A 72,089-nucleotide genomic window follows, 5' to 3' on the forward strand; every position below is an offset into this window, starting at 1 on the left:
TTATAATATATATATCGAGTGATCGGGGTAATCAATATATTTAGAAAACGTGTCTATTCATATTACGAGTCGACCTGCTTAGTCAGCTATTAAGCTTCTTCATGAATATTCATAAGCAATGAAAACCGTTTGCGGGTGTGGATTCCGTATATGCGAACAATCTCTTTTTATGGATCATGAAAGCAAATTATTAATACAACTATTATCAATCTAATGTCTATCTAAAAACAAAACAGAAAAACACAAATTATTATGCAGTAGTTTAAGGATTAGTTTTTCGGATTCCAAACGTGCCCATGACGGCGTACGATACGCCTAGCTTTTGATATGAATATTCATACCGCAGAAATCGAAGAGTTGCAAAATAGTCTTTCTGTTGAATGGGTAAGTAAATTAATATCTGTATTAATATAAATGCGAAACCCGTGACACTCTACTTATGTTTTCGGAAGTGAACATAATAACAAAATAGTTATTTTCAGGAATGCGTTACGTTATGTCAATGAGTATATTATTGATCTACAATGTATATACATAACTTGAAAGGTTCAAAGAGCATCGTAATAAATTTGTACACAAAATGGATTTGCCGAAGAATTAATTAGAATAAAATAGAAAAACCTAGATTCCACCATTATATTTTTATTACGGAGCAATCGTGAGATGATCCATATGTATGGATTTGTGAACAGCGGCGCAGCCGCGTATCCAAATGGGGGGTTCGGATTGGACGGGCACAAACCCATATTGGTAGGTTGGGTCTGGGGATTTTTTTGTAATTCGCTCAAAATTTTGAAAAAAAAACTTAGATTTCTACTTAACTTCAATATATAATGTATTCAAAAGTTATTTTCTTTTTAATTTTCATTAGTTTTCTAAGTCGTGTGAAGTGAAGGTGTAATGGATTCATCAACCTTACGTCGACAACCCACATTGCCTTTGGATTTTCGTAGCGAAAGCCCACCTCGAAAGATTCTGAAAGCGAAACGGAGACTGCCTAAACCTTCAGGTGCCCCCGATTCCCTAATCCACACTCCAAGCATTTCATCTCTAATCAAACCATCACTGTCAAAGAGAAAATCTTCGTTAAAACACAATGTTTCTAAAGTACCATCACTTACCAAGAAAGCGTCGATAATCAAGGAAACCGACGATGTCGCCACTGCTGCAGTGACATTGGATTCTGGATCTCACGTTGGGAAGACTGGCGTTATTACGGAAGATGACGTTGCACCAGATGCCGAAGTTACGGAAGTAAATGGCGGATCTATCTTTTCAAGCACTGGAGATGCAGTAGTAACATCACTTAGAAAATCACTTTCTGGTAGCAGTACTTTGGGCAAACGTTTGTCAAAGAAGAAATCATCAATATTTCCCCCTTTACCCCTTGTACCACCGGGGGGTCTAATCGAAGTTGTATTCTCCTTTGATACAACAGGTTCAATGAGTGCAGCATTAGATGAAGTTAAAGGTCGAATAAAAGATATTGTTCAAAAACTACAATCTGACGTTCCAGGGATTAGAATCGCTATATTTGCACATGGCGATTACTGCGACAAGCACACGTACATTATCAAATGGATTGACTTTGGAGCATCAATTCCAGAACTTCATGATTTCGTAAACAATTGCGAGCGTACTGGAGGTGGAGACGGTCCGGAATGTTACGAACTAGTTCTAAGACGTGCCACAGAAGTTTTGTCGTGGACTCCGGGAAGTAAAAGGTCTTTAGTTATCATTGGTGATAACATCCCGCATGAGCCTGGTTATACATATGGGGAATTCACCAATGACATCAACTGGCGTGAAGAATGTGATAAACTTAAAGGAATGGTAGGTACATAAATACTAAAGAAAATACAGGCTGTATTTAGGGCCTAGTGTAGACATCGATGTCAACGAGACGTTTTAGTAAATTCTGTTTGAAAAATAACAATACTGTCGTTATTGTCTATGTAATCTATTACGTAAACTTCTACTTGCAAAGACAAATGGTAGAATTGTGCACTAACAAGGACAAATTTTTCTCGTTCCCCCTAGATTAAGCCCTGTTAGCAATGTATTTATTTTTAATTAATACGCCAAGTTATGTATCGGAGGTATACCATCGTTAAGTTATGAATCGAAGGTATACCATCGTTAAGTTATGTATCGAATGTATGCCATCGTTAAGTTACTTGCATTACCGTTTAGTGATCGTGGCAATTTTCTAACCGAGGATATTATGAATTTTTATTTTTTTTTAAATTATTCTATATAGAAAAATAAAACTTTGAAATAGTTTGCCTTCAACATATTATTCGTTAAGGAAATCTAAAGAATATTCGATATAGTTGTGTGATGTCAAAACATCAAATTAGTTTTACTCCTATTCTACCTACTTTCATGCTGATGTTTGATAAGTACTTGAGGATCCTTGAAGTACTTAACTTTTCGGGGAAGGTATCACATATAGTGTGCGTTGCAACTGCAGGAGTTCCAGTACTATGTTAGCAATACTCATGACTTTTCAGGGGGTCAAAGTGTATGGTGTGGCTTGCAGGACCTACAGCCATATGATAGACTCATTTTACCGAGATATAGCAGCAAGGACAGGTGGTTTGATGATACCATTGGACAAGTTCGATCTCTTGTTCGATTTGATGATGGCTATATGTTACAGAGAAGGTGGAGAGGATTTGCTAGAGGTTATTTTATGTTTTAGCTCACGGGCAATGCCAAAGACTACCTTAAAATATGTCATCCCTTGTCTTCCTTTTCTTTTGGTCGTCCGTCAAATGCCTACGACGTTTTCATTAATTGTTTTGCGAATTGTCTTTATTCTGATAAATAATCAAGGATTTATTTCTTCTAGATATATTCGCAAGGATAATACAAACCAATCAGGTATTGTCATTATGTTCACATAGCATGCTTTAAAATCCATTATATATATATATTTTTAAACAAAATAGAAGTTATTTTTGAGATACTTGCTTCTCATGCGAGAAAATAACAATGTGAAGTGCCTGATTTTTCGTTACTGAGATAATGGGTGCCATTAATTTGTAATTTAGATGTGTCAACTTAAAGAAAGGACTAACAAGTTATATGGTTTTTAGGCATACCAAGAAGAACTCAAAGAAAAGTATGGTGTCACAAAATTAAATAAGAATTTATCTGGTATGTTCGCTAATTTGAAGGAGTCTTCTGTTCCAACCACGCATGGACTCAGTTCACCTTTATTTTTACCACCAGTTGCGAGGACGAGCCCATTTACTTCGCCTTTTACGCCAGGAATTCCCACATTTTTACCACCAGTTACGTCGACGAGCATATTTACTTCGCCATTCGCGACGCCTCTGATCGATGGGACAAAAGCAATACCATTTAGTAAATTAAAAAAGATAGGGAAAGTATCGAAAGCAACCAAGAGAGTTGGTAAACTAACAGCAAACAAAAATGTTAAAGAAAAGACTACAAAAAATGTAAAAAATGATGTAAGTGTATATCCAATTAATAGTTATTTAAAGTAATATTTTACCGAACTACTACCACTTTCCGTCAAGAGGCCAGACACTTATTATAGTTCTAGGAATCATCAGCGGGATTTGCTAATCAACTCGGGATACAACATTTACCAAACTTGAAATTAACACAAAAAAAACTGTAAGGTACCAAAGTCGGTAATATTAGCAGCAAAATTCGAAAAAAAAAAACATTATGTTATTTGAATATTTGCGCTGTTCAGTAGAAGAATTTTTGGCTACTTTAAAATCATATTCATAATTCTACGTGTGAGACGAGTTAAATTAACAGGAAGATAAAACAAACAACATATTTTAGCAAAGGCTTGAATATTTGTTTCATATTAAAAAATAAAAACATGAAACTGATACACAATGTTTTTTTTCCAACAGTATTGACAAAAAGCACACGAATACACTATTATTATTACAAATGTCAACTTCAATCAGATTTATTCTAAATGTTTCATAATGTTTTCATTTTTTAGGATAAAGGAATACCCAGAGAGAAAATCAATGATAAAAAATTTAAGAGCACGAAACCCATTAATCGACTGCAATGGTCACAATGGATACTGGCGATTTCATTGAACGGGTATGGGATGAGGGGCGGCACTAGAAAAGTCAAATGGGTGCAGGGCTACGCTTTAAAGGATATATTTCAGAGCGATGCTGGAGCTTCTGGCATATTTGAGTTGGCACTGCAGCCAAAGGGAATGAAAAAGAAGTATGTTATTGCTTTTGTCGTTAGCAATGGTTTGCCTTCATCGAGAGATTGGATGCAGACACTAATTGGTCGCAAATATTTAAAAACAAAGATTGCTCAAGCCATTTCCCAGGATGCATCTGTCTTTGTTCGACGTGGTAAATTTAAAAAAAGAAATAAGAAATTTATGGAAACAGTTCATAATTTCCTTAAGAAGTCCAACTATGCATTTGGTACTTCTAAGAGAAACAGTAGAGATGTTAACTTGAAAGGCTTAAAACTAAACTGACCGTTGATTTATGTTTGATTCCATAAGTAGAAATGTGTATAGTGTTCAATTACTTTCCTACATTTTATAGTTTTACACCAGATGTAAGACTGTTATTTATGGCAGCTTAGGTTGAAGCCATGGCACTAATTTAATACTCTCTAATTATTTCTTTTGTTTATTGTTTTATTTCAATTTATTTGATAAAAGACCTTTGAGATGTCATTGATAATATCTTCGGTGACCAGACTGTGCATTTTATACGACGGCTGACTGATGATGGAATGCGATCTTATTTTGGTATCGTGCTGTCATCGTGATTCGTAGACAGTTGGTGTCCAACTTGTATAAATCGATGGTTTGAAAAAAAAGAGACTGAAAAAAAAAGATCCTCATGATATCCGAATAATACTTGACAATAAGTGAAATTGTTCCACAAGCTGCCATTTCACAGAGAAAGAAGTAATTAATTTTGTGGGTCATGACTTTAAAATAATAGCAGTGATAAAACCTATACTGCTACCACACTCTCCAAAGAAGAGATTATGGAAAACCATAAATCTGTGCTATCCTCTTTTGGTCTCTCTACCAGGGACGATGATTGTGATTTACCGTCTATGTACTGGATTCCTAAACTCCACAAGAATCCATACAAACAACGTTTCATAACTGGATCTGCAAAATGTACCACCAAACCTCTTTCAAAATTTTTAACTTCTATACTCACAACTGTTAAGGTTTGCAGTCCTACCACAACACTGGTTACTCCCGTAGTGGTATTAATTCAATGTGGATCCTGAAAAATTCGAAAGATCTTTTGGAGACAATCAGTTCAAGACTATTATCTGAATATAATAGCATTAAAACCTATGATTTTTCAACACTGTATACCTCTATTCCCCGTACTCAGTTAAAATCCCGACTTAAAAACATTATACATCGTTGTTTTTCAAAAAAAAACATGGTACACCTAGATGCAAATATATAGTTCTTGGTAGAGATTCCTCGTACTTTGTAAGAAATAATTCCAAATCATCTTCCAAATATACAGAGGAAGATGTTTACAAAATGCTGGAATTTTTAATCGACAACATATTTTTCCAGTGCGGTGGACGTGTTTTGCAACATCCCTTCGGCACCTGCGTTTGGAGTGTTCATATCACAACTCGTACGTTATGCCAGAGCTTGCCGAAACTACGCAGACTTTTTGTATCGCGCTAGAACTCTAACAAATAGGCTTCTGGAACAGGGTTATGTTGCTACAAGATTGGAGTCATCACTACAGAAGTTTAATGGTCGTCATCATGAACTCGTGGATCGTTATGGTGTATCTATCTGCACCTTGAAAACTGATTTATTCAACGGGTCATAGTTTTCCTTTCCTCGTTTGTCTACCCCGGACTTGACTTTTTATGAGCAACTCGGCGGGTGTTTCTAGAAAAGCAGAGGACGCTTACCCTACCGGTGCGTCTGGTCCATGCTCCTAGTTTTTAGTGGAGTCCGAGTTGCTCATTTGCTTTTATTACTTTGTATGTATGATTTTAGTTACTTTATGTTCTTTGTCGTGCATGTCTGTTTTCCATGTCTGGTCTTTGTCCCTGGATTACATTATTTTGATTACCGCTAAAACCTTGGTTCCCTTGATTACACTTCTGTATTATGGTAATACGGCTTTCCGTATCATGGTTAACAGTTTATCCACATTGGCTATATAGACTGCTAAAATGTCACTTTAATAGGTTCCAATGCTCATTGCGCTAAGTTCAAAGTGTTATGGAGCTTCTATCTTAATAATTTAACTTAAAGTGACAATTTTATGTTTAAATAAAGAGAATACGTTAATTTACTTGTGCATTGTGTCAGACATGCGGTTGTGCATGTTTTTAAAAGAGGAGACTTTATAACAGACTTAAAGGGCTGACAACAAAAACTTGGAATTGGGAAATTCCAAATCTTGAAACCAAGATGGAATTGTTTTTTTTAAGAAAAAAAAATATAAGTCATATTAAATAAAATAAACAACAAAAACACTAATAAAAAAGAATGACTTTGAAACTATAGCTAATAAATTCAACATAAACAGGAGTAGACCGGTGTTCTAAAACATGTTTAAAAGTAAAAAGTAAAAGTGAATTATTATGAAAAGGAACAACAACTTTGTACAATGTAAAGTTGATCTTTCAAGTTTATTTTGAGTTCAAATTGATGAACCATTCGATAGAAAATGCTTATGATTTTTTTATTAATTCTACCCCTCCCCCCCAAAAAAATATAAAAATAAGGGACCGGTCATAATTTATCTCCAGGGGTGGGCCCCAAAAAAGTACGGGTGTCAAAGAAAAAATAGCAGTACTTGAGGGGAGTATGTATTTTTTGACTAATTGATGAGGAGGAAGGTCATGATTTTTTTTATATAGAAAAATCATTTAAACATGTAATTGTGCAATGTCTAGAATTTTATACATAATGTCCTGTGTAATAAAGCTTTTTATGTTTTGTTCTCTAATTTTCTGTTTCATTTTTTTATCTATGCATAGAAAATGACATTGCTTAAAGTTTTACTTGGGGCCTTTCAGAGCTCACCACTAAATGAGGTTATCCTCATGATGAAAGTCTTGTTGTGATCGCTGAAGGTATTAAATTTACCGCTGGTTGTAATGGTTGTTTGCATTTGTTGCATTATACCATATCTGTTTTTTCTCAATTGCATGAAGTGTATGTGCACATAGCAAAAGACAAAAAAATATTATTTCCAAAATTTCTTATAATGTTCAAAACAAAACAAACTTGAACTGTTTATGCATCAAAATTCATCCCAGACTGATGCACCAAATTCTCAATAAGGTCTAGACTGTCCATGGAAAAGACTTCTAATGAATTTAAGTATTCAAACAGTTTCTTTACAGTTTTGATTACAAATTAAATTATAAGAAATGTTTCCAATATTTGAACAGGTTATACAATATAACCTGGTTTGGGGCAGTTTGCGCCTTGTAGGTCACGAAGCGGTCTATGTTTTAGCGTAAACTGCCCAAAACCAGGTTCAAATATTGGAAATATTCCTCAGATACTTGTGATTGTACTATATGTTTCCTATTCTGTTTTGAATAAATCAATATATACATTGAAATTTCAATTTTTTTAAATGCAGGGGGGTTGACTTTTTTTTTGGTACTTCAGAAGGGGGGGGGGTGAGAATTTTTCTGTGTTTGGAAAAGGGGGGTCAGTTATTTTTTTTTCCGGGATCATTTTCCAACTTGCCGGCCCACCCTTGGAGATTAATAATGAACGGTCTCTAAAATAAAGTAAATCAAAAAATAATAATAAACCGTTTCTATTGTGTACAAGAAAGTCTGAGGAGTTCCGATTGTCTCAGGTTTCTATTTTACGTGCATGAACAAATCGTCGTTTATAAACTCAATAAAACACTTGAGTTCCTTTTCTCTGTATTAAAGTCTATAAATTCTAATGAACATTAGATCCAAAGTTGTGGTGCGTAATCAAAGATATACCAAGTGTGTGGTTTTTGTCGATATTTTATAATACTCTTCAAAATAAAGTTAATTTTCGTACTCAAAACAAATCCCAAAATGCAGCACACTTCCTGAATCCATAGTGCAAAAGCTTTGTTGGAAACGTTGAATTTTCACTCGATGAAGTCTTCATAGCCGACATTTATTGTCATACAACAGATGGACAACAAACTTTTGACATAATCATTCCATATTTTTCTGTTTAGAACATGAATTTCTCTCCTGGACCCTGGAACTTACTTGGAATTTTGTCTTGATTCTGATACTAAAAATAAACCTTAACAATGCAATGGTATTTGCAATATTTTTTTATAATTTTAAACGAAAACCACGGAAAGTTCTGAGATTACGACTTATTGTTTTGGTAATCAAGGACCTACTTATTCACAATGTCACGGTCAAACAACCCTATGGACAATTTTGAGTACCTAAAAGCCATTGGAAAAGGAAGTTACGGGGAAGTGTCATTGTATCGACATAAAAGAGATCGAAAACAGGTGAAGGAAAAGTATAACAAAATGACACAAAATCTTATTATGTAAAACTGAAATGTTAGGGAAATGCATGAGACAAAAATATGATAATTTAAGGGATTTGGCATGTTTGGTCCTGGTTGACCATATTATTATCACATGTACATTCAGTGAAATGAAATACACCAGAAGTTTTTGATTGTTTTAGTAGGCCAAATAGGAGAAAAGAACAGAATTTGAGATTTGGTCTCAGAGTCTCTGAACCAATTTAGGGTACACTGACATGCACATGTACATGTATGTTATGTTACTATAGTCGGCGTCACATAAATAACATACTGTTAAAATTTGAATAAAAATATTTTCTACGACTTTATTGACACCTACCATCATTTAAATTGTCTTAAATGACTTGCTCATTCGTTTAGCCAAACAGCTTCTCCCTAAACATTGAATCGTTAAATTCCGGTCAGATTTTAATTCTAGGTGCCAATATTTACATTGTAAAAAGTCGGCCATGTTTACAGTGATCGGGTTGCTAGGAGATGTTGTTTACGTTTAAATGGTTTGTCCAAAAACCGAAGAACCCAGAATGCACTTCGGCGTTATTTTGGATATCTCGGATTTATTTTACGCCAACAACGTACAATACCGAGAAGTTGATCAAGCAGACGATTGTCACCGGAGTTCGACGGGAACTTACGAACTTCGTTTGTAAACAAATCGTCCCGTAAAAACCAACATGGCGGATATTAGTATGGGATTTTCCTGTAAGGATTTGTTACGCATGATTTAAGCTTATAAGCGACTTGTTTTTGAGAAGCTGTTTGGCTAAACGAATGAGCAAGTCATTTAAGACAATTTAAACGACGGTTGGTGTCAATAAAGTCGTAGAAAATATTTTTATTCAAATTTTAACAGTATGTTATTTATGTGACGCCGAGTATAGAAGTATGGGTAATGAATAATAAGCGTGCAAAGCTCGCTTTTAAATGTGTAGAAATTTGTCTAAAAATTCATTATACTGACACTTGAGAAACTCTCTTCCAAGGAAAACACTACATTGTGATATATTTCAGCTTCAGAAATACATACATGTGATAAAAACACAGGCTAGGCCGAAAGATTAAAAGACATCAGTTATTTTTCAAAATAGCTGCTTTTGGTTGGAAGAATCTTGAAAAAATCCTACAGTCTACGCTGAATCCAGAACAGTTTCCAATAATTTTACATACATTTTGAATGCCCTTTGCGGTCTCCTATTTACATGTATTACTGATGAAAAATTCTTCAAAAAAACGTGGCAAAATCATAAATGGCATGATGTCTTAATTTGTTGAAAAGGGAACCTGATACTTTTGCTTTGAACTTGGTTCGCATGTTCTTCCTCATATTATGACTTACAATGTATGCACAACCCAGTGTGATTCTGAAGAACATCCCAGGTGTTACGTGTAATTTATGACAAAAACTGACATACATGTATGACAGTCTTTGTTTCTTTTCACTGCTTGTAGACTAAGGATGAAAAAATCATGTGCCAGAAATTTTTTTTTACTGTTGGGCATCTTTAACATTTAGCTCCCTTTTGAAGCATACGTGTATACACTTCCATCAGCATAAATTTGAATTTCTCCACTCTATACTATAATAGGGGGGAGATGAGTTGAGTGGAGTCAGTGTCTCCACCCAACGCAGTTGAATAACCATTTGAAAATGGGTCTTTAGTTGTCTTATTTTTCAAACATACAAGAATGCATAATATAATTTTGTCAATTTTTGTGCATTAAACAACAATTATGTACAAAGAAACAAAATTATAGTTACGATATTGTTGTCAAATCATTAAGAATAGCATTTTTGGTATTAACAGTGATTTGCTCAGATGGTCTTTACATAGAAATTAAAACTATATTTTAAAACAGTTCTTGGCATGACATCATTAGGTTTGTGGCCTTATTGTATGACTAATGATGTACCGTGATTCTCAACCCTGCATGGAAAGAATTGGGACTGATTTTACTTATTATGGGGACATACCATTTTAAACTGGTCTGGAGCATGTCAGTTAACTGCTAGTAATCCTTAGTTTGTACATTTGTGTAATGTGTATTCAGTTTCTTCATTTCCATTGTAACAAGGGACCCAGACCTTTTTGAAATAATTTTTAGGTGTGTTTAGTTGTGTAATATTTTTTCCACAGTGGCCAGATGTCTATGATGATGTTTTTGGGCCAGATGCAGCCTGCTCTGTGGTATTAGTATTTTCGTGTCGTTCATTGAAGATCAATGGATGGTCTTAGGCTGACATTTTCATCCTGGTGGGGTTGTTGTCTCTTTGATATATACACCATACCTCTTTTCGTTATATTGAAACAGTTTGGCTGAAATAGTTTAAACAAAGTGGAGTCTCAGTGAAGCCACCATATTCCTACACTGTGTAGAGTGAAGAAATCAAAGTTTATGCTGATGGTAGTTATAGAGTAAATATTAGACGGGTGAAATCTGATATTCTCCTGAAGAAAAATAAGTTCAAACCCCAAATTAATCTTTGAGCTGCAATTAATCCTATCAAGTCTTGGTTGGAATTTTCTCAAGTTCTGTTTTTAATGATCATGATATTGTGGTAAGTAGAGATAAGCTATGCTATGTTTCAGAACTTTTTTGAGTTTATAGTATTTTAGAACTGTAATATTTATTTTACCATTTCTGAATTTCTCTTACAATTATAAGATCCACAAGCATACTAGTACTGATGAGAATACGATTAGCAGTTTGTATGTTTATGTCTTGGGCATGAGTAGGAAATACATTATACTTCACTGTGTTAAGGACTGTTTAATTTATATCTATTGAACCATTGCTTATACAAGTACATGTATGATTCAATTCCTTGCACTTTGGTGTCGTGAAGTGATATCAAACACTGATACAAAATTTGGTTTTGCTTCTAACAGATATTTTTTGCAGGCTGCCCTTAATAGTATATTTATACCTTTCTTTTTAAAAATTCTCTGTCATTCAATCTAATCTATAAAAGATTTTTTTTTATTTCATTGGAAACCAATTTACATGTTTGTTATTATGATATATGATATATAAGTGTTTGTCAAATTCCCTTTTAAAAATGTTTGGTTACATGTAAGTGTATCACCTATTAAAAAAATATGACCAAAAGGATCAAGGGCAAACATGCCCAATGGTCAATATACCACATTTCCAGGATGCCATCTACTTTGATATTCAACATACAACACAGATTCAGAATTACTATTAATAACAAATTCTTTTTGGCTATCTCATTGTAATAAAGCTAACAGAATTGAATGTAAATATTAATCATTTGACACAAAATTATGACAATTAAGCAGCAAAACCAAAACAACATACAATTACAAGACTGGGCCTGAGTTACATGGAATATATAGTGGGATTATTATACACATCTTTTATTTACAATACATTTAGATTACAAATACATTCATGCCATTTTAATAGTGTTTTTTTTTTTTTTTGTCAGTATGTTTTGAAGAAGATAAATTTAGCAAAAGCATCAAAGAAAGAGAGATCATCAGCTGAGCAGGAGGCCAAACTATTGTCCAAGTTAAAACATCCAAATATTGTGGCTTACAAAGATTCATTTGAACGGGATGGCCAGTTGCATATTGCAATGCAGTTTTGTGAAGGGGGTGATTTATACTCAAAACTGAAAGAACAGAAACAGACATTATTAGAAGAAAGACAGGTTGTTGAGTGGTTTGTTCAAATAGCAATGGCACTACAGGTATATAATTAACTAGAACATGTTTGTTTATTAACTATGAAACATTTTAAAAATGATTATTTTTATTGAAGTACATGTACATTTAATATATGAGGTAAAGTACTTTAAGATCAAGGAAACTTGTACTTTTTTTCAAGGTAGGATTAAATTAACCTATTTTTGTCTTGAAACATGATGTCTTATTCTAAGTTTTCATAAACTCTGATTCACTGTAATTAGGACCTGTCTTTTTAGAAAAGATGTATTATGGTATACTGGTGTTTGTTCACAATTCACACAGTAACTGAAATTTGCTGCCATAAAATTTTGTAGAACTTCAGTGAATTGTTACTTTCTGTTGATGTGAGGTCTTTTTCAATTTTTATGAATTTCAAATTTTTTTTTTTGAGTTATGGGACTTAATGCAAACTAAAATGCAATGATTTTCTGTTTTGGACCAATAATTCGAAAAATCCTTGCAGCAATGGCCATGAAACTTTGATATAAGCTCCATTTTTCAACTGGTATAGATTTCTGATTCTCTATTTTTATTTTATGAGACTTCATTCATTAACAAGGGAGGATTTTCCATATATCACATTATTAACTTGAAAATGCTTCAAGCAATTTTCAGGAAGCTTTGTTGAATTGTTTATTTCTGTATTACATGTACATGTATAAACTCCCTTTTGAATTCAACATGTTTTTGATTCATTGGATTTTATTCCTACAAAAATTGGACAATTTCCCATTTTCTGACTTAACTAAAAAAGCCTCCACTGAATGTCATGACAACATGAACTGTCCATTTATTAAGGCCTTTGGTTTATCGTACCTCCTAGAAACAAAATTTTTGGGTGTAAATAGAACTCACATTGTCTGTCCATGTAATCTATGACATTGTTTATTGTATTGCTAGTGTTTAAGTTATTAAACCATTTCTTGTGGTCAAAATCTTACCCTGTGTCAAACCGTTAATCACAATAATATTTTTTTAGCTGTATCAAGATTGAATTTTGTGTCCATATTTGCCGTATCTGTTCAAGGTCACCCTTTACAAGTGTATATACTTGTGCTCCACGAAGAATTTTATTTCAATTGTTTGAATGTCCCTCTTTGAAATCAGATCACTTTGCCTCAAAAACAAATGACGGAAAAGTTATTAGCATTATGCTGTTTACAAAATTTTTGAATAGATATTGTCTTGTACTTTCATGACCTTTTTATGCATAATAATCCTGTTTATACATTGTTTACATTGAATGCCTCAATTTTATTATCTTTTCAGTATATGCATGAAAGAAACATCTTGCACAGAGACCTTAAGACACAAAATATATTTTTGACAAAAAGTAAAATAATAAAAGTTGGAGATCTTGGTATTGCGAGGTAAGATTATGTATATGTTGGGTTATAAATGATTTATTATATAGATAGCCATATATATCAAGTTGTCCCTATGTAATAAATTTTGATAATTCTTATGTGAAATGAATTCTGTATTTTGGTTAGCATGAATAAATGTATGATTATTGATGTGAGAATGCTTGGAGTTGAACTTATACCAGGTGCGGATCCAAAGACTGGCGTACCGGGCATACGCCCCACCCCCCTAAATTGGTAAGAAAAAAAATTGTCCCCACAATGCATGGCATTTAATTCAATTAACGCCCCCTTAAACTCAAATCCTGGATCCGCCCCTGTAGACTCAGAACATGTTCTGCATGGTAGTTAAATCTTGACATTTTTCAGCACTTGTGATTATATATATTTACGCTTTTTAACTTTTTATCTTAATTATTTTTAAAAAGTACATGTAATGCTTGATTCAGAAATAAATTCTGCTCTGGCATAAAGAGAAACTGTGCAAGTTATGCAAAATTCAATTGAGCACCATTTTATTATGGAAAACAAAAGACAGAATGCTTTGCATGGAAATTCAAGGCTAATTGTAATACCAAACATATTAGAGGAAAACAAATTTAAAAAAGGTATTGAAACTATAAAAAACACCTTATGTTTGTAAAATTAATTTTTAAATATGAAATGATTTTATCCTGTAACTAAGCAATCTACTATACAAATAAAAGGTTTGAATGATGCAAAGCTTTATTCCTCCACTGCATAACTTTGTCTCCTGATTACCTTTTGTATTATCCTGATGTATTAGTAAGAAAATGCAGGTGCAAAATAGAACCAATACATGAAGATTGCTAAATATACCAATATATTTATTTGTTCTCGCTTTAAAACAGTCAGATTTGCTAGGGAACCCTCTCTTTCTGACTATTCCTAAAGCTTGTCAAATAAATTTGATTTTTTTCAGCAATATACATGTATTGTAAATATATCATATAATGCTTCTTTTGAAATACTTGTGCAAATGTTTTTTAATGTATGTAATATATAGACAATAACATTGCACTGACTTGATATAAAACTGATATACCGATGAGGCTTAGAACTGTGAGAAAATAAGAAGCTTTGGCAAGCATTTTCATTGGTTCCAGCCGAATTTTTATATCAAAGTTTTTACCAACTCAGTGCACTGTTATTATCTTTATATTGCAACAATATTTTAAAAGAAAATTGATATTTTAAGCATGAAAAACAACATTTTTACTTTGAAGCAACATCCTGGCAACTTCAGTATAATGTAACATTTGTGAAATCACAGCAGAAAGTCATATCCAGTTAGTGACCATATATCACTTGTAAATATACACTTACTGTTCAAATATAAATAGAACAGTTGTAGTATAAATATTGATTCTCTCAGAATAAAACCATATGGATTGTAAAGGATGCTATTCATTTAAGCTTTTTACAGAGTAACAATAACCAGAGCTTTAAGTAGCACTCCAGCTAAGAATCATGCAAAATGTGATTCATGTTAGGAAAGCTGACATATTTTTATTTTTGATATTTTGTTTGAATCGTTACAGTAAACAGAAATTGACATGTGGCTTTTCTTATAACCTTTGTTCTTGGGAGATAAGAATTCTATAGAATGTACTGTAGAATTCAGATTTAAGGGAGATAACTCTGCAAATGACACTAAAATACAATAGAAACTATTGGATTTTTCATGTGGATTATCTTGTAAGAGCTGACAGATTGGAATGAATGATTATAGATTTCATCATATAGACCTATAAAGCAACCTAATAACAAAAATAAAAATATGTAGCCTTTTTTGGGTTGTATCACATACATGTAATACAGAATTTGCATGATTCTTAGCTGGAGTACTACTTAAACACATCACTGAAGTAATCTGCGATTCCTGAATATAAAACTTTTCACATCAAGTGATAGCAACATCATTATTTAATATGATGCCATCATTTTGAATCAGTATAAAATTGGGGAAGAACAAAATTTTCCTCGTTGTTCATCCTAAAACAACAATAACAATGTGGTTATGTTTTTTAAGGGTATTAGACAGTTCAACAGACATGGCTACAACATTGATAGGTACACCATACTACATGAGTCCAGAGTTGTTTAGCAATAAACCTTACAATCACAAGGTATAAATAATTTCATTCAAATCCCTTACAACTCAACTATGCACATTTTTATGTAAATTATCCTGCATATTTGTTAAGCCATTCTCTAAGACTCTAATATATGTTCTTATAGATTAAAAGCATGATTAGCTGTGGAACCGTAGCTCTTAACATCCTTTTTAGCAAATCATAGAATGTAGAATATTAGTATTCCGTCAAGAAAATAAGGGCAGTGTGGCACAATTGTAGAAAAGAAAATGTTTAGTTCTTAACAAAAGGAGCATATTTTACACATGCAAACAGTTTTATAATGTAATGAGTGGTTTCTTTTTAGATTTATTCAGATGTGTCATAAGGCTCGTACTGAAAGTCTGGAGTATTAAGATAAAGTAATTCACCTGTGTTTATAGCAACAGAAAAAAAACTCTCTTCAGCTATAGTAATTCTGTCTAATAACATGTTTCCTTTTAGTTTTCGTGTTATTTGTTTTTAAGTAGCAATTTTTAACTTTTCCTAAAAATTCCTAAATTTAACAATAAGAGATGCCTGTACCATATTGAAAAAATCATAATCTTTTTAGTCAGATGTTTGGGCATTAGGATGCTGTGTCTATGAAATGGCTACATTAAAACATGCATTTAATGGCAGAGATATGCAGGCATTGGTTTATAAGATTCTAAAAGGCAGGGTAAGTCAAATTAGTTGATTTTTTAGCAAATTAAATATGTTAAATATCCTTGCATTTGAATCATTTTGTATGAAAAACTGCAAATTATTTAATTTTAATTTACTTCATAAAAAAATAAAACTTTTTTCAACCATTGTTGTCAATTCTGACTTATATCAAACTTAATAGATAATTAAAAGAGTTTGACATTTCTATAACTAACTGTCTGGTATTCAGTTGCTAAGTAAGTGAGATCTGTTGTTCAGTATAGGATAAAAACTTTTATGGTTCTCTAATCAGTCTTTTTTGGTGACCATTACATTTTGAATTAACTTTAAACTAAACATAAATTTAGCATGTTTTCAAATATTATTTACCTGAAATACTACCAGTGTCATCACAACTTTTCTGTACATGTTGTAAAACTGTGTCTGTTTATCTTAAATGCTAATTCATTGATATGATCTAAGGTGTTAATAAAGCAGAACAATTCATTATTATAGATGCCACCAATATCCAGGAAGTACAGTCAAGATTTACAACAGATTATTGTTAGTATGTTACGTCAGGAGCCAGAAAAGAGACCCACTGTTAGTCGCATACTCAGAGATCCATACATTAAACGCAATATAGCAGTCTTCTTAGAGGAAACTAAAAAGGGGTAAAAACTGATACATTTACTGTAAAGCCTGACATATGCCTATAGATATTTGCCTTTATGTTGTTGTTTATACTTGATATTATTATTTTTCCACTTGAATATCTGTTGATTTCCTTATATTACAGGAATTTGGAAGTTTATTAATTCATAACTTCTTTGTGACTATTCACATGTTAATTGAATAAATTGTTTTCAGACGTCCATCCACATCAGTTCAGAGACGACCAATAACTGCTCCTGATTCCAGACCTAGACCAGAATTGCCGGCTGGGTTACCTGCAGGTAGATCATACCAGGCTAAACAACCTATAGTCCATGTTCCTGGTGAAGACAATCTTGATAGTGGATATAGTGAAAACAAAAATATAGAAATGGGACCCCCTGCTCAGCCAGTCCCAGCTCCATTACGTAAACATGCAAGAAAACCATCTGACGGGGCCAGTAAAGAGTTACCTCCCATTGCTGAAGTGGGTAAATCAGGTGATGATAAGAAGAAATTGGAATCACCAGAGTCCAGCGACAATGATACATTAGTAGAAGTTCATTCAGTTAAAGAGGTATTATAGTTCTGTAGACATTAAACATTCTAATGGTGATAGCAAATATTTGTTTATTGTGAAAGTACTTATTTTTATTTTTGTTTTTTCTTGAAAAGTATATTTTAAAGTGTAAAAAAAAATCTGTAACATATTTTTCCATCACAAGTTAATTGCAGAGGGATACCATATAAGGGGTATTTTTTGCGGGTGCTAAATTACGTCATTTGCCCTATGAATAGGATTATTAATTTTTTACTGTCTTTTTTTTTGTGTCTTCAGATTTAATGCAATGAAAATTATATGCAAAATACTATGACTTAAATTTGACAAGTTTTTATTTTAAAGATTCCCTGTACCATGCCAACATAGTAAAAATTTAGAGCTTGCGAAGATTTCTGCTATACAGTTATTATCTGTCTCTCTGTATTTCATTTGTCTCTCTATAACATTTTATGAATACAGAAATTCTGCATCATTCAATTAATTTTGAACAAATTTGGTGCATTCTTAATCTATATTGAAATGTGAAACAAGACCATAGGTTAAAAGTTAAAAGTCATGGGGACAGGGATGTCTTTTGTGTTGCTTTTGTTATGCTTGAACTTAAAAAAAATATTTACACAGAAGAAAGCTGTCTCGCCTAAAAAGAAAAAAGAAAGTTCTATAAAGAAAAGAGCTGGTGAAGCTGACACTGAATGTAACCTTGACACTGACAGAAGTGACATTAGTGTCAGAAGTGACATCAGCATCAAAAGTGACATCAGTGTTAAAAGTGATGCCAGTAGTAGAAGTGATTCATCAAAGTCTCATAAGAGGAATATCTTTAAAAATGTTAGTACTTTATTATGGAAATAGTTAAGAGTAGAAACTTGTTCATCAATGTAGTTAAGTTTTATGAACAGTAATTTAGAAATGAATATCTTTCCAGGCTAAACATTTATTTGTTCTAATGACATACCTGCATATGGCAATAAAAGAAAAATGCTCCTTAATTTTTTTTCCACATTCATTCTGAATTTTTTCTGTTTACTTCCTCTTTTATGAAAAATGTATTTGATTCTTAAATTTTTGATTATGTTAACAAACTTAAAATAATTAAAACTGAGAGGTTGACCAAAAGTTACAACTAACTGTTACTTGTGTAAGTAAAGCACTAGTTTTTGCTTTAAAAGTATAAAACAAAACTGTCAAAATATCTTACTACTGCTATTTCCCTTTAAAATGCTGATATAAAAGAAATCAATTGGTCGTAATTTTAATTTTAGACTAGGATCTTGATTTCCTATTTTTTTTATGAAGGTAGATGATGAATATAGAAAATGAAGAAATTTACATTGTTTTTACATAGAAGGTTGCATAAAGTAGTTTAACATGACTTATTCATTTGCAGCGAAGTAGTGTAAGTTTTAATGTAAGAAACTGAGAATTCACTATGAATATAGATGATGCCAGTCTTTTCTGCTAATTACACACCTGTTCAGTGTTTTTCTCTCCTCTTTCTTGTGGTGGAATTTGTCTTCCTTTCAAGTAGTGTTGAAGAAATAATATTTTTAATATGCACAATTTCACTACTTTACTACATCCCATGCAAAGACTAGTCAGTATGTCATAACTATTTTGTTCCCTGGATACAGCCTTATATTGTTTTTGTTCCCTGGATACATCCTTATATTGTTTTTGGATTTGCTTCAAATCTTGCCACAAAAGCTTGGAGGCAATTAGTTTTCATAGAATTCCTATGAGGTGACCACTTATAGAGGATGGGAGAATTTAGTAAAAACCATTTTTTTTATGCTTGCCCCCTGAATAGAGACTTTGTTTTTTTTTTTGTTGGATTACTTTCAAACTTTGATGAAGTGTTGCTAGCCTTTAAAGCTTAGATATGATTAATTTTCATAGAAATTGATTAAGAAGGACCCTTTTTTCAGGTGGTGGACTAGGGTAAAAATGGTTGATTTATGTTGTCACCTGTATAGCATATCCATCTTATGTCAGTTTTTTCTTAAAATGGACGAAGGTGGATTCGTTTTTGCTGAAATCCATTGAGATAGATACTTTTTGGGAAAGAGGATTTATGATAAAGTTGCCTTGTTACAGCCTCCTTTTTTTTTGGCTGATTTCCTTTAAACTTGGATGAAGTGTTTGTAACCATAGAAGAATTAGTTTTCACAAAAATTCCTTTGTTTCAAATCATTAAATGGGACTGAGTGTCAAGTATGAGTTGGGATAGATGGCATGTGAGCCTTCTCACTTAGATTCTTTATTTTACATATTGATCTGTTTTACTACCTTACATAATTGTTAATTTGAGGAAAAGTTTTAGGAGGTAGTTTGCATATATAATGTAATTTGGTTGATATTATTTACAGCTTAGTTACTTTATGAGGTTTGTTTAGCTGCTCTGCATATGGTCAAAGGCTTTTTATCTTAAAAAAAATATTTGGACCTTAGATGTAAAACAAACATTTTATGCCATTTTTTTTAAAGAATTCTACTTTTGATAACAATTTTAAAAAGTCATGTCCATTTATTAAATGAACTCACTGATATCATTCAGCATCAAGAGGATGAGAATGGTGTGGTGAGTATTGTGTGAGATTTGAGGTGTAGCAAGGGGTACAAATTACACACCATCTGGTGCTCTCAGGGGACATAACTATCCATGTGTCTTCTTGCAAGATCAGTTTTTATATTATTTTATCAAAATGATAATTTTACTTGTCTTTAGTTGGTGCTATTCAGATACTAGTTGTCAATTAAAAGTTAACAGGGATAAATTTACAACTACAGACTCTTAACAATGAGAATTAATTAGCTAACACTTCCCTTCTGAGTTCACCATCAAATTAATAGTATTTACAAAAACTTTGTGTTTTCTGTAAAAGTTACCGCAAGTTTTAAACTGAATCCATGTTTCAGTACCCACATACATTTTTTGAACTTACACTTGTGTGTAATAATGATGAGCTTCTTCTTATGTTTCCTTCCATGTGTTTGCTCATATAAAGGCATTATTTGGTTTAAGGCACATATGCATGATAAAATTTAGCACTGCAGTCTTTAGTTGATAAATGCTTGTTTTGCTTTGAAAAAAACTTGTATTTGGAGTTCTGCTTACCATGATGAATATTCATTCATTGATAATAGCATGTTGTTTATTGATGTAATCTATGTTGTCTATTAGAACTTGACATAGCTTTTGCAGTGTGACATTTTGTGTAAGTTTTATTTTGAGTAGAGTTCTTTTAGTAGTGACTGCCTGAACCAAAATTACAATCATAAGAGTTATCTCACTGATAAGCATGATGCTCTATACCATTTATTTAGTGCAATTTTTTTCATTGTTTTTTTTTATTTTAGCCTAAGAAAGTGGACAATCCTCGACCACTTCCTCCTCCTCCAAAGGTAGACCACAGCTCAGGTGAGCCCCAAAAGCGTCCAAGTTTGATTGAAGATAAAACATCAAATGGGGCTAAATCTTCCAGTACATCAAGTTCTAAAGAGGAAGACTTAGACATTAATACACCAAGGGTCAGTGAAGCAGAACATTTGTTATGTTTAATAAAAATATGTATGTCATAATGAATATAGGGTTCCATACTTATAATGAGATGTATGAAAATTATTAGTAGATTTTAAAAATGCTCCAAGATTTGGTGCTTCTTTCATTGGACATGTCCGTCTATGTACAAGACAAATAAAATAAGTTGAAAATTAAGTGCTTCAATTTAGTTCATGAAAAAAAATCATATCAATTGAATTTTGATGTTGAACTACATTTATATGTCCTTTATTTTGTTGGTATTTTATTTTTAGAGTTGTAATTTATCAGCAAGGGAAAGAAGAAGGAGAGAAAAAGAGAAGGCTGCTCAATGTAAAATATATAATAATAAATGATTACTAAAAATTAGAGGCATAACAATACACCAGTGTATTGATGCATCACAATCTCTTCAGTAATGATCTAGAAATTAATAATGTAATCATTTTTGCATTTCCAATGCATTTATTTTATTAGCTAAATCAGAAGTCAAAAAACATTTTTACCGTGTAATGACAATTATAAATTTTGTAGCTCAATCTGAAACAGTTTAGTTTGCATATTGAAAACACTAGATTTACTGAAATTGTAAAGGAAAAAGGCTAATCATAACAGATGTGACAATGTGCCATTTTTAGCTCACCTGGCCAAAGAACCTAGAACATAGGGGTCAGACAGTAGTTTTTCGCATATATATCCTAAACCGTTAGGTTTAGCTGAATTCTTTCAATAGCAGAAATGATCCATATTATTAGGACTACAAAAGTCTTCAGACTCCTTGTAAGAGTTATTGCCCTTGAAAGGGGAAAAATGACTTTTTTTTTAATAGTTTTCAGTCAATATCTTGAAAACTATGATAGATTAAAAGAAACTTTCAATTGTTGAAAAAATTTCGTGATAGTCCTACCAAAGACTTCTTTAGTCAAAATTGTTGGACAACTTCTTGTTTAATTTATTGCCTTTGAAAGGCAAAATTCAAGAAAGTGAGCGATTCAGGCTCCTGGGAGCCTCTTGTTTTTCGTTGAAATTAAATAGAAATAACACAAACATGATACAAATAAGATTGTCAGCCAAGGATCGGGATATTTATTGGATTGCTACAGAGTGAAATTGTTTTACCCTTGTTAAAATACTTCTCCAAGATTTTTTCCAGAAATATTCAGATTTATGTATTTCTTAACAATTAGTCTTGAATGTATGTACTTGAACAAAACAATAGGACTATATTGTGAGCAGTGGAAACAATCATAACAATAATGATGAATATACTACCCTCTTCCTATAACATAATGGTATGAATACTGTAAAAAATACCTTTGTATTAAACTATTGTCAATAAACAACATTTTATTTCATTCTCTTAAGCTGATAAAACTGTTTAATTTTCTATGTAATTTAGCATTAGAAAGACCTGTGTCAGCCAGATCTGTAGTCCTGAAACCAGTGAAACATAGTGAATCTACAAAGGAAACTAAAGCTGAAAAGTCTCAGGTATTTTATTTGGGAAATATATGAGATAATGGTGTTTTAATTCTAATTAACTGATACTAGTTGTTCTAAAAAGCTTATTAATCTAGATGGACAATAATTAGTTCAAATTTAAGGCCAGAAGTACACTAAATGATAAAGTCTTTTTTAAGCAACTGCATTAATGATGGAATGTGTCATACAGTAGAATTTGATTTCAGACTTGAGCAACATCAACTTCTGTTTGATGGGACTTTCTTATTTTTCACCATATGATTTTGTAACACTTTTCTCTGCAATCGCTTATCACAGCCACTTGAAAATTTGACAGAAACTTTATGAGCCAGTAAAGCTTGCTCTTAAATGTATAGAAATTATTCCAAATATTCATCATAATGACACTGGAAGAAATTTCATCAAAGCAAAACCTTACATTTTGATCTATTGAAGCTTTACAAATAGTTACAAATACTGCCTGTACAAAACATTTCAAAGATGTCCATGATAGTTGATTTGAAGTACTCTGACATTAAAAGAAAGTCACCCTTGGTTGGAGGGATATTAATGAAGTCCTTCATTCTATACTGAACCTAGAACTGTTCAAGCAGTAATTTTACAAATACTTGGAATGTCCTTTGCCAGCTCCCACTGATGAAAATTTTTGAAAAATGATAAATGGCATTAAGTTAACTTCATTGCATTTTGGAACCTAGTACTTTATGCATGGGACTTTGCTTGCACATAAGGACGATGCTTTCCTCATAAAGATATGCCATATCATTGGATTTGTTTCAGACTTAAGTGACATCAGCTTGTTGTTTGTTGACATTTTTTATTTTGTTGACATGGTTTTTCAGGTGGGGATGAGGGGATTTCTTTAAGTGGGATTAACTTACAGTTTTCAGATTAGATTTTGATGTCACAGTGAAAAAAATATGACAATGCTATCGACAGATATGACTTACCATTTTACTTTCATCTACAGTTTTCGAAAACTCCTCGTGTACAACCACAGAAACCGAGACAACCTTCTATACAGGATGACAGTTCTAGTTCTGATGAGGACACAGTGAAGGAAAGTAATGAATTCAAGAGAGAAAATAAGAGGTATGGCAAAATATAAGAGGTATGGCAAAATGTAAGATTGTCTTTGTTTATCTCATTAAACTATACAACTGTTCTATGTTATCGTCATGTTTTGTTCAGGACATGTGTCCAATTTTTATAACATACTCAGCTTTCATAAAAATATGGCAGATTGCTTGCAAATAAAAGGATTTCATGTACTGGTATTTCCTGGAATTTTTATTTCTAATGTAATAGGAATAAGTTTATTTGTTTCCAAATCTTTATAAAGAAACTGATATTTATCAAAATATTCTGTTCTAGAAATGCCATTTTTGTCCTTTTCCATGAATATGAAAAATATTTAGAAAACTTATGATTATTGCTTGGGAAAAAGTAACAGGCATACAAAAAGTATCATTAAATTTTTGTTTGAAGTGTAAGTTGATGTAGGATTTGTATAAATAAAAATTATAAATGTGTTATGTGTAGGGGAGATAACTCTGATGAGGAGGATATTACTGGCTCAGAGACTGACAGGTAGTATTTCATCATCTCTATAATTACTTCAGAAATTTGCATTTTGCTTGGAAAACACCATGTGTCTTGTCAATTTCTATTTGGACAAGGGATGTCAAATTTTTGAAGAAATAATTTACTTTATGGCTACTTCAGCACATTACATGGTTGTTGGTACTGTCACATGTTTAATGTACACAGTGATATGTTCATGTTGGGAATAACTGTATTGAATAAAGACAAAAAAGTCATTGAATTAAGATTCAATGAAGTGTTTTCCGTATTCACTGAACTACCTTGTGCACAGTTCTGTAGAATTACAATTTACATGACATAATTATTGTTGTTAGATCATAGCAGCATAACCCATTTTCTTTCATATTAAAAAAAACTAGAACATAATTAATAAGCTTGAGTTCCATTGCTTAACAAGCATATTGATTTAATTTAGAAATAAATAGTAGTTTTTTTTGTACCTTATCAATGTTACAGGGGTTTTGTTAAATATAGTAATGGCAAAAGGTAAAAGTTTGCTGTGATATGGGTGTACAGTGTACATGTGTACAGAAAAAAATTGTTGGTGCTAAACTCATGTTATTTATTTTTATTTGTATGTCAGATGTTGATTTTGTATTGTTTGGTTGTTTTTTTTATACATGTACATGTGTACAGTATTGGAAATAATATACTAATTTTTATCATTTCTTGACATATATTCATCAGAAATTCTTGAATATCCTTATTTAATTATAATTTTGAAGGGCACTTGCATAATTTGACTTCACAGGTAAACTCTTAGAAGCCACTGGTAACACACTTTTCATCTTCCATTAACTTAAACATACATTATTGAAAATGACGAGGACTTTTTAAAGCATTTTGCAAACTTGATTCTGTTATTTGTATTTTTAAGATATTTTTGTAACATGTTAGATACAGATTATGTAACAATACTTAAAGGTGCATTCATAGGGTCAAGCTGTGAAATAGTAATTAAATTCCATTTAAAATTCAGACACTGCCTATTGAAGAGGTGATTCATGGTGTACAAAAACCCACAGAATAAATGATGTTATGCTGTATTTTCAGTTTACAATAGTCCTCTCTGTATTCAGATCTATATTTTTGAGAAAATCGTACATTCTTCTTCCACTAAAACCTACCAAATCAAGTACCAAAAGTCTTGCAAAGTGTCAATTTCACACTTAATCTATATAAATTTATCTTGACAGTACAACTACTAAGTGACAAACTAAGGCTGGTTATGTGGTCTGTAACTGTTTCTTAATGAGAAACAAAAGTGAATTTAGTAGGTTTTTGACATGCATGAATCACCCACTGTCTGATTTTTATAAAGACTGCTACTTTAAAAATCAATACTTTACACCCCACATACATTTTTTCTCACAGAGAGAACAAAGAAATGAACAACTTCATAACCCTCCTGGATACTACATTGCACATGAACAGGGATGAAGGGGAAAGGTCAGATGGTGAGGATGAGAAACCAGAACCTGTTATACCTGACATTCATAGATCTGCTTCTCTGCCTAGTAAGTTACCATAGATCTGCTTCTTTGCTTTGTAGGTTACCATAGATCTGCTTCTTTGCCTAGTAAGTTACCATAGATCTGCTTCTTTGCTTTGTAGGTTACCATAGATCTGTATCTGTATACTCTTTTGTATATGTCTGCAAACCATTTTTTTTTCAGTCATATAATGGTATCAGACTATTTCCATTGTTAACTTCTATTTATTTACAATAACTTGAGTAAAACTTATTTGTTTTTCTCGAAAATTTAATACATTGTATCTAGAGACATGACGGAAAGGCTCTATACTTAAACTGCGCAAGGGATTTTGACAAATATGTATAGGAAGGTTGGATATCATATGTAGATGTGCATGAAAAATATATTTACTATCAGATGACTCTAAAGTGAAATAATTCAAATTAAGGGTTACAGTGTTAAAAACTTGAAAGTGCATCTCCTCCTAGACTGCTCTAGGGATTTTAATGAAATTTTATAGGAAGGTTGGATATCATATGTATATGTGCATGAAAGATTATATTTTCTGTTGGATGACTCCAAAGGAAGATAATCCAACAAGCATCATAAGCTTTGTCAACTGTGGGTTTCCTTAGATAAAAAGGGCCCTGCCCAAAATAAAAATATATCTATTTGGTTGATGTTTTTATTGGATTCCTTATGAAAATCCCTGCCTGCATTTTTTTCTTCATTTTTTTACATTGCTGTTGTTAGGTTGTTTTTTTTTTGTTTTTTTTGTTTTTGGTTTTTTTTTTGGGGGGTGGGTGGTTGCAGAGCTATGACCTTTGATTAGTACCCTTTAAGCAGAATTTTCTTCACCTTTTATTGAATTTCAAACTTCGTGCTATATTTTTTTTTAAACCAGTTGTTGTGTTAATAATGAAATGTAAGTCCCTATGCTTAAGTGTCTGTGTCAAAAACTAATATTGTGTCCACATTCCCTCCAAGTGAACACAGATCAACATGCTGAGGTGTATCATGCTGCACTCTGCAGAGCTCTTTATTTTATGATATTGTTTTATCATTTATAGGTGTAGAAACATTGTGTAATGCTGATCGCTTGACAAGTCGAATTCAATTACTACATAAGTAAGTATTATTCTAAGATACACAGTGTGAGTATAGGAATTGTGGCATTTTTTTTTTTATAGAAATTTGATAAAAAATATCCTTTTTTTTTCATGTACATATTTATCATTGTCATTTGATTGATAAATTCTATTATGGAATAATTGAATATTAAATTACTACGAACAAATTCATTTTCTTAATTTTCACTTATTTGAAAAAATAGTTAAGAAAAAAATATTGTGCACTTTTAAATTTCTAATCTCTTCTTACTTTTTTAACAGAGACTGTGTTGATGGTGTTGGATTTGATGTTTTACACAAAGCATTTAAAATTTTGTCTAATATTGAGGAAGATGAGGTTGAGGTATGTCTTCATAGTGCTTAATTTATTTTGATATATCTGTCAAGGGTGTATCCAGAAAGTTATAAAAGGGTAACTAAAACCAGGACTTTATGAAAGGGTATTCCTGGCATTGTCTGTTCAGATTTTGTCCATATTTTGATATTTTGCACAAAATGACCCAAATATTCCAAAGAAAGGTGTGATACCAACCCACAGGCCCGCTGCTCTATCACTGTTTGTTTCTGTCACTGGAAATTTGTTTACAAACAAAAAAAGGGTCTCACATGAATCCAAAATGAAGACTTGGAAATCATCGATAAGTTTCCCAGTAAAAGAACAAAGAAAATCCTTACAAAGTTTATGTTTCCCATTTTAGTGGGAGCATTAATCATGCATTTAACTTTTGTTTATATGCACAATGGAAGCTTTTGTTTATCGTGCATTTAGGTATCGTGCATACAGGAAACCTAAACATCTCAAGGAGAGTAACAGCTCTAAATATGAAAATTCATCAAAGATTTTTTCCAGTTTTCATTTCTTACATCATGTGCCAATTTCTCACACAAACCTTGCTTACGTAGGATTTTCTGATACATGTATTGGGTCTAGTACTGTTATGTGATTTGTCATTAGTCACAGTAGTATAATGTAAATCTAATTAAATACCACAATGGATGATATGATGGCAGGGGATATTTTCACCAGGTAACCTGAAGTAAAAATGACTATTTACAAAAAAATTAATTCATAATGTCCTTTCAAATACCGTTAATTAAACCATTAAGATAGACAAATGTTATTTCTAAGTGTTTGAAACTATATTTATAAAACATGGAAATACATGCTTTTAGGCTGATAACTATGTGGTAAGTTTTCATCAGATATCATTAACCATTGACCAATGCAGACATTTCATTCATAATACACTGGTGTAATCAATCATTGACAAAGTCACGAACTCCTTACACAATCATTATTGGTAATGTTCCTCATTATTGGCCAGTCAGCATCAACCAGTGTTATCACTGATAAGTACACTTATTGAGCAAATACATTTTTCATCATTGATATTATCACTCACTAAATAACTCATCTTGATGTGGACACATTTTGGTTTAAATTGTAATATGTTGTTAGGCTTAATGTCAACCTAGTCAGCTGACTTTGTTGTGTCTTTAATCAAAATTTCTGTTTTTTACTCACCATCTTAATACCAACATTTAATTAAATGAGAATATATGGTGATCCTTATATTTTTTTCTGTCTATTCCTATGTCTGTCTGTTTGTTTGTCTATTTGTTTTTCAATTCATGATGGTATGTTAAAACTACCCAACCAATTCTTTTCAAACTTGAACATAAAATATGTGAAATTATTGTATTGTTTCTCTATTTGCTCAGAAGTTATGGCCCCCTTTCTCCTAAAAAAAATTGCGTAAGGAGTGAAGAACAACATTTTAGATAATTCTATATTTTGGGTAGTTTACTTTTGTTTTTTTTTTTAAGTTGTTTTCAATTTATACTCAACTTCTCATCCTTTTTAAAGTAAGTTACTGTGCATTCTAACACTGAATTCCATGTGATTAAATACATGTACAACAATACCTGAACACTTCCAAGGTTAAGCATAACCTGCTAACATAAGTATAATTTTAATATTTTTATTTCAACAAGTAGATGATGAAGGTTTCATGCCCCAAATAGTTTTAGGTCTTTTTGGGATTAAGGTCTTCATTAAAACTATTGAAAGTTTACTTCACATAAGTCATTAAGTGATTATGGTAATTATTAATTAGACATAGTTGTCATTAATTTTATGAACTTGCATTATGCAAAATAGTAATGGAAATCTGAACAAAAATACTAATCGATTTCTAGTACATGGTATATACCAGGTGTGTAATAAGGGGATTGCAAACCTGAAATGAGTAGACTCATTACACCAAACGATATCTTATTCTGTAAATTATTTCAGAAAGTTTAGGGAGAAGGTTTATACCTTCATTAACCCACGGTGAAGGATGGGTTTTCAAAGTATATATCTATACATCCCTATAATATTGAAGGTATATTAAAGTATATATTTTGAAAATCCATCCTTGTATAGATATATATTATGAAAACTTGTTCTTTCCTTATGTACAAACCCTTAATAAATAAGTTTGGGTCTCACTTAAGTAACTCACAAGTTATCAAGCTGTGATTAAACACTGCTGACAGTTTGTTAAAAAAAATCTTATGACCCAATCTTGCAGTAAACTAAGCTTAGGTCATAAGATTTTTTTTTACTTTGTATAGACCATAGTACTTGATACATTATACAAAACTTTCAGCAATGTTTTATCACAGTTTGATAACTTTGGTTTATTTTAAACTTTATTCTATGTTTTGTGGTGTGTTGTAGTACTGAATTAGTGTGGTATTGATTTTTCTTAAGTAAGTAATACACTGTGACATATGATTTTCATTAACTCAGATAATTATCATGTTTTATTAAACAGACTATCTATGAAACCAATGTGAACAACTAATATTTAAATGTGAACTAATTATAACTAGTAGAAATGTTTAAACCTTCCAATATGTGTCCAGTTTACCTCCAGCTGCATTATTTGCAGTGACAAGTAAATAACATACAACTGAACTGTGCAACAACATATGGACTATTGTCTCAGCAAAAACAACTAAGATTGTAAACACTCTAACTGAAAAACAAGTACCTAATTGCTATTGAAATTACTCTTGTATTGATGAAATTAAGGTCATACATGTACTTATTTTCTTCTATTTCAGCCCCAGCTGATACAGTTAATGGGTAAAGACAAATTTGACATTTATGCAGGGAAAATTTGGCAGCTGAAATTTTGTGAAGAATGTTTTGAACAACTTTCATTTTTACCAAGATGATGTATGTTATTGTCTTAATAATTTTATTTTGATTATTTCTGTCTCTTACCGGTATATATTGACCTTCTGACCCAATCTGGTTCATTTATGCATTCAGTATTCATTTATCTATTACAATGTAATAATTCATACTGCTGGATGTAAATAATCGTAATATTTTGGTCTACACTAGTGACAATGCATTTGAAAAACAATGCTCTTTTTTAAGATATGATTAATATAGATTCTTCAGTTATACATTGTAAACTGATTTTTTATAATGTCTTAAGTCGTTTTAACATGGATGATGATATTCAGTAATTGTGAAGACAAATGAAGGTTTGTCAATTATGTGGAAGGCACATTAACAAAGTAAAGTGGAAAAGGAAAATATTTTCTTCAATATGACCTAGAAGTATTGTGGAAAACCAATCATTATCATTACCATAGCCACAATATGTCAGGTTATGATTATCTACTGAACAACAGTTTGACACTTGATTGTTTACGCCATATTTTACTTTAAATGTCCAGGGCATCTCATATTTTTACAAGTTTCTAACCCTCTTCAGTTGTAGGGATGAGTGAGAGCAGTGTGTACTTGTACAGTAGTGTAGAGAAAAAAAACAACATTCCATTTGCAATTTAAGGCAGGTTGTTATATTGCTTATACCTCATTCATGTTTTGCTTTGTTATTTTAGGTTTATATTGGTATTTATTGATAGATGGTTGTAATGTTGTGTCTTTCATTTATGATAATCAAAAAGATCTGATATGTATTAGAGACTATAAACCATATCATAATTTAATTAGTGCTTAAATACAAATTTGTTTACATATTGTAGCATTGTGTAATGGAGGAACTTTATGACTACAATTTCTTGCCTTTTCTGTTTTGAACCTTTGAGAAAAAAATTGTCTCATTTTTTTAAATGAACCTAAGATATTAAATATGGTTTAATTTAATGCTGATGCTAATAAATATGATGACTTTTGATATATCGTATGGCTGGTTATTTTGGCGTTGTAAAATTTGACAATTTTGAGACAAAAATGTATCTGAAAAATAGAAGCATTTCAAATTTTGGAGGATGCTATGTTGTGCCTTGAGTACTGAATCCTACCAGAGTAAATATATTTTGTGGAATTTGTTTAGGCATCTTTAGAGAGACTGTCAAAATATGTGAAAATTATCAGCCGTACAGTATTTGATTTTTGATATGAATAATGTGTTGCCATGATTTAAATATTGTCTGGTTGTTTTGTGAAGATATACATTGGCCATGCTTAAATAATATTTTCCTGTTGTTGCTATTTGAAAAGGCTGAAAGTGGCTGTAGACATGGTTTAAAGCAAAGACCAACAAGATAATGTTTTATTCCATACAAAAAACGTGTATAAATCCTAAAATTTTGAATTAATTTAACTAACATTTGTTGTGATTTTCTTTTTTTTCCGTCCACATTAAAGTCTGTAAGTACATGTAACTATTATAGTTTATTTGTTTTTTTTTTATATTTTGTATACACTTTTTTGTATTTGTTACCCTCTAAAAATTGTACGCATTTAACCAAAATGATATACCATATTTTTCCATATTTATCGACCAAATTTCTCAAACTAAGTATGATGTCTCTTGCCACATGTTTTCAGGGTTTGAATGTTTATAGTGATCAATGCGGTAAAACTTGTCATGTATACACACGACTTGAAGAACATTGGCATCTTTAAATATATGTAGTGTATAGTATAAGTTTCTATTTCTTTAATTTCCTTCTTAGATAACACTATCTTGATCTCCTCTATCCCACTAGTCAATAAACCTCTATATAGTTAGTGCCATACTTTACTTCACTATACACAATATTTCTCTGCTTACATGTGTTTTTTATGCGAGTCTGAGTTGTCCTCTTCCGTAGATGCCAAAACATGGTCAATTCAAAATTTTTTCATGGTATATATTTAATCCATATTGTCATCCTGCAATGAGGACTTGTCATGTTAAAATATGAATACTGTAAATAGAAAGTTAAATATTCCTGTTTCAATTTAACTTTACAGAACCAATTTCTAGTGAAATGTTTTGAAGTCTCTGTTTATTACAAGACCAACACTCTGTTATAACTAGTGTTTAGTACTATTGATCCTCTATATGTGATCAGTAAAATAACAACAATTCACATTTAACATTTCATCTTATTTGCCTATATCAGTTGGGGAAATTGTGCGCAGGTTTACAAGAATTAATTCATTGATTTTAGGCACCATGCAAATTATTGCAATACATGTAATTATGTTGAGAATGGACATTAAAGTGGATTGTCAATGGGACATATGGGGACAAGAAAAATTGATATTTTATGGTGAACATTAACTCATAAACAATTGCTATTTAATATACGTGTAACATTACAAGATATTTGAAATTTCATTAATACTGTCTGGATGAAAAAAATTGAAGTTCAAAATGCTACTATTGTCATGTTCCCATAGTGAACAAAGGACAACACAATTGTCTGTAGTCAGACTCTTAGAACGGTAAGAACATATTTCAATGTTCAAATGTTTATTCCCAATGTAGTCATGGGGAAAATGTTCACTTTGTGCTCAAGGCTCATTTATATAAAGGAAGAAATCTTATATGAAATTCTTAATCATTCCTCAAACCTTCAATTTCACCCATCTAATTAGTTAAATATTTAATTGAGGTAGGGATCAGAAAAAACTGAGTGTTCCAAAGAAACTGCCGTATGTTTATGGATGGGATCCCCCATTTGTATACAGTATAGTAGACTGCCATCATAATACCCATGCCTCCTAGACTATCAGCGTAGGTTTAATTGTGTTTTAAAGTTTCAATTCTTATTTAACTTTATCTCCAAGAAATTCGGCGTATATGAAGCATATTGTAAATGACCTCAGATATCTTACCACCTTTTACTTTATTATATTTAACTGTAGTTATTGTAAACAGACAATAGTACCTCGGGTATTTAGAAGATATTCACTGCTTCAGGCATTAATTATAATCTTGCTATGTTTGCAGCAAGACAATGATTCTTATAAGAGTTAATGAAATGCATTGTTTATATCATTTGTAGAAGGTCAACAATAAACCAATTCAACTATCATTGTAGTATGATTTTTATACACTGCAGAAAGTTTGTCGTCTGTAGACACTTAGTTTTCATGCGATAACTTGCGCATTAGTTGGTTGATCTTTTTAAAATGTTTACAATAAGGTTTCAAACATAAAAAGGAAGGTTTGTATAGATTTTTGGGGTTACGGCCCTAACCGTTCTACAATTATGGGCCTCAAACGGCCTTCGAACTGCATATTTGATAAAAAAAATGCAACTAAAAAAATTTTGAGATGTTGCCTTTGTAGATTATATAACCTCATCTTCATCTTATATATTTTCTTGATCTTTCCTAATGCCTTATTTTATCACAAAAATTGTCGGCGTTGTCCATGAACGTTTTGATAACCATGTATTAAAATAAATACATGTTAAAACAAACTTTCTCCGAACAAAATATATAGGGCTTCTTCCAACTTATGCAAACATTTAGAAAATTAAAGAAAATTTTCCTGGCGTTTCGTGATTATTGTATACATTAATAAGTATCCGCCTCTTTAACGTGGATGTGTCTGTTTTGAATGACACTTTTATGTAATGAAGTCACCATTTATACTGCACAGATATTTATATACAACAGAACAGTTAATTTGTTGACGGATTTTAATGAATCTTGCACAGACGGCAGCTGCAGGTACAAGGAAGGCATCTTTCGAATTTGAGGTCATCTAAAATAGATTTGACGAAAAAACTGATCCATTTAAATCGAATCCATGCCCGGCGCGCGCCCTCCCGTATTTTTTTTTCAGAAGGAATTGAAAGAAAATAATTGAAGCGTGACAGTTCGCGCCTCCTGTATTCGTCTGCTCTTAGAACTGAAAGGTATCATTTGCTGAAGCTTTTCTCGTGATTGTAACGAACGCGTATTGGAAGTTCATAATGACAGTCGTAGAATTTGTTGATGATGACTAAATCTAAAGTGTTTTGAATTCGTATTAAGATTTTCAAAATCACGCCAAAACAATTCGTGTCAATTTGTTGCTTGTGAGCATTTGTATCATATTCTGAGAATAGAATTATCGTTATGTTTACATAATTCCTTCTTTTTTTTACCTTTTTTAGAACTGAACGCCGATTTGACTTGATATTACGAAAGTATATTTCTTATTTTAGCTGTGACTTTGGAGTAGTTTAATTTAAAGTCATCACGCTCTTTAAGTTGCTTACCTATCTTAAAAATAACTGATTTTCAAGCATATTATTCAATATTGCTTTATCCGTTGCCAAAGTGCAACATTTAAATAAACTTAGAGTATTCGATTAAGAGAAAATACCTTGATACTCATTCCTTCTATCTTAATAAAGAATAGAAATATCCCACATTCTGCCTGTATATTCAGTTGATTTACGGCTTTCAAGAATCATCGTCAAGAGTCTAATTCAAAAGATATTTGCTAATTATATTCTTTTCTTTAATTTCTTAAACATCAATATAGGTATTTTACCCTTTTTATAAATCAAATTGAAATTTGATTTTTTAAACAGAAAATATTAAATTGTAATATATATGTAAAACTGTAAAAAAGTTTTTTTAATATGTAAATAAATAAGGATAAACAATTACAATATTATGTAAAATTACAAAAGGCACCGTTATTAGTTTTGGCATTGCTAGGCATATAAAAGGCAATAAAAATGGAGAAAAAAAATAAAAATTCATTCGTCATCATCCATATACTCTATATCATTATCAATCACACTGAAGTTTTTATGGCGTATCAAATTGTCATTTGAATCCGTTTTATCATTTGTTATGGATACACTTCTTATAAGAGGACTTGAAGAGTCATTGGAATCCTCGCGATTAACACTCTCAAAATTCAAACTTTCTTCTAGTTCACTTGTTAATAATCTGCTACTTGCAGACCCATTGTCTGATGATCTACACAAAGAACCTTGTCCACCTGATGATGAATCACTTGCATTATTGTCCGTGGTGTCACACTCGTCACCATCAGAAGCCACCGAGTAACATCGAGCATTTGAAGCACAGATTCCCTCGTTATAAAGATGGATGTCTCTGTTAGGTACACAGATGATTGTAACTGAACCATTATGATTTGTTGCCAGTTCACACGAGTTCCTCACTGAGCACGGCAAAGAATCATACGCAGGGGGTGGGTCTTCGAGTTCATCGTCTGCTATAACGTCATCATAGGTAGGTGGAGCATTGATATTAGCAGTTAAACCCATGTCGTTGGCTATAGTCCATTTACCGTTAGCGTCTCTCTTCACACGAACTGGCATGCTGTTCCGTCTTATTAAATATCTGAAGTGGTTTGAAAGGATCATGCATATACTAAGTACAAGTTTGTTATTATAAGGTAAATTGAACATTTCATTAGTAAAGAAAGACGTTTAAAATAAAATCGAAAATGCAGAGAATAAAAAAAATGATATTCAGTGAGAATAACGTGATAACGTCATGAAGAACGTGTATATGTAGCTCCACCACGTGAGCTCAACTCAGGTTATGAATAACTCAATATTGATATCTCTTGTTATATAAATAATGATGGGGTGTGATTAAGATTTTTCTTCTTCTGTGAAAGTACTTGGCATGCATGTGTTCTGTTTACACATTGATATCACGTAAGCATGTATCAACATCACTATAAAGCATGAAAGACTGTTTCTATCTTACAGTATACTCAGACTAACTAACCATTATGGTATGATGCATAGGTTGTAGTATAGTGTTAACATTCACAAGAAAGCATTAAACGTGTTACCCGGCAACCTGAAAGCAAACGACCGACCCAGACTTATAATAAAGCTATTACAAACATGCAGGACATAAAGCGGTTGTAACCCTGGACAAGCCCGTATGTGGTCGCACTATTTCAAGCCTTTCACCGTGTAATTGTTACTTTTCCAATACTCACTACTTCGACCGTACCAGTCTGTACATCACTATTTTATGGACACATTTAATATGAGAGTTGAAAATTAAAAATTCACCATTGTCAACAAAATTAACTCAATACAAAATTTAATGGTATCATTAACGAATTGAATACAATTGATGTGGATTATTGAAATATGACTTTCAATGCAGGAACCAATTACCAACCCTGTGCGTCAACAAAAAAAAAAAGAAAGAAAAGGCCATATCGTTTTAGACCACGATGTTCTTTATACCGTTTCCAACTGAATAAAACTTGTATGTATAACGTCATGAACTTTAAAGAATTTGTTTTCATTTATTTCAGATGATACTAAATCCCAATGAAATCCTGCAAGATTTTCAGGCTGAGTTGCAAGATCCAGTGTTCATGTCTATTTATAAAATAAAGTTTATTGAATGAAAATATATTTGAAGATGCCCGTTTGAAATTATGAATAACAACACATACTTTCTCCTGTTCATTCTATAGAGTATACCGAACACCAGGACCACAACAACAATGAAGGATAGACAGGTTAACACTCCTGATGTTACCACTTTACTGATGGCGTCTGAAATCATAAAACATTTCTCACTAATTTTTTTTCAAAACAAAGGTAATTAAAGGTATCATAATCATTCTATAACAAATTATTTGTACGGTATTTGTTCTTTCCTGGTGAGAACACTAAAATAGCTAGTGAACAGCAAAGAGTTACCCTTTAAAGTTACTAGTATACTGTTTTTTTTTAATTTATATTTTACACATGGAATTTAACAGCTAGACCAATACAAAATTTGTTTTTATTACATTTTTCCTCCAGACCAGTAGATAAACTCCAGTTACACTGTGATTCATCACTTTCATCCTTCATTCCACAGTTCAAATCTCCATTACACACTGTTTTGGCGGGAATACAGAGAGGCCCATTGGAACACCTGAAGAAATTTGGTGGACAATCCTGGTCTGACGTCGGATCTACAAGACAGACAAAAGTATTGATTAATGTTTTGTATTTACCAAAATTAAAACGTATTTTACGAGCTTTGAATTGAAAATATCCTTAAATGTATAGTCTTCATATTTTGTTCTTAAATTTAATGTATTTCACTCTACTGGACCATATTTTTCTAAGTTACGTTTCAACCTTGGCACTGCTTATTTATCTGGCTTGCACAAACCTTTAATTGACGTTATCAAAAGTCTGAATCCTCGGTATATGATGGTTGGTCTTCCGATATAATCAAGTCTAAACATATTGCCACTGGACAAATAATCCTCTACCCCAGTACTTTCATGCGTATAATACTGATCATAAATTCCATATATTCCACCAACTGGCGATAGTCTTGTTCCTTTACCATTCTGGTTGTAGTCAAAGATGTGTAACCTACAAAAACAGTAAAACATTTTCTAGCATTAAAATCAATAGGAAAGAGGTATATATGTAAGTACCTTTTGACTATACAATAATCACAGTGTACGAGTTGAAGATAAGAACGTTCACGGTCAAAGCAAAATCAGGAGTTCAAATATCATGGAACAGGGACTAAACATAGAAAAAAGTACAGAATCAACAAGTAACACAGAAAAGAAAGATAATACAGAACACACAAAAAATATTGAAGAACCCATAAAAAACGAAATAAACAAAAACAAAACATAATTGCACGAGAGAAGGAATGAAACCATTCTCCACTGTAACAGAAATACACAGTCGTATGAACTGTTTGTCAGTTTATACGACGGCAAAACTAACCCTTCAAACAAACATGACCACGTGGTGTGAATGAACAGCCATAGGTAATGGTGGCGGACTTATTGAAACGATGACTCGCACTCTATTAGGTAGCTCTTTTTCTGAGCTCTGTTGACACATGCGGAAGCTTTTGAAACCCTAAGGTAATACTTATTTTGGTTTTTATCTACGTTATTCTGCTTCTTCTGTCCTACTAAAATTCAGGCTTCTATTGAGCTTAATAAAATAAATACTATTTTCATAGAATCTTAAACCACACGAATAAACTAAAAAAATAAATCTAGGAGTTTTCTTACCTGTCTGGAGATAGATCGTGAAATGATATATCTAAAGAGACAAAGTGTATCATTAGCCTTGAACCAGGATTGGTAACTATCTTAGCTGCACAAATCATGCTTTCTCCTGTAGGTTCGACCTCTAAAAATTGATCCGTCAATTCTAAAACAAGGCTGTGGTTCACAAATATGACGTCCTTGTGACAGTATGACGTCATGTAGCGTGTTGATGTGATTGCACATGCTGTGGAAACTGGAAATTAAAAAAAATGTCAAAATATAAGCATTAAAGTGGAATTGCGCAAAAAGGTTGACTGGTTTAACCAACTTAGCGGACGAAAACGAAAACAACAGCTATCTATGTAAAATACAGGTATGGTCAAAGCAAATATCCCACAGATAGTTGTTATTAACTTTCTCTTTTTTTTTTTTTTGGCATAGATATTTTAATAATATTATATTTAGGCACGACAATAGTCTTTAAAATTTACCACTTTTATGTACTTTCAGTTGCAGTAAATATCTTCCAAACACAACAAGAAATAAACATTACTGATTTGCACGACGGATGTCTTGCGCTTTAGTTTTTTTACGCTTTGTTTTTGTGTATTACTGAATTTGACAGTTCCTCTCGTTCGTACCTCCCGTATAACTACTTCATGAAGGCATTCAATCAATTTTTTTTGCCTGCTATAATAAAAGGCACTTGTGTGTAAAAATACTTTAGTGTAAATTCAACTGAAGAAGTACATGCACTGTGACATATTTTTGGCCATCTCAGTCATGATTGCCATCCTCCTCCTAAACAATTGAGGGTTGAGTCAACTTCACAGTTTGAGCGAATGAATGTAGACTCAAAACCTTGGGTGCCAATTTGTGTTTGTCGAATGTAAAGTCGGAAATTCTATTTTGATTCTGTAAGAATTTATAAGTGATATTGAAATGACGTAAAGTTTATAAATCAAACTTTCTAAAAAGCTTGCTTAGCGTTTACCTATTTTTATTGTTGTTTACTGGTTCTTTACATAAAAAATGAGTAAGATATGTATCATCATCTTATACATGTGCAGAGCATTGTAAATTTGAAGATACTAAGTTTTTATCTAATTTACCGTAACCATTAGCTTTGATTGATCAAAAAAAAAAAAAAAAAATACACGAACATAAATCATACAAAAGTTCATCATCACAATTATGGTGTCAATTTCAATGGGAATTTTCTATGTTAACAGTTGTATTCTGCCGTACGATCTGTAGTTGTTGTGGAAACGATTCTAAATATCAAAGAATCAGATATATGTTTTGAGGTACAGAAAGTCAGGACATTCTGGTGGGTTACTATTAAGTATATTTAAATCCTCATTTTGGATAATGACGAGTTACCATTTTGGAAGGATTCCATGTTTTATCTTGCAAGTCTGACCCATGATCTCAAAAGACGTCGCGTGCTAATTGATTGTAATTCAAAAGTAATGTTAGCGCTAATTAGGTCTCTATCAAAATTTAATTGCCTCATTTTACACAAAACCTTTTTGACAACCGACAAAGCGAGAACATTGATTGCTCAAATGATCCTTACCATACCCTAACATGTCATAAATGAATCGTTTAAACCAGTAAATGAGCTCTGTGATTGACTTGACTAACAATCTATATGCCAACTTGATTACTGGGTTTTACCTCGAATTAGTTACCATATTGTATTGTTTCCGGTATTCAAGATTTAATCAATCAATTACCATGGTAACGTTTTTTAAAGTTTATACCATTGCCTAATACCGGAAGTTGGTGATAGCAGAACTTTCTTATTCGTTCAGGATGTCTAGTTTTCTAACATGTCCCGTAAAGAGCATTCTGATAATAAACATAAAAAGGTTACTGGAGTCACGCACAACATGAAATGTAAGGCACGCAACTTAAAGTCATTCGATCCTGAAAGTCTGAAATGTTTCTAATGGTGCAGGAAAGACGGTTGAGCACATCGAGTGGAAATTTAAGAGCAGTTGATTTGGTATATTCCCTTATTTAAATGGACATTAGCAAAGCGAGGCAATAAAACGTTGGGGTTAGAATTTGTGAAAAATAGATTTCACAAAAAAAAAAAATGTTTTCCCCAATTTTAGTGGGTCAGATGCCGGGTTTGCTCCATGTGAATCCGGTTCAGCTAAGTAGTAACTGAAACACTTTTTTTTTTTTTAAAAGAATTTGACTATTCAAATCGTCAATATTATATTGTTACTTAAGATTTCTGACCTACACTAATCAATTATTAAATAACATTGCACAAGAACAAAACACCGTTCAAAAGTTATTTATAGTTAACTCCTACATGTGGTTAACTCATGTCAGGCATAATCTTATTACTTCAGTGCAATACACATTAGTCTGACCTCAGACTGTATTGAAGTAAACAGATTAATATTTTATAAGCAGATTATAAAAGTTTGAATTACCATATTACAAAAATATTTAAAGAAAATTAAATCTCAACAACTTTCACGAAGTAAATATGTTATAACAGGATTTAAAGTCAGTAGGCTCATTGAATTTCCCCAACCTGGTTCTCATTACAAAATAATCCATGTGAGTAGCTACATTCACAATAAGAACACCAGTAATGATAACTCCCTTGTTCAGGCACAGACCATATTATGTTGAGTCAGAAATCATATTTTTTTCAGCAGCAGCCTGAGTTAAAACATTTTTAATTGAAAATCTACATTATTAAGTAATGGGGGAAATACTGAATCATACTTTTTTAAATAAAAAAAAAATGGTCGGTGCCTAAACAGACCACCTGCTGTTTTATTCGTACTTATAATAAACAAAAAGCCATGAACAACGAAAAGTGCACAGAATAACCATGATTTTTAGCAGCGACCTACACACCATTTGTAGCTCCAATCGAAGACTTTCTCTTCCAAAATATGAAGGTGATGCCTGCATTAACTAACATTTTGACAAGTGTAAACGATTTGATTTTTTTTCTGAGTCGTTTTATGACTTTGATGCCTTAACTTCTTTTCAATGATTTTATTCTTCCGAAAACTCACAATATATCCAGTCTCAACTTTTATCATAGTTTGATCAAAGCCTATTAGATTTTTATCTTTTTTATAATTCAACATCGATACCTTTTTTCAATGATGCCATTATATAATGTTTTTGATCTATTAATGCGTGATGTGGATCAATGACAGCAACACAATAGATGCTAAATGTTCTCCATCAAAATATTAGTTTTCTCTGATACCATGAATAACTGATGTTCTTACTGGTATATTGTCTATTCCACGATCATACTGGGAGCTTTCATAATTTCAAAGGGAGCTTAATTAAACAGGTTTCGGATCGAAATTAGATGTTGTGTTGTTCTCTATTGACGGAGAGATATTTGAAGTTAATGTTCATTTAGCAAGATGTTAATTTCACGGCAACGAAAAATTCAATGACTGTTTAATGTGACAAACTCTGGATTTTTTTTTTTGGTACGAACATGCATGACCAAGCGTTCGACGTGCGACATGGAATCTCCATTAATTTTGTGGGAGCACAACTTCCGGTAGTTGAAAAGCTTTACAATAAAATGAAAATTCGAATTTAAATTAAGCTTTGCGCTGCATTTACATTTTGATATTGTAGCACCGGCTTTCACTTAATTTAATTTTCTTAAAAGAAACAAAAATAGTATCGATTACGCAAAGAGTGAATCTGTCCTGCATTTGCTAATATTTACAAGAAATTTAGCTACAAAGAATGCGAATGCTGATATTTATACTTGATTAGATGAACAGATTTTATTACGGAGTTGTGTTTATAGGGTTTAGTCTCAATAAAGCTTTAATGTAGATTCATAGCTTATGAACATGGCCTGGGTTTCATAAAAAATCTCTCTCAAATCCTCGAGTTTTTCATCAAATATTTCATTTCAAGTGATTTGATCGGTCAAAATTTAAGTTGAGGAAGACTTGAATAAAATCTCGTTTTGAGATTAATTATGAAACCGAAAATATTTAACAACAACCAAACTTGTTCTAAGCATGCATGGTACATTCGTACATTTTAAAAATGAACAAAATACCTGCTAACTTATTGCATATATCTGGTCAACCTCAAGTAGGTGACATCATTTACAATCTTAAAAATATTCAAGGGATGCAGCCATATTTCAATTAAAAAATATCCAAAATACACCACTATAACCAAAATGTTAAATATTTTAAAGGAATATATATGATTTCCATTATATTTAAAGATCAACTATAATTAACCTATTTCAAAGTTTGATCATATTTGACAGACAAAAATTGTATTCAAGGATAATTTAAACCGTTTACAATGAATACAACCACAACAAAGCCCACACTTATACATAGAAAAGAAACTCGATAGGTCTTACAAGGTCTATTTCTGTTAGCTTTGATGTACACCTTTTATATCAGCCAGAACTGGATTATACATGTCTCAATGTTGTAATGTAGAGTAACTGCTCGATATTACTATCTGAAGGAGTTGGGAAAAATATTTAGATGGGACGTGGATTGACAAATAAAAAAAATATTAACCATGACAAAATTATAGGATCAAATTATCTAAACACAGACCATAGGTGGAGAGGGGGCGCATCCTTTATAGTCGAAAAGTTTTTAGTTGGTTATATAAAACAAATACTAATTTCTGGAGCCCACAACTGTATATCTTATGTTTGTGACGCGGCTGATGGGTTCAGTATACACAGTAAAAACAGACCATAGGTGGAGAGGGGGCACATCCTTTATAGTCTAAAAGTTTAGTTGGCTATATAAAACAAATGCTAATTACTGAAGCCCACTACTGTAGGCCAGTGAGCGCTGTTTTCGGAATTTCTGGATCCGCCACTGTATATACTAATATATTTTTCTTTGGTTCTTAAAATGGGTTTAAACAATCCACATGCAATACACAGAATTCGTAACATATGTGCATCACAGCAAACTGTCAAGAAATATGGGTATTTGAATATGAGTGCTGGATAGCCAGATTGTATATATATCTCATGTGTGTGACGCGGCTGATGCCGTAGTAATGAATGGGTTCAGTATACACAGTAAACACAGACCATAGGTGGAGAGGGGACGCATCCTTTATAGTCGAAAGGTTTAGTTGTCTATATAAAACAAATGCTAATTACTGGAGCCCAATACTGTAGGCCAGTGAGCGCTGTTTTCGGAATTTCTGGATCCGCCACTGTATATACTAATATATTGTTCTTTCGGTTCTTAAAATGGGTTTAAACAATCCACATGCAATACACAGAATTCGTAACATATGTGCATCACAGCAAACTGTCAAGAAATATGGGTATTTGAATATGAGTGCAGGATAGCCAGAATGTATATTCAGCTTATGTTTGTGACGCGTCTGATGCTGTAGTAATAAATGGGTTCAATATACCAGAACACTTATGTGTTTAAAAAATAGTAATAAAAAGGATGACTAGTTTATACTTGCTTAATGAGAACTTTTTAAAAATACATTTTTCAATTTTAATGGGTGCTTTCTATATGTTGAATTACTACAGAGATAGGTCATTTTTCTATAATCCAAACTTAATTAAAACGGATGCTAATATATCTTCTATCTATAGAAATTTCAACTTTAATGTGTATTCGATAGAGTCCGTTTTCTTGTCTCTTGTCAGTTTTACTGCATATCTACTGGAAAGTTTTCAATTTACAAAACTTTAATTACCAATTAAAATCCCGAATTTGCATTAAGGGGTCTAAGGAATAAAGTCACATTATACCCAACTACCAAAAGCTTCTTTCAATGCTGTTGATGACAAATTTTATGAACGGTTTTCCATTCAGTATCAAACGTACCCGTGACGAATTTTATCTATACCCAAGTAAATATCCGAATGCAGGTTGTTCATTTACCGCGGGTGGTTACACATTTAATTTAACAGTAAATATGCGACGAAGAGTCTTTTGAATTTAAATGAGATAACTGAATTTTGAGGGTGATAAGAAATAGATGTTATTGTGTCCAACTGAAAGAAAAGTAGATGTAAACCATTTAAATTTCAATGTTTTTATCAAAGTTAAGTATTTTTTTCTTTGGGTTCCAAAGTCGTTTTGAGTAACAATGGTATCAACTTATACTGTATATAATGGAAACAAATCAATAGGAACGAGAGAAACTTGACTGTGCATGTTCCCTTTTAAATTGCAGCTTTGGTGGTAAAGATGAAAAAAAATGCGCATGCATTAACACTTTAAAATAAATAAATAAAAAAACGAATGAATGTCAAACATATTTTAACACCTACATCACCCTGCAATGGTGCAAGGAGAGAGAAAAGTATTATTAGTTTATGTTACAAACTGTATATAATTTAGCTACTTTTACATATCCAGTAAAAAGGTTTTAAGGAACCTCCTAACTGAACGCCTTACAATTCCTAACACTAGACTTTACTCAAATACATTTTTTAATTTCGTATTTAATAGTTAATTGTATTGGAATAGTTTAGTTAAAGTTTTGTTTTACTGTTAACATGTTTAAATTCGTAGGCACCTCACATTATTTCAACCCCAGAGTTATGAAAAAAAACTTTTCATGGAGAGATTTATTTATTAACTGCTTGTAATTTTTAAAGGTTATCCTTTCTGTTTCGTAACTGTATATTTTAACTATTCATAATTGATTCCAAGTTTTTTTTATGAAGTCAGATTCTATACTTCACCATATATCAGATTGAAATGACTTTAATGAAATTCAAAGTGACACGTGCAATGTCACGGTCAACTCGACTTACATTTAAATGGAAACAAGTCATAGTGATTGAACTCGACTCTTTTTTTCGATTAGATTTTATTTATTTATTTGGTTTCTTTGCATAATCAGTTCATTTTACTAAGCATGTTTCTGGCTCAGCGTGTCAGACTGGTAGAAGGCAGCTAGAGTCTGTTCGATTGGTCAATCGTTCTCGTCCCGAGTCGTCAAACCATAATCAATCAATCAATCAATCAATCTGAGTAAGCTTGGATATTGAACTGATAAATACATGGATGTTATAATTTCAGGCTTTAAATAGTTACATAATTATTCACTGCATGTACATTGTTTATACAGAAAATGCTGTATCAATAATGACAACTATATTCATCGGTCTTGTCCCCACTATCAATGATTGATTGATTGATTGTTGGGGTTTAACGTCCGAGCAGCAATTTTTCAGCTATATTCAGACAATGAACATGAAATGTATGATAAAATGAACATGAAATGATATGATAAAAAAAGGGATGGGACACAAGGACAATAGGGTCGAAAAATTTTGATTGCCACTAGAAAAAGGGAGAGATGGGAAGGGTCGGGCAATTTAGCCTCCTGTGGCGGAGCGCAAAAGTTCCTACTCCTATCGAATACCACAGCAGGGTTCTGTAACGCGCGAGAAACGCGACATCTTTCCCAACACGGTGCACCACTATGGTTTGCAGCCAGGTTTTCCGTATTATAGCCTGACAACCCCAGCATGTAACACGCCAGGGGTGCCCCATTCAACCACCTGGGGCACACATCCCCGTTGCTCTGTGGGCAGAGCGCCTAGCCCCTGGCAAGGTTTCTGAGCACTATTTAGATGCCTTTTACGACAAGCTCAGCGCTGCTGCAGGCCTATTCTTTCAACACCCGGACCTGTACGGGGCGCCTATACACTAGTGGGTCTGCATATTTGATAGTGGGAGCAAGCCCCTGTGCTCTGTCCATTTACTTCGATCTGGAGCAATAACTATGACAAAGAACCAAATACATTAAGCATAAAAATTCGAATACTTTTAAGTATTACTATATGTTTGATCCTTTAAAGAGGCATGGCAACGTTTTTCTCTAAAATATTAATTCAATTCGAATCTATATTGAAGTTAAAAGAAAATTTTAAAAAAGTACCACATAATTAATGTTAATAACTAATATAATGAAAAAAAACTAAAAATAAAAATAACTAATTGTTGATCCATCCTAAAATATCTAAATAAAAAAAAAAACGGTACGTTTTTATTTTTTACGCCTGGTAAACCTTTCCCAAAAGAACCTCCCATTAGTAGCTATGTGTTATGATTTTCCACACCACTTATCATAGGTATTGTCTTAGCCTAAAGTCAAAATGTTAATGTTTACATATAAAGGAAAACATCGTGGTCTTTATAAAGTTGATAAAATCTCCATATAAAACAAACATGCTAATATTAGAGTTCATTAAGTCTGCTTACTGTCCATCGGCAAAATGACTGTACATTCGTTAATAAAGATTTGAAACATTTATGATATTCAAGGCGGTGTTTCGCTAACTTCTAACCAAAGATGACACAATTAGTCGTCATTTAGTATTTTGTTATTGGAGAATTTTTATAGAAAGAAGGAACTTGAACAATTCACCTGTAAACTAGAAAGAGTATCAATACGTAAGATAAAAATGAAAAACGACACCATATATTTACATAAATGCACAGTTCAATTTTTTGTTGGTTTTATGCACAGATTTAACAGGAATTTAAAAGACCTTCAAATACTTCAAAAACTTCAACAGTTCGTCTTTTATCTGTCAAAACCCCATTTAAAAAACCTTTTGTATTTTTCGGTAGATTTTATTTACGAATTGAACAAAACCTACAGATATACTCAATAGACTAAAAAAGATTAAGTTTCAGCGCACTTCAAATTAATTATATGACATATCACGACTAAATAAATAAATTGTTCAACTATTTATAAGATTGTTTTAAATTTTGAACTTACCAAATAAAGTACATAGTGCTGTAGTATACGGTCTTCCCCTTGACATGGTTAAAGTTTGTCCAGACTTTCAATATATAGAGTCAATAAGATCAACTCGGTGTTAATTACTACCACCGTGTGTAATTACTTTGATTCAGTTCAATTCTAAATAAAATCGGATGAATATGGAATTCTCCTGCGATCCACCATCTCATTGGTCGATGGGATTGGTATTGATCACATGGTCTCTTGGATATGACATGGGGCGGTATACGAGAATTATTCATAATGATTTCATAATCATATTTTAACTGATTTTTAAATATCCGTTGAACGGTTTATGTTCATTTGTGGCATAACCGACTTAACTTAGGCAGGGAATAGAACAGAAGGAAAACAAAAATCTACAGGATGTATTTACATAGGTAAACCCATCTCCCTGCTGAGACCGTCTTTACCAACATTTATTACGAAAATGATTATGTCAGAAAATCGAATGATTTTGAATTACAACAGACTTAATACTCTTCACTTTTAATGAAAAAAATACTCTAACGTTACAACTGAAAATATGCGCAGATTTTAAATGTATTAATGGTTTAAAATTAAACAAATAATCATATTAATGACAGGAGAAGAGAAATTAATTTGTTAGTTAATGTAATTTACACCTTATATAACGAGAAGGGTTATGGTGAATACGTCAAAGAGACAAAAACCGCATCCAGATGAAAAATGTCAGCTAAGTCTACCCATGGGTCTTCATATGAAAAACAAGGATACCCTCACAGCACAGGGCAGACCATAGCTGGCCCCAAAACATTATACACCTCAGGTACTTGGGGACGGGATTTTTTTCAGAGAAAAAAATTACGAAATCATGTGCTATTGCAGCAAATATTGCTTTTATACTACAGCAGTTTTCTGCGTTATACACATGTACAGCGAAATAGTTGTCTCAATATACTCCAGCAACATCAAAGAAAACTGAAAGTGAAAACAAAACAAGACATACAGATGCCTGACTTGGAAAAGGCGTAAAAATGCGATGGGGTTCAAATACTTTTACAACTCTCCACTTTTTAAATCTGACCACTTTTTTAGAAAAAAAGGGGTAAATTACAGAAATAGAAGTTTATAGGTAAAACCATATGAATCTTTATATATTGGGTCTATCGCATCTAACTTCTTTAATAGTTGAATGGAATGGAGAGGAGCTGTGACACTCCGCTAGGATGAGACAAATGCACACATTTTTAGTATTTTAAAGACTGTAGTAAAACACAAATGTTATTTAATGTTTATTTATCAGATCCGATCGTTAAAAGCCAATTCCGTCGATTTCACATCGAACAAAAGAGCTGAAATTTAGAATCAACAATCTTATTTGCATTTCATATACTGAGCGAGATTTAAACCTTTTTGAATGTTAATCAGCTAGTTGTGCATGAGCACGTAAAAGAGTACGCAGGCACGTGAAAGAAAAACTCTATTAAAAGATTTACTGTATTATAAATTCATTAAAGTATTAATAATGCCATTAAAAAAACTTGTAACATTGTTTCACTTTAAAAAAAAACGTGAGAGTATTGTTGTGACATTAATTATAAATACTTATAACCTGCTTAAGTACTCCTGCACACAAGCTTCAAACGTACGTGATTTTAAACGCGTTGAATTGCCACTCAACTTAAAAACAAGGAAGGATGTCGTTCTTACGTTATTGTTCGTAGAACTGAGCGATATTTTGAAAACTGTTATGGTAATTTGGAAAAAAAACAAGTTGAATTTCACGCTTGTTTATCGATGATATCCACATAACGGATTATAGTGAAAGAAAAGTCCCAAAAATACGATTATTTCAGAAGCAATGGCTCGAAATACCTCCCGGCTATATTTGTGTCATCTCGAAGGTATTTAAAAAGCGCTTAGATTAAATTCTGCCGTATAAGTTTTCTGTAGTGCAACTTTACCAATGTTTTTTTGCGAAGTCTAAAATAGTCAAATGTTAATTTTGGGAGTTCTTTTTATTTTTGCTAAAGTATGTCCCCCTTGGAGAACCTAAGAAATTCGAAAATTTTGAAATTTGGAAAAGCAGTAACTATCGACACTTCGTGTTTATGAGTGATAGATATTGCATTTGAAATACATACAATTGCTTATTAAGATATTTTGTGAAAGGTTTGATTGCAATCCTAAAAAAAAACCAAAAACAAAACAAAACAAACAAACAAAACAAAAATAAAAACAAAATAAAACAAAACAAAACAAAACAAAAAGACAAAAACTTACTACCAAATTACATGTTTGGCCAAAAACACAGTTTTTTTATGTTGAAATTTCCACTCTAATTCTTGTTTTTAAAAAGTCAGATCTAAATTTAAATTATGCAAAGGTAATACTTTCATTTACACATTTACAAATTTCATTAGTCCTTACAGTTCCGTATTTGGTGTCGATCGGTGATTGGTTATCTTTTCGTTTCCTTGTTTCAGGAACCAATAATAACAATTTTACTGCTCCGACACCAGTCTGACACCTTTTTTAAGTCGCTAATATTGTTAGCGACTTCTTGTACTCGTAACTTCAGTACTTTACATTCGCAAATGATTTGCATGATTTTATTTTACTACACCGCCTTACATGCTGTTGATCGGTGCCGTAAAACAGTCAACTCTAACTTAAGGTGTAAAACCACTATTAAAAGTTCCATTACTTTCTATGTTGAATTAAGCAATTTTCAAGGTCCCAATCTTTTTTTAACGTTTGTTAAAATGAACCTTAACAGGTTTATCATAGAGGGACACTTTAAAGACTCTCTCATAAAATTTGCAACATACCTTTAATGGCTTCTAAGAAAGAACAGTGAAGTGAAAGTAGACAGGTACTGAAAATACTACTTTCCTTTTGGAAATTTGACAAATCAATGGGCTTAAGATCTAGACTCTGACAAATTATTCTCTACTTCAGAGTTCAAAACTGTTATATGCAGTGTGTACCTGGCATGATAAGCTTTCAGATAATACCCAGTTTGCATATACTGGCTAAATCACAAAAATATACAATGCATCCTAGGAAGTATTCTGTGTTTACGGACTACTTTCTGGTATGTGCAGGTGACTGGTTCCCCTTAATAGTGGTACTATATCTTAATACCACTTGTTTTCATCTAGTTCATAATCTGGTTCCCCCATAATAATATCATAAGCGACCTCACTCGGAACCCCTCAGACTTTCCAGTTACATAACAGTTTAGTGTAGAGGAAATTGCCGAGTAGTTCAGATTGAAGCGATCCAAAGATCCAATCGGAACTACTCAGCTATTTCTGCTACACTAAAAGATAATCTCGGATGCAGAAAGGAGATTTTCTTCTTGAAAAAATTGCCGGAATGGTAGTCATATGCGACTTAAAGTAGTTATATTCACCAAGTGGCGCTAAAAATTTGGTTACATATCACTAGAAATAAAGAACAATAACTCTGTCAAGAATTTTGGCGCAAAGCGAGAAGCTAGAAAAAAAAGTAATGGTATTGGGTTTCAATTAATGTCTTTACTTAACCGTATATATCAACAGCAACAGAGCTAATGAGTCAAAACCATTCACATGAATCGTCATGAGATACCTTAAGATTATATATATATATATATTTATAAAAATTAAATACATTTATATTCTTACTTTTTTGTATATATTATAACAATCTTTAGATGTGTATTCACTTCACTAGATTTTATTTCAAATCTTCATCTAAATGAAATCCGTTAAGTTTACAAAATGTTGTCCTTCGTTATTCATAACAAGGAATACGGTAATATTCATGGAATGTCTGTTACAAATTAGATCTTCTTGATCTTATCCAAATACAAAGTTGAGGATTGATGCAACTGTTCAGTTGCCTTAGTTGTACAGTCACCTTCAAAGTCTTATCTATTGGAAGTGCATACTTACCCACCTACCTTCTTTTCAATAGGACAAAAGACCGCCATAAACTGCCACCGATCCACTCTTCCTATATGCCATCTATGGCTTATTACACAAGCCTAGTTGTATACTTTCTTCAACCCTCAATGATCTGGTCATCATGCATAGTGATATGATGAAGGTGAAACTTTTTAACGCTCCAGAAGAAACATTAATTAAATCCAACTTTGACATTTTTTGTCAGCTCTGATTTGATATCTTATACTTGTAACCTTCAAATATGGTAAAATTTGTAATACTATATGTCCTAAAGCATTATACTAATTGTCATGGTCTGATATGTCTATTGGCCGAAATGTCCGGCATTCTTAAGGACTCATTGGCTGTCATGGTTTGAAATGTCTTTGGTTCGAATTGTCCGGCACTGGTAAACATTATGGTTCTTATAATTTACAAAACGTCTGAAAAGATTTCGTTTATACTATTTAAGTAATAATCCAGAAAAAATCCCCGAAAATTTTAAATTCATTCCTTGCCATTTCTACTTCTAACTGTCTTTTGACAAAAAAGTGTAGTGTCATCTTCCAATTTTGAGATTTTAATACAAGGATTCTTTTCTTCATCCTTTTTACTGTAAAACCCTTTATATTTGTATTAACCTTAAACGAACTGCCATAATGTCAACAGAAAAAACAAAAGAAGAGCAGATGAAGGACACCCCTGTCTATTGCCTCTACAATTTTCAAAGGGCTGTGAACTCCAGTCATTATTCGTGGCATATGTCTGATGTCCTTGTTTTGACTCATGTGACAAAAGAATCGTTGAAACCAAAATAATGTAAAACAGAAAATTCAATTCTAATAAATCAAAAGCTTTTGAAAAATCTACGAAAACAAATGTTCCTTTAATGTTCATATTGGTTTTGTCTTAAATCAATGCCGATGAATCTGTTTAAAATAGCCTGTCTGGTCAACATTTATGATTTTTGGCAAAATCTTTTTTAAGCGTTGCGTATGGACTTCAGAGAAAGTCTTCAAATCAACATTTAGTAATGATATTTGGCGATAAGTATTCAATGATCACCTTTTTTTGTAAAGTAGTGTTATCACACTTGTTTGTTGTGAGTAGCTTTGTTGTTATTGATCATTTTAAACCATAATGAATAATTAATAACGATTAACTGTACCAAAAGCCTTTTCAAAGTTCACAAATGCACAGAATAGTTCTTTTTTATTCAGTAGAATTTCAGTCAGAGAGTTTAGAACATGAGAAACTCTCTCTGAAGCCATTTTGATTTTTTAAAGTAAACATTTCGGTCCTGAGATTTTTTTAGACATTCACTCAAAATTGCTGTAATAACTTTTTCGAAGCAGCTGCCAATATCTATTGGTAGGTAGTCTTTGGGGGTAGCATTTGTCATCTTTGTTCTTATTGGTTGGTTTATCGTTTCTTGGACCAAATCAAAATGGAGAAATTGTTAAAATAAGAACATACTTTTTCATGAGTTGTCAATGCAGGGGCATAAATCAATTATCGACACAAAACATACAATTTCAGGATTAAATGATTGTTTAGAATAACTTGATACAAACTGCTTACCTTTGTCAATATTGTTTATAGTAAGAAAGTGGAAACATCATGAATTGATGACATGCACAAAATTGTAATTATGGTTTAAGGTGTTACCGGATGGTAAATTATTACACATACCTATGGCATTGTTCGGGTGGTAAATTATTACACATACCTATGGCATTGTTCGGGGTAGATTTCGTTCATACTTGCCACAAAATATCTTGATATACCATTAATAGCATTACAGATATAAAACAACAACAACAACAACAACAACAATAATAATAATAATAATAATAATAATAATAATAATAATAATGAAATAAAAAAGCAAAATGTCAATAGTTTTGCATTTGTTTCTCAAGTTTCTGAATTTCGTTGGCTTTCAAGAATATTTTGAAAATTAAAAATATACATGTAAATTTGACTATTTTAGACATCGCAGAAATGCTTTCGTAAAACTTCGTGCTAATTGTATCAAGTCTAACAGTTTGATGACAAATGACAAAAAGCAGAATTTTATTTTGACAGCGAATTGTTCGAAAACTCTATCACAGGAAACTTGTACGAGATACCTTAATCGAAGCGCCTAATAAAACAGTATTTACCTTAAATATAATACCATATTCAGCCAGGACGGTGTTGTATTTCGGTCCAATAAATTTTCAAAATTTACCCATTTGTTCCATATCATTAAAGGCTTTTCTGATTAAAAATGAAACTCGGGCGAGTGTTCATGTAAATCTGTCTCTATAGTAAGTAAACCGTGTATTAAAATTCGTCGATTTGCATGCTCGCTAGTATATTTGAAGTTTGGAAAAGTTGAAAAATGAACAAAAGAGGAATATGATAATTCCTGTGTTTAGGAATGAAGCAGAATTTTCTAAAACCCATATTTTTAAGAAATTCAAATTTTGATAAGTAACATGTCACACAGGCTAAAGTCTATTCAAGAGCTTTACAGATCAAAGTTATGTATTGATATTCATTTTGGTATATGTCACCTATAGGCACTGGATATAATAGACTGCTTATTATTAAAAGTGTAAAATTTGGTTTGTAGAAGTAATATTTTGTATGTTTTAATTTGACATCAACATGCACATTGACATGTGCCTATTCAGCTTGATTAAGTATGGATATATATTTGGTGAGTTCTAACTTTTTTTCTTATTTAACTTTTATCATAATAAAACTAGATGCACGTGTGTAAATATAACAAATGTTGTAATTTTAACTTTTGATATATATATATATTTTTTTGTATATATGATCATGTGTTTACCTATAGTGTGCGTGTTTGGATACCTGTGATGAAACTAGTGTGAAATTTATTTTTGTTGTGATTAAGTAATGTATAAAGTGACACACATGGTGTAATTTTAACTCTTGATTTATGTGTATATTTTTGAATTTATGATTATTTGTTCACCTATAGTATGCATGCTTGAATACCATAATGAAAGTAATGTGAATTTTTTTAATTCTTTTTCGAATTTGCGGCACTTATCAAATTTTATTTAATGCAAAGAAAGATAACTTCAATTTTCAGCTTTAAATTTTCCTTTTGGTGATAAAACTTGAAAATTTTCAGTTCACAGACCTAAATTGTTCAAATGGCAAATACTGTCAAAAGTAAACTCGAGATATACAACGGTGACTTTATCGAATACAAAAAGTCTTGCATGAAAATAAAAAAAAAATTAAGACAAAAACGAGGACTGTTAGCTTTACTTAAGTCAAAACCGAAGACATGTTTCTTAACTTAAGTCAAAACCGATGACGGTTATCTTATAAACTTAAGGGTGCACTATACATTTACATTAAGGCGCACACCTAGTTTTGTAAAACTTAAAATTAAAAGTTGAAATTTGGTGGATATATTAATCAAAGGTATTTAAGCATTTACACGTAGACATGTTTTAATATATGTTATGGTAAACAGGTGTAATTTAAATGAAGAATGGTATCCGGAACGTTTCAGTCCCCTGCCGTATTAGGTTCTCTCCTCAGCATCAAATGACTGGTTTTCAATATACCTTATTTCGCACGAACTTTAAGAACTAAAATTGTGAGAGAATGAATCGAAAAGGGTTATTAATTTTACCCTTTTCCACCTACTCCATGCTTGTTTCACCCTGTGGTTGTGTCTAAGTGTCTGATTTTTTTTTGTAAAACATAGTAATTGGCTTTAAGTTTTTGAAAGGCACCCCTGATTTGTACTAAACCTCAGTAATATTTTTTTTCAGTATGTTACCATGACTACTGGATTTTATAACAATAATTACTTAATTACTTATAAATAACTTGAACCTCCACACACCAAGAATTTAAAAGATATGCACTTTTTGATGACAAAACACTAGAAATTTCTATGCGGACTGCCTCAAAACAGCTTTATTTCAACAAAATGAGAAATGACCTAACTGTATTGTACTACCTAAGTCAAATTTTAATTTAAGTAAAAACCGAGGACGGTAAGCTTAACTATATGAAAACTTCACTTTAGTCAGATAGAGTTAAGTATCATCCCCTTTTGTAAAACACCTACTGATTTATTATGACATATATGCTGGTAATCGAAATGTATGACGGAAAAATAAAGAATATGTTAAACTAAGAAAACCTGATTGGACACTTTCGAGTACACATCCTTGTACTACTTTACTAAGACGTGAAAAACGACATTTAACTCCTTACAATGGACCATTAATGCATGCTGGATAATTCATCCTGACTAGATTATTAGGGTTATAATTACTTAGCATCACATCCGATGTGGAGTGGGACAATATCTGGTCAAGGGCTCATCCCCTTCAACGGAAAGACAAATAGCTTAGTTATATATACAAGTACACATACTTTTAACAACGCACTTTATCCTTCGTTCTGAGGACATTATTTGGACAGAATGAAAATCGAAATCTGTTATTTTTTGTTATGTATTTTTATTTCATACGTCCACAGGTAAGAAAACAGTTTTTTTCTTGTTTTTCTCGTAAAAAATCAACAAAATGCAAATTGACCACAATTAATACTTTTAATTCATGTACGAAGTATTACATTATAACTCATTTTTTATCTGGTAACAGATATCATGATTGGTATATTGGTGATATAAAAAATAAAGTAAAATAATAAAAATAAATAAATAAATTAACAAAAAAAACAAACTTTTTAAAGTCCCACTAGAAGGTTTTTAGGTTTTAGAAACTGCACTCTTAACACGCATGAATCTGGGATGCAACCTCATAAAATCTGCTGAGACAAACTACCTAATTAGTATGTTGAACATACATATGAAATGTTATTGATGTGAATAATATAGATGTTTTTTAACAAAACAATTGTAATGTAAGAACTTTCTGACATAAATATATGGACAAATCAAAAATTGGGTAATATTAAGTGCTAATAGTTAGTGCGAATTTCATTGAAAAATCCAACAGCTGTAGGTGTTGGTGGAATGTATAATTTTATTATTTTTTCCATTTATGCATCTTATAATTCTACTATTTTTACATTTATCATATTGGTCGTTCTTAGAAAGGTAAAGTTACTGAACAAGAAGAACTACTAAATGTTATGAAGGAAAATGTTGATTAATACAATTATGAGTATTTCTCACGGATTAACACTTGGTTTGTGAACTTGTGCGTACATTCATTTCCCTGCTTTTTGCTATAAATATATCAATACTGTTTTTTTTTTTTTTTCACAGACGACTTCTTCAATTTTCAACGTAGTTTTTTACATTTATACATATGCATGTGCATTGATTTCATATTGTATGTAACTTTAGCGTGATTTTCAGTTTGAAGATAAATAAATGAATGAGTAGGGATGGGGGGTTAACACACCAGCTATACCCTTTTATTCTCCCAATAATGCTATCCCCAACCCAAAGAATGGTATGAAAGCCCGTGAATTCGCTATTATTTCACACTGTGTTTAAATCTTAAATGGTCTATAATTCTGAACGCAAATAATGCCTCAGTGTGTAGAATTTAAAAATTTTACAACCTAAATTTACAAAAAAAAACTAGATTAAACATTATTACAGTATAGGTTGTATTTGTGTAAAACAATGTTTGTAGGAAGTGTGTCCAGACCTTATCGCCACCGTAAAGTATTAACTTCCGATTGGTCATCTATAGAAGGTCAAATGGTCATTGTTTCTTACACACTTATATATTAACCATAAATTGCCGATATACCGGAAAGTTTGACTTCATTTCTATGCAAAGGCAAGCACTTGACTTTACATTAAAAATACCAAATATGTTGGTTGGTGTCATTTCTGAACTTTTATGTATCAGTGAGTGTTTACAAATGGTAAAATAATATACAGTGGCGATTCACTTAAACAAACAACACTTTGTTATTTGATATTGCAATAAATTTTATGAAAATAATGGTGTAAACCTTTTTTTCCAGTGTTAAAAATGCATTTGAGGTATTAGATTGACTTAAAAGACTTTCATAATTTTACGAATTATGTTGATAGTTACGACTTATCTACCATGTATATATTGTGTACAAGTTGTAATTTCATACAAATTATGATTTGTATGAAAAAATTGTACAAATTATAATTTGTATGTTGCCTTAGTACATGTTATAATTTGTCCAAAATCAACCTGGACAAATTATAATTGGTACGAAAACAGCTGTAAAATCACTTTCAACTCTTTTCAATCTCAAGAATACAATAAAATAAAATAAGGGTTTTAACAAAATTGTGTTTAATATTGAACGATAACAACAATATAATAACTGCTTCAATTTTAAAAAGTGATTTTCTCAAATGTTCACTATTTGTTAGAATATGACATTGATCGATGGCAACAGGAAGTACACAAAACATTTGATTTTTTACATTTACATTTAGAAGAATTACAAGCAACTTTGCATTTACAGGACAGAAATCCCTATCATCCTGTTTTTGATAGCTTCCGCACTGCCTCGCGGAGAGAAATTTGAATAGATGGGGTCTTATCTACAAAGGCACTACCAGTTACTGCCTCAGTCTGGTTTCGACTCAGGTAGCCTGATAATGTATCCACTTCAGTTTCTACGCGGTATCCGAATTCGCTCACTTATTTGATGATGCCTCGAATGTTTCGTGGGTCTGTAGGTCCCTATCATGTTGCAGAACGGAAACGACAACATTCTTACCGGCTGAAAGTTGATTTAATTTTTGTTTAGTGTTTCGCATTAGTTTCTCCGCCTGATTTCGTTGGCCAGAAAGGGATCGCTTACGTGCGCATATATACTAGTAATTGGTGTTTCATCATCCGCAGAGGCAATTTCAGTAGTTTCATCGCAAGAGGATAAATAAACGGGCCTTCAGACTGCATATAGGCTAAAAACCACTAATTCCACTTCCCATAGGCTTCTATGCTAATTTCACAATATTCAATGGCTTCTCTGGACTTTACCTTAACTTTAACCTGCAGAGGACTATATATCAGCATGATTCTACATATGTCAGCTCACAATCCTCAGAATGGCATGTGGGGTTAGCAGACTTGCAGTGCAGAACTGGTCACCGGAAGTGAAGGGTCTATAAATAGCATGGGAAATCCCAGTGTTTTCACAAGATAGGGGTATATTTAAAAATCATTATGGAGATTAGGCTTCACATCACAAGAAGCAAAATGCACCTATAAAATGTACAGAAATGTTTTTCCTTTCAGAAACTGTTTAAATTTTTTAAATAAGATGAGAACTTTTTTCACAGCACTATGAGGAACAGGGGTAATTTCTGCGTAGGACTATTTTTGCCTACGTTCCAAATGCTCATTGGTTGAATTGGTGGTCTGTAACCTATAGACTATAGGCAAAGACCTATGCTTTGTTGGTTAAATTACTTGATTTAAAATCAAATATATAAGGTCTTATCTTTAACATTGAAACTATTGTACAAGTTGAAAGTGATTTTTAACTATCATTGTATAAATTATAATTTGTACAATATTTTCATACAAATTTACAACTTGTACACAACATATACAACGCCGTTACATCAAATAATGATGGAAAAGTTGTCATATTAATTAAATGGCCCTTAGATAAATCCGGCTCTCAATTCATTTGTTTTACTGACTACAATGTATTTTTTAAGATTTAAGATGGGGTAAATACATTGATCGGACATATCTAGAAATAATGCTTTGAATTTTTTCATTCGACAATATATGACAATTCTTTATACAGATTAATTTAATATTAGATATCTCTTGATGATATTTTGGACTGAAATAATCCTAACTTCGAAAACTATGTTCATGATATCTATCCAAAAGAACTCCATTTGACCGTATAGCAATAATAAACTTTCCTGATTTAGATATTGCACTAAAAAATCGCAACTTTTATACAAAAATAATGAAAAGATATGACTGATTTTCCTTTTTGTTAATTTTTTATTCCTAGATGGGATATTTATTACACACCCTCCTACGGTATTTTGATTTCAAAACTGGTCCGGTTTGCTCGTATTTGAACGTAACAGATTCCTCACAAAAGCTTTTGGACCGGGGTTCTAAAACCGTTCTTTCCCGCTACAAAACTTGAATACAAAAAATATAATAGCACTTCCAGGTTCTTAACAAAAATTTGCTCACCCAGTTTTTTACGGGGATATAGTCTATAGAGCACATTCCGAAGGATTTTTCAATTGCCCTTAACTAGATTTATTCGTAAAGGATACGATTTTCAAATTACTGTCATGTATTTGAACCTTGTTTTCACAAACAGAGATATTCGACCCATAATCACATTCCTTTGTGTGGATATCTCATTTTATCGATATGGTGTACATTGAGGTATTCAATGGTAAAGAACAAATGATGTATTATTGAGCGAATTTTATGGTGTGTTTGTTGTTTTAGTTCATTTTTGACCTTGCATTAAAGGGGGTGGTTAAAACTGTTTTACATCACAGATTTCATTCACCCGTCCCCAGTCAGGAGATGTTGTTTGGGTCGTTTTGTAACATTTTTGTTTGATTTTGAAGAATATATCGTTCAGAACTGTTACCTTGAAGTTTACCACTTTTGTTGTCGGGGCCTTTCAGAGAAGATGTGTTGAAGGCCTTTGGTGATCTCTGAATGTATTTTCTATTTTGTATTTAGGTTATATCCTGGTGTATTTGTTGCGTTTCACCATATCCGTTCTATTTTTCAACTGTAAAATAGAATCGGACTTGGTGCGGGCTACGTTTGATTTTTAATTGAAACATTCGTCTTTCTGATCTTATTCGTATTTAAATACTTCGTGGTTCGCTGTCAGTTTGTCATTCAATTCATAACTTGAAAAAACATCATATCTTTATTTTATGGGTTAACTAATATGCTCTTTTTCAGTTTTCCGCAATTTTCAGCGTATAAACTGGTCATTCATGAGTAAAATAAATGAGATAAATTATAATTTCACTGTAACTTTCTATGTTTGAATTTTTTGCTTTTATTTTAAAAGTACAAAACTCTAATTGTTAATTTCATTAAAAAAATGTTTAAAGAAAGTGGAAAGTTGATAAAAAATGATGTCACATTTAATTTATATGAAAGTTGCAAGGATATAACTATTTATTATAACAGCGCCTGCGTTGGGACGGAGTCTTACAGGTGTTCTAGGAGGTCTTTGAGATACACCAGCTACCGGACTAAATGTGGATTTGGTGGCTGGAAAAGATGTCGACGTACAAGGTACTTCATACAACATTTTAAACATAGTTTATATATACACGGAAAACCAAAACAAAAAAACCAAAACAAAAACAAAAAACAAACAAACAAAAAAAAAAAAAAAAAAAAAAAAAAAAAAAAAGACAAACAGGAAAAAAAATTAAACAAACAAACAAAAATTAGCAAATCATCTTAACATTATACTTACTTTTTTCCATGCAATCATGGCATATCTATCCAACTGTCGATTGGCAGAGTTCCATGCAATCATGGCATATCCATCCAACTGTCGATTGGCAGAGTTCCATGCAATCATGGCATATCCATCCAACTGTCGATTGGCAGAGTTCCATGCAATCATGACATATCCATCCAACTGTCGATTGGCAGAGTTCCTCGGACAAATATTAATACAATCAGATTGAACCAGGCTTTGTATCATAGAGAATTTGAAAAAAGATACCATATTGAGCATAAAGTAGACATAAGATTTTACTGTTTTCAGTGGCGTTGCCAGGGCCAAATCATTTTGGAAGACTTTCATGAATTTCTTTTGGTTTGTTTCTGTTATAAGCACGTTGAAACCTTGGCTTCTTGAAATACATTGTAACTACGCCACTGCTTGCTTAATTGCTTACATGAACTTTTTGAGTACTTATCGAAGATTTCCATTTTTTTCTATCTCCATTAGTAGAAAATGAAGTAAAGACAGGAGTAATTTTATTATTTGATGATTCTGTATTTCAGAACGGTATATTACCAGTCGTTCAGTACATGTTACAGGAAGTGTCCCCCAGGTATGTTATACGATGGACTTGGTTCTGTACCATTAAAAGAATATTAGATGGTACCAGCATGAACACATCAGATTAGAACCGTTGTATTGAAAACAAATTTGTACTTTGATTTTATTTCAAATCGAGATGCATTTAAAGTAAATATTATTAAATCCTTTTCTTTCAGTTGATTGGTCACTTTACTCTTGCACATATTGCATACAATTTAGAAAATTGGATGTTATTAGAATATGAGAATACATACATTGTCTGTATCTTATTGCAATGATTCTTGATTCAAAGTGAATGGAAATTGGAGCGTTTGGACTCCTTGGGCGGAATGGTCAAAGTGCACTAAAACATGCAGGCACGGACACGGAGGCGAACGTGTAGTAATCCGTCACCTCTGAATGGTGGAAGACAGTGTTCAGGACATAGCACTGGGACTTCGACTAGAAAGTGCAACCAAACTCCATGTCCAGGTAATATAATTGTATCGTTGATCATAATATTATAATTGTTAACTGAATCGATCACATAAAATTAATTCACCATATCCATTCTCCTTATAACTCTGAGTATATGGGAATATGCGTCACCTACCAGAGGAATTATTGTCATACTGTAGAGAATATAAAAACTGTATGAAAATTTTTGAGTTTGTGTTGGGTAAGTCCACGTTTTATTACAGGCTATTGTATATAGATAAAATATATAATGTATAGAGTCTTCCAATCTTCCAATTATTTCTCTACACAAGAGTCTGTGATTAATGAATATATATTTGTCATTTCGTGCATTGTGCGTATACACTCTATCTTAAAAAAATGTGTCATCTTTATTACGACAATGCTCAACTTCCAATTTTTTTCTTTTCACATATAGGTGTTAAAATGAAAAAAAAATGGAATTGATTATGCCACTCTTAAATTGTATTAAATTGTATTATAATTCTGTCCTCCAAGAAACATTTAGCTAACTTTTTTCATTTTCACATGCTGATTTAGTGAATGGGAATTGGAATTCTTGGAATACATGGGGTAAATGGTCAAAATGTTCAAAAGAATGCGAAACGGGCAGCCAGACTAGGAATCGGAATCGCTTTTGCACAAATCCTTCACCACAGCATGATGGAAAACCATGCACTGGTGCAGGTGTTGGAACCCAGAACCAAACTTGTAACACTGAGCCGTGCCCAGGTGTGTAAGAAAATTACTTTATCAATCATATTACTACCTGTTTATATTATTGTATATGCCTTACATATTAATCGTTTATGTGAGCTACAATCATTTAAATCTTTATTTTTTTTTAATAACCTAGCTTTTTCACAATTAATTTTAGTCATGAAACTGCTGAAAACATTTTTCTTGAAACACGGTAGTTTTCTTTAGGACATAACACAATGAAGTGCATTACATGTATGACAGGAAACAGTGGTAGCTGGGCTACTGGTGTCTCTTTCTGTCGTCGTAGTCGTGTGTCACTTGACTCTCCTCAGAAACCGCTCAATGGATTACCAAATCTAGGAACTTGCATTCCTATGGTATCTACATAAAATGCTTTGATTTTGCAATTTAAGCATAAAACATGGCCAATGTAGATATTTTAGACCACAGCGGTGAAGTCTCCAGTTTCTACATACATCTAAATATAAAGAGCTTAGCACAGCGCAGCATGATTAGACGCAGCACGTCGTTGCTTCTGTTCAGTTGAAGCCATTGTGGACATTATACTAGTTGTTGACACACTTAAGCATAAGGTTCTGCAGTTCCTAGTGGACAAAAAAACTGTTTTGAACACAATTTGAAATTCAATTAAAATTTTCGAAATAGGACCATAAATAAAAAAAATCGATTTTTTGGGGTGTGACCCCTTTTGACACTTAAAAATTGAAAACTGTAAGAGATATGTGATATCTGATTGAGAAACAGGCAGGGATTGTTATAAGAAATCCAATGAAAATATTAAAGTCTAACCAAAAATAAAAAAAAAGTCGATTTTTGGGGCTAAACGGTTAAAGATAAGCCTACCCTGTAAAACATTTTGTTAAATAATTAATAGAAAGGTAAAATTGAAAAATTGACATATGAATCATAAAAAAATGTATTAACAAAAAACGTTCCTTTCAATTTTAATGATAACACCCAGTTTCCCCTTTAAGCCCATTGTTTCCACTACCAGTGGGGCAAAAACCTCCAAAACCTATAGGGCCCTCCGCCATGTACCTTGGAACAATGTGTTGAAATGTCAAAAACATAGTTGCGCCCTATGAATATAAACTAAATGTACGACTGAAACAGGGAACCTGTCATCCCCTTTTATATAAACTAAAGAATCGAACTTTAGATATGGAATTTGTGTTATAGGTTACAGACCACCAATTCAACCAATGAGCATTTGGAACGTAGGCAAAAATAGTCCTACGCAGAAATTACCCCTGTTCCTCATAGTGCTGTGAAAAAAGTTCTCATCTTATTTAAAAAATTTAAACAGTTTCTGAAAGGAAAAACATTTCTGTACAGTACCAGTACTGCACTGCAAGTCTGCTAACCCCACATGCCATTCTGAGGATTGTGAGCTGAAATATGTAGAATCATGCTGATATATAGTCCTCTGCAGGTTAAAGTTAAGGTAAAGTCCAGAGAAGCCATTGGATATTGTGAAATTAGCATAGAAGCCTATGGAAAGTGGAATTAGTGGTTTTTAGCCTATAAGCGTTGTACCACAAACAACGCAGTTGTGTCCTTTCTCTTGTGCAATATCCTTCCAGGAATGTGCGGGCATGATATGTGACCGTGCTACATAATTTTATTCTTTATAATTTTTAAACGTTGCTTGTTAAAAATAGATTATGAATATTAACTTGACATACTACTTGAATCCATTACGAAGCAACATGGCGGTGTAGAGTACAAAAAAAAAAATAAAAATAAAAAAATAAACTGCTCCATCTGATACAGGCTTAATTTTTGCTACCCTCTATATCAAGTTTTCTATATTTCCTCTTAACGTATGTGGTTTGCCTTAATGTTTGTATTTCATTTGGGTTTAAACCGGAGATTTCTTTAATTTCTCTTTTTGCAAAGTTATTGCTGCAATGTATTTTTTTAAAAATATTCTTTTCATCGCACATTTATATGCCTAACTTTCTTTATAAATTGAAGTCAACCCGTTTACTATTATTCGCAACATCTTAACGCAATCATTCGCTTCTTTAGTAAATGGAAATTGGAATTCTTGGAATCAATGGAGCCAGTGGTCAACATGTTCAAAGAAATGTGGAACGGGAACTCAGACTCGGTCTAAGACCCGCTCTTGTACTAACCCCGCACCGCTACATAGTGGCCAACAGTGTCCAGGTTCTGGTGTTGAAACCCAGAATCTTAACTGCAATCCTGACCCTTGTCCAGGTGTGTTTCATAGTATAATCAACTTTTTTATGATAATCGAACTGAAACGAGGACTAAACTGTCTTTACTTATACTTTTCTTATTTTAAAGTTTCAAATGAATGCCTTTCAAACTCTAAAATCTCGTCTGAAACACTTAAATTGAACTAAAAATCAGTTGCAAAGACTTGTGATTTCAGGCTTCTCATTTTTTTAAGTTTTCAAGGAGTTTACTTGTCTTTTAAGTTTATATTTTATAATGCCCTTCCGGAACATTTACATAATCCCAATAAGATACGCGAATGTGTCACCAAGCATTGGTTGTGAAATTCATAGTTTAAAAATATTTTTGCAGTAAATGGCAACTGGAATTCGTGGAATGATTGGAGTCAGTGGTCACAATGTTCGAAGCAATGTGGAACAGGCAGTCAGACGCGGTCTCGGAGCCGCTCTTGCACTAAGCCTGCCCCACTACATGGTGGTAAACCATGTCCAGGATCAGGTGTTAAGGCCAATAGCCGAAACTGTAATACACCACCTTGTCCAGGTGTGTTGTATGAGTCAGATATTACACCCTTAGTCTTTACATGAATCTATGACTTAAAAAACTATTAATAATATTATATATATATATTTTACCACTTTTTTAAAAGTTTCACCTTTACGATTGCATATTAATGTTTATATTTTAAAACTTTTTGATATTTTGAGTTTAAATGTTAATCTGAATTTTTCTACCAAGGCAAGAACTTAAATGACTATACCGATATTCATTTTTTTTGTATATTCCTACCATGAAAAGTCAATGGTGGTTGGTCCTTGTATGGACAGTGGACAGCATGGTCAGTTTGTAGCAAAACATGTGGTGGAGGTCAACAGTCAAGGTCAAGGTCACGCACATGCTCCAATCCTCCCCCAAAACATGGTGGCAGTCCTTGCTCGGGTAGTTCTAAAGAAACAGCAGTAAAAGGGTGTAGTTATGAGAAATGTCCAGGTAGTTTACTCTTTCTATGGTTTATATCAACTAACTTAATATTAAAGTCCCACTTTAAAACAAATCGGTCGTTTTTTTGCAAGATAATTCAGTCCATTGTGATATAGTTATTTTAAGAAGACACGAATACACTATGGTAAGATAGTGTGCTAACATTTATAGATAGATAAAACCGAACACTTTCAAATCATTATACAGTTGATGGTGGCTGGACTAAATATGGAGACTGGAGTCCTTGGTCTCTATGTAGTAGATCTTGTGGTGGCGGCACACAATTCAAAAGTCGCACACGATCATGTACCAGTCCTGTACCGAAGTTTGGTGGAAAGACATGTACTGGAAGTTCTAATGAGACCAATGCCAAACCCTGTGGAATGAATCCTTGTCCAAGTATGTCCTCACTTTTCTCATCATTTTGCTGTATTGATCACGGGAATCTTTAGTTGTTCTTCGATTCTATGGTATTAGTATTCTGTCAAGCTGGTAGTTATACGTAGCATGAATTTGATATGGACTTACTTAGAACTCAATTTTATTCCCTCGGAATTTCTTCGCAAACCGCCATGTTGCTTCCGACATACCCAGAGGGTTGTTACTCCTTTTGTATAATACCTCCTTCACATACAACATGAACTTTTTATTACGAAACCTTACGAGTGTAAAAATTTAAGAGATACGTAAATTTAACATGAATCCTTGTGAATAAGCCACTTTTACGACTGCTTTGCAAGTGTTTTGCGATTTATTACCAGTAGGAACAATCACTCTACGATTTACTAAAAATGAATCTGATGCGTTTACGTTAACAGGTCACGATTCATTGCGGTAGACAGGCGCGTAGCTGAGGCCAAATTGAAGTGTAGGCAAAATTACGGCAGGGGGTCTGGGGGCCGCTTAAGGCCACCAGCAGGTCCAAGACAGAGCCCTGGTAGGGGGTCCAGGGGGCAAAGCTCCGCCGAGATAGCGTTTTAGAGCATCATTTATGCCTCTCCTGGATGTATTAAAAAAAAATTGGCAAAATTAAGTGCAGGCAAAAGCTTTCTTGCCTAACGGCAGCTACGCGCATGATAGAGTTTGCCATCCATATTCGGAGGTAAATAACTGAACAATTTACAGATTTAAAACCTATTAAATTAATACACTTATGAAATGATAGAAAGATTTAATGTCCTCGTTACAAATAATTGTCAAGTTAATTATCGAAGGAAGTTCATCGGGTAATGGTCATGCAATCAAGGAAAGACTAACTTTATTCCCTGGAGTAAACTATGTAACTCACTGTATTAGTACAGGGATATTGTAACTTTATTCCCTGGAGTAAAGTATGTAACTCACTGTATTAGTGCAGGGATATTGTAACTTTATTCGCTGGAGTAAACTATGTAACTCACTTTATTCCCTGGAGTAAATTATGTAACTCACTGTATTAGTGCAGGAATATTGTAACTTCTAATTCGGTTGTAGTTGATGGTGAATGGTCCAATTTTAATGACTGGGGTAAATGGTCATCATGTACTACAACTTGTGGAGAGGGTATTAAATCTAAGTTCAGGATAAGGTCGTGCACTAACCCAGAGCCGAAATTTGGCGGGATTGAATGCGTTGGCCAATCAAAAGATTCTATGTACCAGCCATGTAACATACTACCGTGTCCAGGTACTTAACTTACGGTTGATAGTTTATCCTAAAAGTGACGATATCTTCAATGAAGAAACATATCTTATTCATATAGTCGTTGGTTCAATTCTTAAACTTTCGATGACAATTTGTACCTTTTTTGCGGTTTTAAATTATGAAATCATAGTGCTTATCCTGGGATACTTCATATCGTTTTTAATTGTTCAGTTTATGTGGAAATTGTTGTTTCTCGAACATTGCGTAAATAAAGACTAAGAAAGGGCAGTGAGTTCTCATGCGAAATCTTAAAATAATATGTATTGAGTTCACAATGTCAAAAATAAAATTTATGTTACTTTCGTGAATAAATCGTGTTTAATTGAACCTTTAGTTGATGGTGGATGGACATTATTTGGTGACTGGACCGATTGGTCAGACTGTAGTGTAAGCTGTGGTGGTGGACAACGAACCAGAACGCATTCAAGGACCTGCACTAATCCTAAACCTCAACATGGTGGGCAGAAATGTACTGGGAGTAGTAAGGAGACTTCAGCAGTCTCGTGTAACTCAGAAACATGTCCAGGTTTGAATTAGATATTATATCATCATATTTTATAAATTTGTATATGATACTAGTTTTGGAGTTATTAATTTATCAAAATACGTAATGTCGCCAGTTTATGCCTGGAACTTCCCTACTGTTTCTGAACACTACAAAAATATAGTCCAAATGTAACTCCTTTTATATCATTCAATACATCTTTTATAATTTGTAAATATTTTTCTGACAATTATTCATCCCAATAATATTCAATTATTTCTGCAAATAAAATTAAGATCTAGTCATCAAATGAAATGAAGATTTGAAGGACTCCTTTTTATCAATTTAGATCAGAATTGATATAGCAGTCGTCAGGGCCTTTAGATTTGTAAAGCCTGGTAGCATCTGCAGTTATCGTACACTACCGCAGAAAAATAGTCCCATTGACAAACCCCACTAAAGTTCAAATACAGATAATTAGGTCCACTTTATAGGTATTTCTAATACATAAAATTTAATTCTTTTATTTACGCCAATAAACAAACCCAATAAACAACTTCATCTGCGAACTAAATATGCTGATTACTTTGTTTTGTATTAACCACGATCCAATTAAAAATAGTTGACCTCTATCCTCTTACCAGTACCTGTTTATTTCTTTGCATTTACCCGAATAAACCAGTTGTTCAGTGTCGATATATTCAAGTTGCCTATTTATTTTTAGAAGCATAAAAAACATATTATGCTTAGCTAGAAATGAAAACCCTGCGAGATTATAAATAGTTATTAATCATATAATTGAAATGTAAAGAGCAATGCTGAGCTGAGTACCAATTGAAAGAGCTGTCTTCATGTATTTCATGCAGGCCCTGGCGGATAAAAGGGCAGTGATTACGATGAAGAAACTTGTATAAAGAAAGGGATTTCAGGCTACTATTTGCCACTTATCTTTTGTACTTCTTTTTACAAAAAGGTAGCATAACCCCCGAAACCATTACCGCCTCGTGACATCAGAAGCCCTGATCTGACAAGTAAAAATAAAACTTTGCATAGACGATGCTATAGAAATTTCGATTGTGCATTTCTCCGGATTGTTTAATTTTTTTTGGTCTGGTGTTATTGGTTGTTGCAATAATCATTCTATCTGGCTATTTTAACCATGTGTATATTATTATAATACAGCTGTAGGTGCTCCAGGGCAAATGTTTCCTGCACCAGACACGATTGGTGAAAATATATTCTAAAACTTTACAGTTAATATTGAAGTATGTGATTCTGGAACTCGATGCCCAGCGCTTTTACATGACACATAGGCGTCTATGGAATAACTTGTAGCACTTGAGCTATAAAGTTAATCAACTGATAAATGTTTAAAGGAATATGTATTTAAGGATGTGATTTATTTCAATGATTGTGGCTTAATTTTGAATGATTTAACAGACAGTTTCGATCTGGAGGTCGATAAATTAAATTTTTGTCACCTTTCCTCCTTGAATAACTTCTGCTTTGTTTGATTTTCATAAAAAGACACAACACAATATACGAATTGAAAAAAGGCCATTTATTACAAAATGACGAAAACTAGGTATCAAAAGGACATCAGCAAAACACAACTATATATACAGCGATTTACAATAAGTCTAGAATAAACTGAATTGTAAAAATACTGAAAGTACATAACTAACCCATGAACAATATCTGAGCTGAAAATGAAAGGTGAGGGGCAGATAAATTGAATATCGACCTGAAAATTAAAAAAAACTCTGGGAATGGCCAGCTAGTAGTTTGTAGTTCAAATATGCACTATGTCGGAGAGTTTTGTGTTTATTCATCTAGGTGTTCCATGGAAACCGATATCGAACTTGAATATTACGCAAACTGGCGCACTGCTACGATGCATCATGAATTTTGGTGTGTGTGGTTTTTAAATGTTCTTCGTAATCAGAATGGTGAAATTAAAATTAAAACAAGGAGTTCAATATTAAACATTTATAACAATAAGCCTGTATCACGTTTGAATACGATCCCCGTATTATCAATTTATCCCATATTTTTCCACTTTGACGATTATTTTAGGTGTAAAAATTCAAACGATCGATATAAATTGATTCAGTACATAAGTACTTTGATTATGTTTAGTAATGAATTAGCACTTAGGGAATGAAGTTCTTGCAGTAAAGTACCAAGAAGCATTAAATGTGCTAAGCAGGTCCCATTTAGTACAATTATCAGTCAAATTCTCCATCCTATCATCAATAAATTATGATTAATAAACAGGAAGTAAAGAGCAGTGATTTTAACCATATAAAATTGGCGGGAAATTGATAAAAAAGTTTCTAGTTTTGAAAATCTTAATATGTTGATCTTAAGCTGAAATTTGTTCCATTTGAGTATAATTACGGTGTAGGATAATACTCTGTTAAAATACGTTTGAATGTGATTGCGAATTAATTTTTGGACAGGTTTAAAAAATTGGGATAAAGGTGAAGTAGAACAAAATTTGTGTGAAGTTGGATACTGTTTAATTACTATCATACTTGGCAGATATTCAGTTTATACATATTAGAAAAAACAGTTTAAATAATATGAAAAATGCAAATGTATGATTTAAATTTTAATTCTGCATCGTGTAATCTTTTTTTTTTCATTCTACATATTTCACAAGTATCAAAACCCCAGTGCTAACAGCACTTTGATTTTATAATGGCCATTATACAAGTATTCTCATCGAAAGAATATTGACTCAATCCTATAAACACAACAAAGAATGTTTCAGATACAACTTTTAACTTACTTTATTTTATCATATTTTTGTATATTTGAATTAATTTGCTCGGAAATCTCTTTCTTATTTAGTGAACGGTGGATGGTCTATTTACAACAGCTGGAGTCAATGGTCACAATGCAGTGTTCTATGTGGTGGTGGTACGGTGACTAAAACTAGGTCAAGGACATGTACAAATCCAAAACCTGCATTTGGTGGAACCGGATGTATTGGTAGTGCATCTGAATCCTCAGTCAAATCATGCAACTTACAGCCATGTCCAAGTAAGAATTTGAAAATGCTTTTGTTTTCAAATTATTTTTTTCTTTCTACGGTTTTTAGGATACTAAAACCGAATACGACCACAACTAGAAAAAAATCATACAAAAAACAACGGAAAACAATAAATTATGATTCTTCCAAATAAATACCCATTAAACTATCACAGTACTTTTCATTTTAAATTTTGACACCATTCCTTATCAGTTGATGGAGGCTGGTCTGTGTACACGACTTGGACTGATTGGTCGGTTTGTAGCGTGCCTTGTGGTACTGGTACTAAAGCAAGGAACAGGACCAGAACATGTAGTAATCCTAGTCCTCTGTACGGTGGGAGACAATGTGATGGAAATAGTGTCCATACAATGGTGAAAGAGTGTATAGAAATTCCATGTCCAGGTTAATGAGATTAGATATATTCTTTAACTAGTTTCACTTCAGGGATCTGCCTGCTCTGTAAATGTTAACATCTTACATTTAAAAAAATGAAGTATGATTATTAAAATATAACTACAAAATCAAATCAAATTATTTCATATATGAATGTATTGAAATACTTGTATGTACACACTTCCATTTTTGTACATACTAAAACATGCCAAACCCATAGATTCATTAGAAGTGTAAACTGCATATAACATAAGAGGTCCAAAGTTTAATAGGATAGAAGTAAGTAAATAGTAAGTGTAAATTTTCTTGATTTTGGACGCATCGGATAACGATTCAGACATTTTACAGTACATGTTAATATTTCCTGTGATTACAATTGTTTTAATAACTCTTCAAATTTTACGTTTTCGACACAACAATTGTATTAATCATATGTAGTAAGTTACATTGTATGTTTTATATAAGTGGATGGTAACTGGACAGAGTTTGGACTTTGGACTCATTGGACCGAGTGTAGTGTTACATGTAGTACAGGATCAGTAACTAGGATACAGACCAGGACATGTACCAACCCTGAACCGGCTTACGGGGGTCTATCTTGTGAAGGGAACGAAACTAACTCTGAAACAATGTTCTGCGATTTACAACCATGTCCTAGTAAGATTATCATAATGAAAATTTGAATATAAAACGGTAAATATTTTTGAGAAAACATCGTATTTCTCATTCAATCCTTTTTAAGGGATGTTGTTTCTGAACACTGGCAACTGGCAACAAATTTTAAGTCTTGGTGTTGGCAATGAACAACATGGAGGCTTGAAAGTAACAAAAATGGCTCAAGTAAAGTTCTTCAAAAGGGGTTGTCTATGGACCATCATGCACAACTCGATTCAGGGTTCCTCAGCATTATTCGTATAATTGCCCTCCAAGAATAATTAATCGACTTGTATTTTAGAGTTTCCCAAAAACGTTTTGATCCAAGAAGTCATGAATCCGGATTATAAAGGTCCGGGATTATTTGGAAAGTCACAGAAGTCAAATTGTGGAAGGCAAAGATAAATTTGCGAGGTCCGAAAACAAGAAAGCCATTTTCAGGAGTGGATCCTATACTTGATTGGAACATTAGATATATCGAGGAAACTCCTTGAATAATAATTTCATTCATTTCACGTGTCATTCTTTTTCTGTTAGTTTATCTTTGTTGATATATATGATTTAATTTATTTTTCCTTGTCCACGACGTTGATACATAAACTGT

At 32.5% G+C, this 72,089-nt stretch overlaps 4 protein-coding genes and 1 long non-coding RNA gene across 9 annotated transcripts in view; 4 read left to right on the plus strand and 1 right to left on the minus strand.

The window, feature by feature from the left end:
* Positions 1-295: 295 nt before the first annotated feature.
* Positions 296-4,705, plus strand: LOC148627068 (uncharacterized). The gene is made up of 5 exons (XM_088566853.1): positions 296-384; positions 872-1,833; positions 2,514-2,687; positions 3,102-3,479; positions 3,995-4,705. The coding sequence occupies exons 2-5, from the start codon at positions 901-903 to the stop codon at positions 4,499-4,501; spliced, it is 1,992 nt and encodes a 663-aa protein (XP_088422979.1). The 5' UTR covers positions 296-384; positions 872-900; the 3' UTR covers positions 4,502-4,705.
* A 3,344-nt stretch (positions 4,706-8,049) lies between these two features.
* LOC148627069 (uncharacterized) lies at positions 8,050-33,199 on the plus strand. 5 transcript variants are annotated; one of them, XM_088566801.1, is made up of 19 exons: positions 8,050-8,510; positions 12,006-12,269; positions 13,537-13,637; positions 15,685-15,781; positions 16,341-16,448; positions 16,931-17,088; positions 17,285-17,645; positions 18,252-18,458; positions 20,185-20,208; positions 20,988-21,158; positions 21,444-21,501; positions 22,568-22,659; positions 23,621-23,742; positions 24,193-24,240; positions 25,630-25,772; positions 26,801-26,858; positions 27,122-27,203; positions 28,034-28,048; positions 29,975-33,199. In XM_088566801.1, the coding sequence occupies exons 1-19, from the start codon at positions 8,403-8,405 to the stop codon at positions 30,086-30,088; spliced, it is 2,331 nt and encodes a 776-aa protein (XP_088422927.1). In that variant the 5' UTR covers positions 8,050-8,402; the 3' UTR covers positions 30,089-33,199. The 5 variants fall into 5 exon arrangements, with proteins under 5 accessions (XP_088422927.1, XP_088422936.1, XP_088422956.1 ...); XM_088566810.1 differs by lacking the exon at positions 28,034-28,048; XM_088566830.1 differs by lacking the exon at positions 24,193-24,240.
* Positions 33,200-34,718: 1,519 nt separating this feature from the next.
* LOC148627070 (uncharacterized) lies at positions 34,719-47,113 on the minus strand. Its single transcript, XM_088566865.1, has 6 exons — positions 46,912-47,113; positions 38,152-38,383; positions 37,278-37,486; positions 36,907-37,074; positions 36,565-36,667; positions 34,719-35,477 (listed from the first exon to the last, which is right to left on the minus strand). The coding sequence occupies exons 1-6, from the start codon at positions 46,955-46,957 to the stop codon at positions 34,865-34,867; spliced, it is 1,371 nt and encodes a 456-aa protein (XP_088422991.1). The 5' UTR covers positions 46,958-47,113; the 3' UTR covers positions 34,719-34,864.
* Positions 47,114-55,113: 8,000 nt separating this feature from the next.
* On the plus strand, positions 55,114-61,220 carry LOC148627071 (uncharacterized). Its single transcript, XR_015919652.1, has 4 exons — positions 55,114-55,355; positions 59,993-60,100; positions 60,827-60,876; positions 61,159-61,220. It is a non-coding gene; the product is annotated as an uncharacterized LOC148627071 (long non-coding RNA).
* A 2-nt stretch (positions 61,221-61,222) lies between these two features.
* Positions 61,223-72,089, plus strand: part of LOC148627072 (SCO-spondin-like) — a gene marked incomplete at its 5' end in the record, with an annotated part of 13,396 nt that continues 2,529 nt past the window's right edge. The window contains 11 exons of the mRNA XM_088566879.1: positions 61,223-61,337; positions 61,863-62,054; positions 64,077-64,268; positions 64,602-64,793; positions 65,049-65,240; positions 65,439-65,630; positions 66,705-66,896; positions 67,249-67,440; positions 70,255-70,446; positions 70,649-70,840; positions 71,297-71,488. Coding sequence (XP_088423005.1) covers positions 61,223-61,337; positions 61,863-62,054; positions 64,077-64,268; positions 64,602-64,793; positions 65,049-65,240; positions 65,439-65,630; positions 66,705-66,896; positions 67,249-67,440; positions 70,255-70,446; positions 70,649-70,840; positions 71,297-71,488 — 2,035 coding nt within the window. The remainder of the gene's footprint in view (positions 61,338-61,862; positions 62,055-64,076; positions 64,269-64,601; positions 64,794-65,048; positions 65,241-65,438; positions 65,631-66,704; positions 66,897-67,248; positions 67,441-70,254; positions 70,447-70,648; positions 70,841-71,296; positions 71,489-72,089) is intronic.

Source organism: Perna viridis, chromosome 1, assembly GCF_037379345.1.
Source record: "Perna viridis isolate PV_CMFRI_1.1 ecotype Kerala chromosome 1, ASM3737934v1, whole genome shotgun sequence".
In the NCBI taxonomy this organism is placed as follows: Eukaryota; Metazoa; Mollusca; class Bivalvia; order Mytilida; family Mytilidae; genus Perna; species Perna viridis.

Bases quoted from the DNA above. Each gene is read 5' to 3' on its own strand.
- LOC148627069 (XM_088566801.1), top strand. From the start codon at position 8,403: ATGTCACGGTCAAACAACCCTATGGACAATTTTGAGTACCTAAAAGCC. The intron at 12,270-13,536 runs GTATATAATTAA...TTATCTTTTCAG, and splicing joins AAATAGCAATGGCACTACAG to TATATGCATGAAAGAAACAT. The intron at 24,241-25,629 runs GTAGTATTTCAT...TTTTTCTCACAG, and splicing joins ACTGGCTCAGAGACTGACAG to AGAGAACAAAGAAATGAACA.
- LOC148627068 (XM_088566853.1), top strand. From the start codon at position 901: ATGGATTCATCAACCTTACGTCGACAACCCACATTGCCTTTGGATTTT. The intron at 1,834-2,513 runs GTAGGTACATAA...ATGACTTTTCAG, and splicing joins GTGATAAACTTAAAGGAATG to GGGGTCAAAGTGTATGGTGT. The intron at 2,688-3,101 runs GTTATTTTATGT...TATGGTTTTTAG, and splicing joins GTGGAGAGGATTTGCTAGAG to GCATACCAAGAAGAACTCAA.
- LOC148627070 (XM_088566865.1), bottom strand. From the start codon at position 46,957: ATGTCAAGGGGAAGACCGTATACTACAGCACTATGTACTTTATTTG. The intron at 38,384-46,911 runs GTAAGTTCAAAA...TTTAATTTCCAG, and splicing joins AGCACTATGTACTTTATTTG to TTTCCACAGCATGTGCAATC. The intron at 37,075-37,277 runs GTTTGTGCAAGC...TCTGTCTTGTAG, and splicing joins TTTGATAACGTCAATTAAAG to ATCCGACGTCAGACCAGGAT.